The sequence below is a fragment of the Microtus oregoni genome, unplaced genomic scaffold, assembly GCF_018167655.1.
Source record: "Microtus oregoni isolate MIOR12 unplaced genomic scaffold, Mior012 000044F_ref0000062, whole genome shotgun sequence".
NCBI classification, from domain to species: Eukaryota; Metazoa; Chordata; class Mammalia; order Rodentia; family Cricetidae; genus Microtus; species Microtus oregoni.
The window spans coordinates 4,809,141-4,881,229 of NW_024543218.1; the positions used below are offsets into that span (position 1 = coordinate 4,809,141).

The 72,089-nt window shown below is 37.3% G+C and overlaps 1 protein-coding gene and 1 pseudogene across 1 annotated transcript; both read right to left on the reverse strand.

Annotated features, from left to right (window-relative positions):
• Positions 1 to 14,248: 14,248 nt before the first annotated feature.
• LOC121434615 (60S acidic ribosomal protein P0) lies at positions 14,249 to 15,338 on the reverse strand. The gene has a single exon (XM_041633527.1). It carries the CDS (start codon positions 15,267 to 15,269, stop codon positions 14,313 to 14,315), a length of 957 nt encoding a protein of 318 aa, XP_041489461.1. The 5' UTR covers positions 15,270 to 15,338; the 3' UTR covers positions 14,249 to 14,312.
• Positions 15,339 to 17,434: 2,096 nt separating this feature from the next.
• LOC121434810 lies at positions 17,435 to 19,683 on the reverse strand (annotated as a pseudogene).
• Positions 19,684 to 72,089: the final 52,406 nt, after the last annotated feature.

Below are 72,089 nucleotides of genomic sequence, written 5' to 3' on the forward strand. Positions count from 1 at the left end.
ATTAATTTTTTACTGTCTAATGTGGTTGGAACAAGAATTGAGTTTATTTTATATGATCTCATGGGTCAGAAGCTTGGTCCTTAGGGGAAATAGCATTGGAAGTGGGATGTCTGGAAAGTCTTCATGAATGTAGGGATCTAGCCCATGTTGGTTTCCCTTTCCTTGGACTGTGATCTTTCTATCCGGCCTGTATTTCTGCCATTTTTACTGGTTAGAAAGTGTAAAACCAAAAGAGATCCTATCTGGAGTCCGAACAAGAGATTAAACTTTAAGCCTGTGGGATTTTAACCTAAAAAATTCCCTTTCTTTAAAAGGTGGGTATACCTCAACTATTTCAGTGTAGTAACAGAAAATGGGCCAATATATTATCCAAAATGTAAGTTAACAATCAATTTCAAGCTTTATTAAGAAGGAGTCACATCTTACCTACTACCCTTTCATGCTTAGATTATCTCCTGCGTGCCCGTGCTAGATATTTAAGGCATCCATGAGATGCTGCTGTGATTTGTCACAATTGGTTTATTTATCTTGATTTTTTTCCCAGTTGTGATGGCACTGACACTGTTGTTGGTGCCTATCAAATGCCAGCACAAGAAGCAGAGTCATAAAAGACTCCAAGGAGACTATTTGAAGTTCTTGCCGCATGCTTAACTTAAAAACCCAAGAGTTTTCCACCTGTTAAGTTTTGGCAAACCCCAGTGTTAGATGAGGGTTGTATTTGTTACACACAACACTAAGCCCTCAGTTCTTGACTTCTTGACTCATTCATTCACTGGCACTCTCACTGTATGTTTCCTCAGGGAGAATTTTACCTATGACTATGGTTGGCAGTTGAGAGTGTGGTCTATAGAGGAAAGGCGAATATTTTTAGATATTTAATTGAAAATAATTAACATTCACATTTCTTTTTTTAAAGTTTGTTTCTCAATATCTGTAGTTTAATTTTAATTTTCATTTGTTAAAATTGTGTGGACAAAGTCCAGTGACATAGGATTACAATCCTAGTTATGTGGGAAACCATAGTTCAACCCCTACTTAGGCAAATTAGTGATGTCCTGTCTCAAAATTTAAAAATAGACTAGAGACATATCTCAATAGTAGGCTTTTCATCTCACACACATAAGAACATGGTTTTAATATCCCATGCAAACAAGAAAGAAGAAATGGGAAGAAGAGAGGGCAAAGAAAAGGAAAATTTCTTGGTATTATTTTTATAATTCACATGCCTAGATTGCTTTTAAAATGTATTGAGTCAGAATGACTAAAGGTGAAGTTTAAAAAAAATCACATTTTTACAAAGAGGTACACAGTTAAATTCCATGTCCAGCACTAAAGAGTTAATGGAAAGACCATTAGTTATTAGGTGATCTGTTAAGGAAGAAAGAAACACAAGAGAAAGGTATGGGAATACAGACTAGAATAGCAGCATCTTTGGAACAGAGAAGGTCAAATACTGCTCTAATATGCATTTGAAATGTTCTTACTTTTGTATTGGGAAATAGCTTACTTTATATTAATAAGTCATAGTTGCAGAAGGACTAAATAATTTGTGTCAATTTCTAACTCATAGGTAATCTGTAACTGCAAAAAGAGTAGAATGGGTAAGCAGGAGAAACTGGGCTAGATGCCCCTTCCACTGCTGAAAACAAGGGCAATGAAGTTGAGGTGAAAGGTTGGCGGCTTGGAGCACTTTGATCTACTTCCTACTTGCAGATCTATTTATTTATTGTCTATGATTGAAGCCAAAGTAAATCCCAGATAATTTCTCCCCATTTACTTGTTAATAAGTTTATATATTAAAATGACAGAAACACCTCCCACAAACATATAGCCCCTACATGGTATCTGATGAATTTTTTAAGTAGCATCTTCAAAACTTCCATCAAAATACCTTGAGTTTTTGAGAAATAACCTAACTTATCTTTTTGGGGGGAAGACTCCTTAATATCTCAGTTTTACTCTGTATTTAATTAAGAAGTTTGCCAGATTCTCCAAATAATTTTTGCCTAAGAAAGGCAGAAAATTAGAATCCCTTTCATATTTTTGATATATAAAAGCAACACATATTTTGCAATAAGCCAATATGAGATAATAAATAATTAACATAGTTTATTTGTAATTGACAATGTGGTGTCTGCTATAATATATCTCTCTACTATTATTTGACTAATGTAATATATTTTATAGGCACTAATGATAAATTAGGAGTAAAATTTAATAATATTCTGGATGCTGGTTGCACCTTAAAGATGTTTCAAGTCATACTAATATTCTAGCAGTGATCAAAGCATGAACTGTTTGTTGAAATAAACATTACAGGTATCCTTAAGGTCAACCTAATTAAATATATATGGAGTCTTTTTGTAGCTGCATGTGTCTAGATATAACTCAGTTTTAAAATTTGTTTACCTCTTAAATATTTAGTTCTGGAAAACTGGTAAAATGCAATGTGTCCCCAATTAGTGCAAACTGTTCTTCAAAGTTAATTAACTTTGATTAAATCAAACGATGCATCAGCAAGCTTCCATTTATGTAAGGTGGGGAGGATACTGTTAACGTCCACTGTTTTTGTTAGAATCAAGGTTTTCTAAGCAAATGAGGTAGAATATTTAATATCAGAAAAGAATTCTTTTTGTCATAGTAAAATGTGGATAAAAATGATTATCAAAGTTCTATTTGAAAAACAATGAAACTTCCTTTTAAACACTAAATTCTTTTATACACCACTCACATTGTTTTGAACATTTAGAAAAAATATTGCCACCAAATTCCTTACTATTTTTATATGATAAAGTAAATACTGTATAAATATCATAGATGACATTGCAGAAAAATGCACAGTTGATTATATTTTGTGTGTGCCTAGTGTATTTTAATTCATTCCCCTGTACTATGTTAAATCATCGCCGTGTGAAATAAAGGGTTAGTTCTTAGTTAGCTGAGCAAAAACACTCATTTTTTAATCAGTGCAGCAGAATAATGCTATTTCACTGCACAGGCATGGGCAGGTTGCTTCGAATGCTCAGGGCATTGTCATCCAGACACAGCTACAGTGACAATCGAGATGCGAAGTGGGAACTCAAAACCCTTTCAGCAGATGGGAGATTTGATTTATTCCTAGCAACCAGATGTCACCAACTTCCCTTTCTGACACAGGTATTCACTTTTATTTTTTTCAGGAAGAGATAGACTTTCACTCTGGGGTATGTTTATTGAGAGTTTCAACACCCAGTTAAGTAAAGTTCCTAACTTAATAGCAACTAATTAACAGAAAAAAAATCTCTTGTGATCTATGGAATAATCTAACCAAACCTTTATTGCCTATTCATTTAGTAAGATTTCAGGTTTCTATCTGAGCACTAATATGGACTGTATGGAGCAGGAGGAAAAGTCAAAAGTCATCTCACTTGTCTGCACTAAAACTGCCTGGGGCTAGAGAAGATAGAAGAGGATCCTTCAGTGAACAGCAGCTCCTACTCTGAGATCACTAACCTTTGAAATAGTCTTCATTGGCAGTACTTCCTGAGAATCCAATAAAATACTAGCATTAGCTTGAGATAGTGCTTTCTAGGGTGGGTTGTGGAGTTGAAGACTTCTGACATTCTTCCAGAGAAGTTTGACAGATGTCATACTAAATATTACATGGTGATTCTTTCTCCCTGGCTCTATCAACTCAATTAACATGTACATTCTCAAAGTAATCTATGCCATAAATACAAGAAAGTTACTTAGCTTCTTATATCTACTTTCATCTGTGAGACTGATTTTTTTTCTGAAATGTGGCCTGTTACATGGTATTCTCATATATCATGGACCTTGATATATTCTATAATAAAAGCTCATTTTAATTTATGGCAAAGATTATATCCCAGGCATACTCTAACTCCTCAGAGTTATTTTCTTGGCTAACCTTCAACTGACCTTGTCCTGTAAGACATAAGCACTAAGATAGTTGCTGAAAAGCAAAGGACCATAATCTGATTATGGCTATTTTTATACAGGGTAAACCTGGATATTTTCTGTGCCCTTTCCTCTAGACAGTCTCTCACTTAGTGAAGTCTCTCTTTGATTTTTGATTTGTTTGTTTACATATTACGATTTTGCCTCCTGCTCTCATTCTAACTGGTCTTGCTTGCTAAATGGATTTGAGATCAGCTAGTTCAGAGTTGCTGTTGTTGTATTTTTATTTCTCTTTCCCCATCATTTTCATATTGATTCAAATTTCCCATGGATCACCTAACAGGTAATTAAGCTAGTCTACTACGGAATGCATGATCCATGATTCCCAAGGTTTTGCAAATTGGTTTGTTTATATACAAAATAACAGCCAGCTGAAACCAATTTCTGCATCTACCATGGTTCTTTGGTGATCAGTGATGACTTATAACACAACTCGACCTAAGCTGCTCAAAAGAAAGACATCTAATTTGCACTTGTCTAATACTGGTCAAAATACAGACTGATCTCTGCCATTTTTCATCGATATCCCTTGAGCGTAGTAACCTGGAAGCTTAGGAGCATCAATTATCTGAACTTATGTGTAATCTTTGATTAAAATCATGTTGTCAAGATTTGATTCTGCTTATACTAAGGGAAGAGATAGAAATTTTAATAAATAGAATTATTTTATAACTAGACATTTTCAAACACTTGAATAAGTTTCAAATTAAATTATATTGGAGACAGAAAACAATATATGAACTTCAGATTGGGGAAGATCAAATACACTGGTATGAACTAATACAATTTCATGTTTTAATACTGCAAATATTTGGATGACTAGGTAATATTCTTTAATATTTAAATATTTAGGTCTGACGCCAAGCACAAACTACCCAAGATAGAATATAGGGAGCAGACACCAAGAATATTTACAAGCTAGAAATACCATAATTTATAAAAGAAAATGAAATCTAATTGTAGTAAATATGGGTAGAACTAACACCATGTGAGCATGGGGAAGGACTACCCAGACAAGATTACATATAGGCCCTCTGAACCATGGAAAAGAGTCTCAGTATTGTACAAGTATGACAGAAATAAAGGAGGAGTCAAATGATCTCAACTTCATTGTCAAAGGATCACTTCAGCTATGTACATACACTGAGCCGTGGGATACAATAGTAAAGCAAAGAGACAGGGCAGGAATATGGCGAACAGTACAAGAGTATAACAGTACAACAACTATATATGGACCAGAATGGCAGCAGTAGATACAGGAAGATGGGGAAAGAGTCTTGAAAAGCAATAGAGATCAAGGAGGCTGCTGTTGAATGGCTGTAATGACTGAGAGAAGGAAGAAACTAAGAGATGATACCAATCTTTGGTTTAAACAATTGGGTTGGTGGATAGTGTTAACATTACTGAAATAAGAAGTACTAAACAAAATACAGAACAGTCTCTTATGTTGAATTTCAGTTTTAGAAACTTATTAGTTGCAGATATAAAGCAAGCAATTAACAGTTAAGAACTGAACTTCATCAAGTGTGGGACAGAAAACAAAGTTTGAAATCATCAGCATTAAAAGCCATCAAAAATAAATAAATTAAAAAGATAAATTGATAGATACACTGAAAAGAAGCAAAGGTATAGGATAGCTTCTGGGTGAGGGTTGAATTATAAAGCTTAGAATTATATTCACATTAAAGGATGAAGAAAAATATCAACACGGTAAACAAAAAGGGGGCAGATAAACCAGAGGTAAGTTTCATAGAACAAAACAGTCAAGAGCGCAAGATAAGAGAATGAACACATGGACTGGAAACAGTCGTTTTAACTAGCAAAAGATACATGAACATGGTTTTGATGAAAACTATGTTTTCTAATTTCTGAAGTGGGGAACCTAGGAAGTGATTGAGAAATTGGCAGTAAAGAAATACTGCAAAAAATACTTTCAAGAATTCAAGAACAATGAAGCAAAATGATTGGAGAGCTAGAAAAAAAAATGTGAAAACAAAGAAGCTATGTGGAGAATAAAGAGGGAGAGGGCATTGGAGTGGGTTTCTATAGTCATAGCATTGACCCAGCAAAAACAAATTGGTTGATGAAAAGTAAATCCAGGAAGCAGGTTCTTTGGAAAGATGAGATAGGGCATGATGGCAAAGAGCATAGGAAAATATTACTTAAAAGAATAAAAAAAAATGAAACCAAACTCAGGTTAGGATTATAGATTTTGTTGTGAGAAAGTGACATATCTTTCTGACACTTTCAATATTTCAGTGGTCTATGATGCACATTGACTATGTAAGCAGAAGGGTGTTGAAGAGGGCCAGAGACTCAGTGTGGAATATATATGAAATATTTACCCTTATAATAGAAAAGCACTCTAAATTTCATTTTATATTCCAACCAAAGTTCTCCAACTACCCTATCCCTGCTCCCCATCACCTCCCCCTCAGCCCATTCCCCACCCACTACTCTGAACATTTCTTCCTCCTGTCTGGTTTTCCCGCCTATATTTCCTGCCTGGCCAATCAGCATTTATTTAAAATATGATTGACAGAATACAGACAATTCTCCTGCACCAGGATCCAACAAGCTAGCTCAGGCACCAAGTTTAGATCCTGGTTTTACTGCCAGGGGCCCCTCAGATAGCCCAAGCTTCACAACTGACTCACACATATGGAAGGTCTAGTTCAGGCCCATGGAGGTTCCACAGCTCTTCATCCAGAATCATGAGTTTCCACAAGCTTAGTTCAGCTGTCTGTGTAGATTTCTTCATCAGGAACTTGATCTCCTTTGTTGATGTATTCCTGCCTCCCTCTCTTTGACTGAATTCCCAGAGTTGGACCGGTACTTGGTTGTGGATCTCTACATCTCATTCCTTTAGTTACTGAAAGGAAGCTCTAGCTTCTCTGGAGCTGTAGATTGTAGTCTAGTTATCCTTTGCTTTATATCTAAAATCCACTTATAAGTAAGTACATACCATGTTTGTCTTTCTGGGTCTGGTTTACCTCACTCAGGATGTTTTTTTTTTTTTCCTAATTCCATCCATTTGCCTGCAATTCATGATGTTATTTTTTTTTTACAGCTGAGTAATACTCAACAGACTAAATATACCATATTTTCCTTATCCATTCTTAAGTTGAGGGCCACTTAGATTGTTCCCAGGTTCTGGCTAATATTATAATAACACTGTTGTGAATATTGTTGAGCAAGTGTCCTTGTGATTGACTTTGACTATACACCCAAGACTGATTTCACTGGGTCTTGAGGAAGATTGATTTCCAATTTTCTGAGAAACCACTGTGCTGATTTCCAGAGTGGCTGCACAAGTTTGCACTCCCACCAGCAATGGAGGAGTGCTCCCCTTACTTCACATCCTCACCAACGCAAGCTGTCATTGGTGTCATTTTTTATCTTTGTTGTGGGATATTTTATTCTTTTGGATTTTTGAGGGGCCCATCATCCAGTTCTCAAATAAATCACACACAGAGGCTTTTACTTAGCTATGAATACGCAGCGTTAGCTTGCCTTCTTTCTTCCCAGCTTTACTTAAATTATCCTGACAACATTTTCCCTCTTTTATCTTTCTTACTTCTGTATATCTTACTTTCCTTCTTACTCTTTGACTGACTGGGTGGCTGGATGGCTGGCCCCTAATGTCCTCCTCTCCTTTTCACTTGCTCTTCCTCCTCTTCCTCAGTTTTCAATCTGTTTATACTCTCTCTACCTGCCAGTCCCACCAATCCTTACTCCTGCCTTGCTATTGGCCATTCATCTCTTTATTAGGACCATCACGTGTTTTAGACAGGCACAGTAAAACAGCTTCACAGAGTTAAACAATTGCAGCATAAACAAAACTTACACATAGGAAAGTATTCCCCAACAGATCTTAGTCATTCTGACACATGTAAGAGACTATCTCATTTTGATTTGCATTTTAAAAAAGCACTCTTATTTTAAAACACACTACAGGGTTTCCAGGGAAAGTGAGAATTCAGTTGAACCCAAAGACCATGAATTTATAGGTATATCTCTCCACTGCTTGAGAGGTCTGCTCTGCAAGTCTATCTTCTAGAGTTTGGGTCAGAAGCCATAGCGTAGTGAAGGAGAATTTAGGATAGCTATAAATCTGAGGGAAAAGGTTCACACAGGTACTATTCCAGTCACGGCTCTTTATTGCTTGCTTTTATTCTTTTGTCCTAATTCTAATTCCTCATAGCTTCCACTTGCTAGCTTAAAAATTCTTCTTTTGCAGGAGGCTTGGAAATAAAAATAATTACAAGAGTTACCTCTCATTGGTCAAAAGCACATTCCTCGGTAAGTGATAAGTAGCTGAGTCATTTGCCATGGCAACACAAGTTTCCAAAGTTACAGAAGTAACACTGTGAATAGATTAGGAATTGGGGAGCATAAGGCCCATTGACAAACATTGAGACATAGATCTATTGTCAGCAGACTTTGCAAGCAAAAAATTGACATGATTTTCTTATGGTCCTTTGTGTAGTAACCTTGGTTAGATACTGGCCACTCTGATCTTGTGCATAGCTGTAAGGTTTTAAACTTATGATCTGTTTACAAAAAGCCTTTAGTCTAGTTTGAACTTGCTCTAAGGTAAAAGTGAGCTAATTGTATGCAGTTAGTCTGAGCAAAAGGAACAAAGTAGGGTCTACAGTTCTTATGAGACAATTGATCTACCTATGAAGCATGTCCTAGTATATTTTCTATGTATCAAAGTTATATAACTAAACATCTTCTTCTTGATCACCCACAGATATATGTGCCCATAAGATCAAGAAATAATTATGAAATTACACATACACATCACATGAAATTACACACCTAATGCAGATGTTCGGGAGACACCAAACTGCTTTAGCAGATATGAGTACATTTCCAAAGTCGATGATCCTGTAGGCTTTGCCTGGACAGGATTATCTTTCATCAGAGAATCATCCCTCTGATGGTTTGACATCTGAACACTAGTCACCTGCTGTAATCTTATGGCCTCTGCTATACATCAGCATGATAAGCTTCCTTTGGGACCTTACTGCACAAATACAGATACAAAGAAGGTTAAGAGTTTAAATTTCTGGAAATAGAATAGAAGTAGTGAACATTTGCAGAGTGATTTGTTTGATCAATCTTTTAATTGATATTATACTAAGAAGAAACAATACTGAGAATGAGTGAGTGGATTCATGTACACAAGGTATTAAAGAGGTTGAACCACATATTCAAGAAAATGAGCAGTAACAATAAACGTGCTTTTCTGTGTTGTATTCTGGTTATTTTTCATGACTACTGCAGCATACACATTGCAATGATAAGAAGCATAGCTGATGGACTTAGAAACTCATTCATTCACCTATGAACTATACTTTGAGCTTCCTATTCCATACTTTGCTTTAATTCATGAGTTTTATAACAATAAATAGAACAAAATCTTTCTGCCCCAGTGGATTTTATATTTATTAGGCATGATAAGTTTTAGGAAATAAAGATGGAGAGGTGGCCAGCAGCCTGATCAATTAAAAGGTCTCATCAGTTGTGATTAAAAAATTTGACATTCTTTATTACTGTGTAGAAGATTTGGGGGTGTGTGTATGTGTGTGTGTGTGTGTGTGTGTGTGTGTGTGTGTGTCTGTGTGTCTGTGTGTGTCTGTGTGTAGGCATACACTGAGGGAGGGTTAATGTCATGACATGATGTACATATGTAAACATGTAAACAATCAATCATTAGGGCTACAATCTGGAGTATAAACCTGTTGTGGACAATGAAAGAGATCTGTTCTAAGTTTCTGGGGTTCAGAACAGAGATAAAAGTTCTTCCTTATGTGAAGAAAATTTCAGTGAAAGTAAGAAAGGAAGGAGTTGGACTCCATAATAGCATGAATATGGAATGTGCCCATTCTCTGGTTCTCAGGCATCAGTGTTTGAGAGGTGGCTTGGTCATTTGTTCAGCAAATTCAACCCTAAAAGATCACTTCTATTCACTAACTTGCACAATCAAATTTCATAACTGGCAGTTCTATTCAGATTTATGATCCCATCGCCACATCTCTATGTGGTAGATCTTTTCAATAGCTGTGCAGATCACTATATCATGGACCTCAAGCATGGCTTAGGAAGAACTGACACATGAGACAGAAAACTTGGAACTACTAAGGAAACGCTGCATTTATATTTTATTACTTATCTTGACTTAGCTTAATAGATGGTTAGAGTTGAATTCTATCTTGAGAACTCACAGGAGAGCATACTTATTTTTGTTTTTATGATAGCAGAGTCTATACAGTTTTATTACATGAGAAATTCAAGAAATAAATTTGGGTCTATCAAAAAATCTCTTAGTTTTCTTTCTCCTTATAGAAAGAGGTTATGCTTCATAGTTCAGTAAATTACTTACTTTATGTACAGTTTTTGATCTTGTTTCTATATTTTAGAACCAATACAAAGAAAACAATTGTAGCCGGGGAAAGCAATTGTTATTTGAAATTACTTTTATTTTCGGAATGTTCTTTTGCATTTATCACATAATATTTGGGAAGAGAGCAGTGACTATCTCTGGTTTTCATCCTTGTTTCCCCAAGTACCAGACTCTTTCCTCTCTCAGCTAAAGATCAATTAAAAACTTCCTCAGATACTTATGACCACAGTGTTGAAGAAAGGTAAGGTTTCTAGGAGATGGAAAGTCAGTGTATTGGAGAACAGTTGTGTAAATGTGTAAATGTAAAACAGTTACTTAAAATTCTGGCAGGAACAGTGTGACTGAAGGAACTGTGACCCAGGTCCTTAAAACATCAATAATTGAAGGGAAATGGCATAGAAGCCATTACATGCTAGTAATGAAGAGAAAGTAGGTACTATATGCTATCTGCATAGATCTCAGAGTAGAATGGGTTTCCACAACAGTGAGGGAGGGAGATAATGGCTGGGCAACGCTACTGGAAAAAAAGACACCACCCACTCCACTTCCTAGGTGTGAGATCTTAAGAATGTGTGAAATAAAATAGACATTGATAAGTGGTTTCAGCGGAGAACAGGTCCTCTGTTAAGGAAAGGAAACAAAAGGAACAGAGAAAAGACTGAGGGTAGAAAATGTGCTAACCCTGGCATAAGATGTTCAGAGGACATCAGTGCAAAGGGGATATCTTTGTGCAAGTTAACTTTTCCTCAACCCATGCTTTCCCACAAGAGGCATAGACTAATTCTACATGATATTAGCAAAATGGTGCTATTTTAACATATGTTAATAAGGGAAACATTGTAATATGCACTAGTAATGCTGAGATTCTCTACTAATCTGTTAGAAATTTCAGTCTGTAACAGCGTGCTATTTGACAGTCTAACACTTGATGAACCTTCCAATAAAATGCACTCAATGCTGGCCAGAGCTAACTTTAGACTTTGATAGCTTTTAGTACCTGCTTTAAAACAGGCTTGGAAAAAGAACAAGTATAAATAGATTTAGCCAAAGGATGTTTGGCTAATTCATTGTGTTGTTAAGGGCCATCTACGCATTCAGCTATAAATGATGTTCTATGGATTCATGAGAAATAGCAGCTTATGTCCCTTGTGACTTTCCAGCATCAGCTTTCATTTTTCAATTTTGTTTTTCTTAGTCAATGATAAAATTATTTTAATATTATTTCATAACTGAGCATAAAATTCATTTTTATGGCCCCTTCCCCCAATCTGTATCTGGTCAAAAGGTGATGGAGAGAGTAAGTAGGGTTGCCTTAGTAACCCGCATATGCAACACTAAGTAAAAATACCTGTGAGAGTTGGGGCAAGGGGCAAAGATTTATAGTTCACAATATAAATAACTTCCTTAATATGCAATTTTGGTCTTCCTTCAACTTTAGGGAAAAGAAATAATTTATATGGTAGTTGAATTTTTAAATAGAATTTCCAGCTTGTGAATTAAAGGAAGCTAGTACAGCCCAGAACAGATGAGTATCTATAGACAGAGAGAAAAATAAAGCCTGTTTTACATAAAAGGGTACCAGGATGGGAAGATACATAGATGTACCAAAAGACCTTTGGAATAGGCTTAGGGCCATAAGAAAAACAAGGTAGAGATTTGTTGGCTCCAGTGCACAGAAAGGATCAGAACATACATACAGTTAAGTCCCCACAGGTAGACCATGTCTCTTGAGTGAGTTGCAGTTGGAGACCGAGGTTTATAAAAGCCATTGAAAATCTGCATATGAACAGGTCCTCCAAACCTGTTCCTTCTCCTTGCTCTAAAAACAAGATCATTTAAATCTATACCATGCATGCCTTCTCCTTTCAGGCTAGTGCACATCTGTAAACCAACACTCTGGAAACAGGCTGAAGTTATAAATTTGAGGGTCACCTGCGCTACCTAATGACTGTCTGTTGCAGTGAGTAGATTGTTCGTCCCGGCTACTTAGAACCAAAATAACCACACAGAAACTATGTTAATTAAAACACTTGGCCCATTAGCGCTAACTTCTTATTGGCTAACTTTTATATTAATTTAACCCATTTCTATTAATCTGTATATTGCCATGTTGCAGTGGCTTCCTGGCAAAGATTACCTATGTCTGATTCTGGTGGCTCCATGGCATTTCTCTGGCTCTGCCTTCTTCTTCCTAGCATTCAGTTCCATCTTCCCTGCTTACCTAAGTTCTGCCCTATCAACAGACCAAGGCAGTTTCTTTATTCATTAACCAAGAAAAGCAGTGCACAGACAGAAGGACCTCCCACACCAACTGTCTCAAACAAAACAAAACCCCAATAAAAAGAACATGCCCAGTCACCAAAATAGACTTTTAGAACTAGTCAGAAGAGCCATATTCATTAAGGAAAAAAAAAATCAAGAGGCTATTACAATTCTAAAAATATAGGTACCAAATATGTTCACATTCAATTTTCAAAACACGTCCTACTTGATTTAAATGGTAGATTAGTGATAGTGGGTGACTTAAATGACCAATGCTCACCAAATAGGCAGGTCATTTACACAAAAAATAACCAAGAAGGCTTGTGTTAAATAATAACATAAATGAAATGGACCTCACAGATATCTATAAAACTTTTTACCAAATACTAAAGAATATATATTCTTCTCAGCATCCCTTGGAACTTATTCTCAAATTGACCACATATTAGTACACATAGAAAATTCTTTTGAAAATACAGGCAAATTGAAATAGAATCCTGATTCTAATTTATCACAATGGAATAAAGCTGGGTATCAATAACAATAGAAACTATAAAAGTACACAAACTCTCGGGACAAACAACACACTGACTACTGAGCAATAATTGAGTCAAGGAAGAATTCAAGAAGAAAATTTAAAAATCTTTCTAGAATTGAATGAAAATGAAAACACAACATACCCAAACAGGATACAATGAAGGTCTCAAGGAAAAGTTTAGGACACTAAGTGCCTGCATCAAAAATAATTTTGAGGGAGATTAAATTAATCAATGAATTATGTACCTTAATGCTTTAGAAAAAACAAAAACAAAACAAAAGACAGGTAAAACTCAAAACATAATGTTGGAAGAAATAATCAAATTCAGGACTAAAATATGAAGAAAATAATACAAAAAATTTTAATGAAATGTGTTTTTTAGAAGAAATAAACAAAACTCACAAATCCTAAACCAAATTAAACAAAAATAAAAAGAGGTCTGTTAGCATTCAGGCATTTACACTGGCCTGCTCTCAGGGATCCAGCCAGACAAGTCTTAGCTGCAGCTGAGACATGATAATGTAGCTACAGCAGCCACTGAATAGAGAGCACTCTCCCTATGCGCATGCACTATATCCCCTTACAAAAGGCAAACTCCTCCTGCCCCTCTCTTTCCTTCTGCTCTCTCTCAGAGGCTGCCCCTGCACCCCCGCCTGCACAGTAGACCCCTCTACATGAGTTTCATTGAGTGGAGTGACTTTATGGTGCCCCTGGGCTCCACCCTGCACATGGTTGCCTCCCACCGCCACTAAACAAGATCTATATTAATAAAATTATAACTGAAAAGAGAAACATTACAATAGATTCTGTGAATTAAGAGAATTACATAAATATATTTTAAAAACCTCTTTCCAACTGTTTTAGTTACTTTTCTATGACTGTGATAAAACACCATAACTAAATCAACTTGAGGAGGAGAAGATTTATTTCAACTTACAGTTTATAGCCCATTATCAAGGGAAGTCACAGCAGAAATTCAAGGTGGGGACTGATAGGCCATGGAGGAGAACTGTTTATTGACATGTTCATCATGGCTTTCTTTTTTTTTTTTTTTTTTTTTTTTTTTTTTTTTTAACAGAAGTAAGCTTTTATTTCCACGTTTCTTGGATTAAGTTGTCTGAATTGGTTGCTTTGAGAGGATTAGTCAAAGAGACCAAATCCCATATCTTCATCTGATTCCTCCGACTCTTCCTTGGCTTCAGCCTTCGCTGGGGCTGCAGCTGCAGCAGCAGGAGCAGCAGTGGTGGCAGCAGCCACAGGGGCAGCAGCCACAAATGCAGATGGATCAGCCAAGAAGGCCTTGACCTTTTCAGCAAGTGGGAAGGTGTACTCAGTCTCCACAGACAGAGCCAGAACCCGCTTGTACCCATTGATGATCGAGTGTGGCACTGAGGCAACAGTCGGGTAGCCGATCTGCAGACAAACACTGGCAACATTCCGGACACCCTCTAGGAAGCGAGAGTGCAGAGCCTGCTCTGTGATGTCAAGCACTTCTGGGTTGTAAATGCTGCCATTGTCAAACACCTGCTGGATGATCAGCCCAAAGGAGAAGGGGGAGATGTTCAGCATGTTCAGCAGCGTGGCTTCACTGGCTCCTACTTTGTCTCCAGTTTTTATCAGCTGCACATCACTCAGAATTTCAATGGTGCCCCTGGAGATTTTAGTGGTGATGCCTAAAGCCTGGAAAAAAGAGGTCTTCTCGGGCCCCAGACCAGTGTTCTGGGCTGGCACAGTGACCTCACATGGGGCGATAGCACCAGCACGGGCAGCAGCTGGCACCTTATTGGCCAGCAACATGTCCCTAATCTCAGTGAGGTCCTCCTTGGTGAACACAAAGCCCACATTGCCCCGGATATGAGGCAGCAGTTTCTCCAGAGCTGGGTTGTTCTCCAGGTGCCCCCGGATGGCCTTCCGCATCATGGTGTTCTTGCCCATCAGCACCACAGCCTTTCCTCGCAGGGACATGCGGATCTGCTGCATCTGCTTGGAGCCCACATTGTCTGCTCCCACAATGAAGCATTTTGGATAATCATCCAAAAGTTGGATGATCTTAAGGAAGTAGTTGGACTTCCAGGTCGCCCTGTCTTCCCTGGGCATCACGGCGGTGCGTCAGGGATTGCCACGCAGGGTTTAAAGACGATGTCACTCCAACGAGGACGCCTGGCGAGAGAGCCATCATGGCTTTCTAAAACTGCTTTCTTATCCACACCCAGGACTACCACCCCAGGGGTGTCATTGTCTACAAGCGATCAGGGTTTCCTGACATCAATAATCAATCAAAAAAATGATCACAAGCTTGTACACAGGCTTATGTGGTTGGACAATTTTTCAACAGAGGTTCTTTTTTTTTTTTTTTAGATTTTTTTTATTTATTATGTATTCACCATCTGCCTCAATTTATGCCCGCACGCCAGAGGAGGGCGCCAGATCTTAGTACAGATGGTTGTGAGCCACCATGTGGTTGCTGGGAATTGAACTCAGGACCTCTTGAAGAGCAGCCAGTGCTCTTAACCTCTGGGCCATCTCTTCAGAACCAACAGAGGTTCTTCTAAAATGACACTAGCTTGTGTCAGATTGACATAACCAATAAACTGGTTGATCTAAAAGTAATGGGCAAATTTGTAGATGCATACAACAACCCAACAACAAAAATAAAAAAAGGAAACAAATACTTTAAACAGACCTACAATCAGCAATGAGATTGCAGCTGTAATAAAATTCCCCCAACTAACGAAACTCAGGGCCAGATGGTTCAAAGCAGAATTTCAAAGAAGGGCTATTAACAATAGTACTTAAATTATTCCATAAAATAAGAAAGGAAGAGAAGCTTCCAAACACTTCTTTTTGGTGCCAATATTGCCCTGCCACCAAAACCAGATAATGGCATAGCAAAATATGTAAAATGCAGACCAATATCTCTGATGAACATGGTTGCAAAAGTCTCAATAAAACACTGGCATATTGAACCCAAGATCATATAAAAAAGCATTCATCATGACCAACTTGGCTTCATTACAGCTATACAAGGATAGATCAACATACATAAATCAATAAATGTTATATGTCACATAAATAGACTCAAAGACAAATCATCTGATCATTAGATACAAGGAAGTCTTTGACAAAATCCAACATCCCTTCATTGTAAGTGTCCTAGAGAGTCTAGGAACACAGAGGGCATATTTCAACATCACAGAGGATGGGTAAAATGCCCATAGTTAACATTATGCTAAAAAGTAAAAACTCCATTGTTCCTCACCAAGCTCAGAAACTAGATTTCAATCTAGTTCTCTCTGAGCTCTTCGCTGTTCCTGTCTCCATGCCTTTTCGGGGCCATCATATACTCTAGCCCTTTCGAACCATAAGCCCAATTAAATGCTTTCTTCTATAAGATACCTTTCCCATGTTGTTTTATCACAGCAATAGAAAAGTAACAAATACATACAGAAAAAAAGGGCAATTTCAAAATTTAGTGTACATGAAGACACTATTTGAGAACCTATGGTCTTTTAGTAAGAGGAAATCATAAACCATATCTGATATGAAAGTAAATGGGGAAAGTACACTAGGAACTCAAAGTCTATAAGAAAATGGAAGGAGTGGCTTAGAGGAAATTAGACATAATGATTGGTCTAATCAAAACAGGATACATAAATGAACCTTATGAAAGTCTACTCATTTTCATATTAATTGTGTGTGTGTGTGTGTGTGTGTGTAAACAGGACTTTGAACATAGTATCACACATTAGTTAACAATACTACTCCCAGAAGACATAGATTATTAAATGAAAATCATAGTGCCAGTTATGGCTTACCTCTCTATGATCTGGTTCCAGAGGCAACAGAAATACCCAAACAATATAGATTACTGTCATTTCTCATGCTCCCCACTATATTTAGATGGTAAGACACTGTAGCTGAAGTCATTACTCACTTTGACTGCAGAACACAAAGAAATCAGTCTTAAGTTATCTTGGAAACTGTGCTAGCTAACTTTCTTTTTTTTTTTTTTTACATAAAACTGCATTTTCTTTATTTTTGCATACTTTTAATTTCGGAACAAAATAAAACAAACAAAAAAACCCACAATATACAATACCCAACCCTGCTATTCTGTGTGAGGGGATTTTCCTGCCTTAAGGCACAGGACAGGGTAAGAGATCCTCTAGCATGAGCAGAGAGCCAGGTAGGTCAGGGTCAGTCAAGGCTGCTGGGGGAGCACAGGGAAACTATACTGATGACATGGTCTTCCCAAGGCATCTCTAATCTACTTCTTCCATGCGGGAGGCATCCTCATCACCCTCAAGTGGGGAGATCTCATCAAGAACAACAACACTGGGCTCCTCTGCTGTCACCTCATCTTCATCAATGCCCAGGCCTAGTTTGATCATGCGGTAGATGCGGTTGGAGTAAGTCTGGGAATCCTCAAGTGAGAAGCCAGAGGAGAGCAGAGCAGTTGCAAACAGCAGCACCACAAGGTCCTTAACAGCTTTGTCATTCTTGTCAGCCTCAGTCTTCTGCTTCAGGATCTCCACAATGGGGTAGTCAGTGTTGATCTCTAGGTGCTTTTTGGCCATCATGTAACCCATTGTAGAGAGTCGTCTCGAAGTGCCTGGGCCTTTATAATCCTCTCCATGTTGGCTTCTTCTTCATGAGCTTGCAAAGATTCTCAAACTTTGCCTTGCTCTTCTCCATCTTCTTCTTCTCTTCCTCATCCTCTGGTAGCTCCAGGCCCTCCTTAGTCACTGAGATCAGGCTCTTTCCATCAAACTCCTTGAGCTGCTGCAAGCAGTATTCATCAATAGGCTCAGTCATGTACACCACCTCAAAGACCCGCTTCTGCACACGTTCCACAAAGGCAGAGTTGGCCACCTGCTCTTTGCTCTCACCAGTGATATAGTAGTTGGACTTCTGTGTCTCCTTCATGTGCGACACATACACTGACAGGGAGGTCATCTCATCTCCAGACTGAGAGGTGTGATAGCAGAGAGGCACCAACAGTTAGTAGAATCTTCATGGATCCCAAGCTTTAAATTCTTGGAGAAGGCCTCATAGAATTTCTTGTAGTTCTCGTTGTCTTCAGCCAACTCAGAGAAGAGCTTGAGGCACTTCTTCACGATGTTCTTGCAGATGACTTTCAGGATCTTGCTCTGCTGCAGCATTTATCGGGAGATCTTCAAGTGCAGGTCCTCAGAGTCAACCATGCCGCCGATGAAGTTGAGGTACTCAGGTATTAGCTCGTCACAGCCTTCCATGATGAACACATAGTGAACATATAGTTTGATGTTGTTCTTCTTGTTTTCAAAAAGGTCAAAGGGAGCTCATCAAGGAATTAAGACAATGCTCTGAATTCCAACTGACCTTCCACAATGAAGTGCTTGACTGCCAAGTAGTCCTTTCAATCATTGGTGAGACTCTTATAGAATTCACCATACTCCTCTAGAGTGATGTCAACAGGGTTTCTGCTCCAAATGGGCTTAGCCTTATTCAGCTCTTCCTGATCAATATATTTCTCTTTAATTTTCTTTGCTTTCTCTTTCTTATCTTTGCCACTGTCATCCTCCTCATCCAATCCCACATCATCAGTCTTAGCCTTCTCCTAGTTATTCTTTTTTTTTTTTTTTGATTTTTCGAGACAGGGTTTCTCTGTAGCTTTTTTGATTCCTGTCCTGGAACTAGCTCTTGTAGACCAGGCTGGCCTCGAACTCACAGAGATCCGCCTGCCTCTGCCTCCCGAGTGCTGGGATTAAAGGCGTGCGCCACCACCACCCGGCTCTCCTAGTCATTCTTATCTTCCTCCTCTTTCTCACCCTTCTCTTCCTCTGCCTCATCATCACTGATCTCCTTCTCTCCTTCCTTTTCCAGATATAGGGTGATAGGATAGCCTATGAGCTGTGAGTGCTTCTTCACCACTTCCTTGACCCTCCTCTCCTCCAGGTATTCTGTCTGGCTTCCTTGAGATGCACGATCACTTTGGTGCCCCGGCCAATGGGCTCACTGTGGTCGGCACCCACTGTGAAGGACTCACCAGCAGAGGACTCCCAGGCATACTGTTTGTTGTCATTGTGCTTTGTGATCACAACCACTTTCTCTGCCACCAGATAGGCTCAGTAGAACCCAACTCCAAACTGCCCAATCATGGAAATGTCTGTACCAGCCTGCAGAGCCTCCATGAAAACCTTTGTGCCAGACTTAGCAATGGTTCCCAAGTTATTTATGAGGTCAACCTTGGTCAGGCCAATGACTGTGTCCACCAAAGTCAGCATATGCTCCTGAGGGTTGAGGATGATGTCAGTTTTCACCTCTTTAACGCTGTCCAACTTGGAAGAATCTGTCAGGCTCTCATAGTGAATCTTTTCCACGGCATCAGAAGCATTGGAGATCAGCTATCGAAGGAAAATTTCCTTGTTCAAATAAAAAGTATCCATGATTAAGAACATGAGTGAGCAATTTCTGCCTGGAAGGCAAAGGTCTCCATCTCTTCCTCTCCATGGTGCACTTACTCAGGCATCTTGACAGAAAAGCCTTGTAGTAGCACAGAGCAGGATGGGCACAGAGCACGTACGACCAACCTAGGCTGTGTGGGGGAGACTAGAGAGAGCAGCTAGCTAACTTTCATAGGGCTGAATGATATTTTACAAGCTTGAAGTGGGGGTTGTGGAGATATCGATAGTATTATCCTGTGCAGTACCCCTGTATGCTACAATAGTGACCTGCCACAGAAGATTTGCCCACTGAAAAAAAATAGTGGCATGGTTGTTATGGTAGAAACTAAAATCTTTCTTAATTAGATTTGAGGCCTGTTCCACAAGAGGGAATTCAAGCCTACTATTGTAAATATGTTCAAAACCCTGGCTAGGGAAACATCTTACTAATGTTACTTTTCTAAATGGGCATATTCTCAAAATGCCTTCTAAATATTTCTATTAATATCCATAGATTTGTGCTTCTTATTGCAGTGGGTAGTTGGTTAATTCATAAATGGCCTACAGTTTAAAATGCTGACAATAAGCAACTGTGAGTACTCAGCCATAGATGGATCGCTGTGCCAAAACCTCACAAAGACTTGGGGAACATCACAAAAAAAGGGGGCCGAAAGAATAAGAACCAAAGGACGAAAAGGAGAGCTATAACATGCTGTCCTAGGATACAACATGGCTACTGTGCACATGAAAATACAGCAGATACAGTTAGCTTTACAAGATCTGTGTATGATCAAACCAGATGAACATTTAAGTATGAGTTGTGGATGATCTCTCAGGGTCTAACCTGAAGGGAAGGGAAAAATCATTTTTCTTTAGGAATATAGACATTGTTATATTTCCTATCCCTTAGTGAATGACTCTACACATGCATAAGAGCATAGTAATTGGATTCAGTGGGTTAAAAAATATACAATTATATTGTTATAATAGCTATCGTACAAATGCACAATTGCAAACAGAGAGCATAAAGTTTGGGGGGAGATGTAGGGAATGAGTGAAAGGTTTATATTAATCAGATATATTGTGTAATGTACAGAATTTTCAAAGAATAAATAGCATTTTTAATTCGCAGGGAAAAAAAACTAACAACAAATGAGCATATAAGTTTAACAAATGCGCATGAAATTAGCAAATAACAATGTATTGTAGACAAATATGGGGGAAAACATTTAGGGGTCACAATTGGATATCAGTATCTAGTTCTAAATCAAATTCTTAAACTTTCTGTGTTCATTATTACTAATCAAAATATGGAGTTAATAATATCACACACTTTACAGTGTTATTGACTGAATTGCATGAGACAGATATATAGAATGCACTCAGTCACCATTAGGTATACATTTGCTGAAAAAACAATTATCATACTTTCAAAAATAATTTTTATCAATTAATTAAACTTATTCATTTATTTTACATCCTCACCGCAGGTTCCCCTTTTTTATCTCCTCCAATTCTCTTTCCCTACCTCCCTGCATCCCAATCCATTACTCCTCTTTTTCTGTTCAGAAAGGGGGAGGCCTCCTGTAGGTGTCAACAAAGCATGGCATATCAGGTTGAGGTAGGACTAAGCTCCTTTCCTTGTACTGAGACTGGGCAAGGCAATCCAATATGAGGAATAGTCAGCAAACACTTCTCAGTAGAAAGAATTACCGGGGAGTTTATGGATGGCTAGTGGGAAAACGTGCTTACCAATAATCCTAAGAATCTGAGTCCTATTTCCGGGACCTGAATGGTGGAGATGAGAAGCAACTCCTACAAGTTGTCCTCTAACTTCCACATATGCACTGTTACTCAAGTGCGCGCGCGCACACACACACACACACAAACTAAATGATATACATATATATTTTTGGATTTTCGAGACAGGGTTTCTCCATAGCTTTTGGTTCCTGTCCTGGAACTAGCTCTTGTAGACCAGGCTGGCCTCGAACTCACAGAGATCCGCCTGCCTCTGCCTCCCGAGTGCTGGAATTAAAGGCGTGCGCCACCACCGCCCGGCTCTAAATGATATTTTTAAAAGAAATGTCTAGAGTCCTGATAGTGGGAAATATCAACATTTATGCTATTCTTAGGTGAGTAAGGACTTACTAAGTCTACAATATTAATGTAAGGAAGGTTGGAGTATTTAATTTATATGTTTGGATACATAATCTTAAATTCAACACTTTTAATAATCAAGTGTGAGGATCAAAATTGGTGAATTAAAATGTAATTTCAATAATCTTTAAACCAGACAATGTTAGAATTTTATAAAAACATTGTTAGTCAATTAAAAAATTTCTATGCAGCAATTGAAAATGATCAGTCTCTGAGCCTACACATTTTAGAACAAACACAAAAAGGAAGGCATTAAACACACTAAGCACACTTATCATAAATTAAATAGGTTGAATTTGAACGACTAGGAATTTGTCAAAAGAAAAACATAAAATTCAGTTCCATAAGCATTGTCTTCACCATTCTTTGTTCCATTAGTTGTTCATGGCGCCCTTTGTTTATATCCACTTGCTGACTAGGACCAAGGCTCTTTTAGAGAGGAGGTCTCAATGGTCTTGTTCAAAGCAACTCTCTCTGCATAGTTAAACAAGCATTTATACTGTATAATCCAATTTCGTCTCCCTCAGTACTACTGTTGAGTTTCAAGAACTCTTAGTTTCAAAAATAACACTTTGAACTTCAAGTTGAGAACTTCGTTGCAAGCAGGAGATACAGAGAATTGGAAAACAATTATTATTAAGTCAAAACAATTAAATGGTATTTATGAATATATTCTAGTATTCTGCTTTTCATTGCTATGTCAAAATACCAAAATCAAGAAAATCTGTTAAAAATATAGTTCATTCTGCTCATACCTTTGAAGGTGAAAGTGAAGCTCAACACCCCATCATTTTGACTTCTGCTGAGAACTCATGGTGGATGGCATCACAATAATAGGAGCTGTGTGAATGAAAGATTCATGGGTCAGTATCTCTTTTGTAGTAACTCATTACCACATGAGCTAGTTATCTCACAAAGGAGTAAAAACAATCTTTTCTGAGGGCAATTGTTGCTGGAGGCTGCTTGTTCATTTCCGGCATCCCAGACTGGAAATAACCACACAGAAACTATATTAATTAAAATCACTGCTTGGCCAATCACTTAAGTATATTACTAGCTAGCTCTTACATCCAGAATTAACCCCTTTCCATTATTTTATGTTTTACCATGAGGCTCATGGCCTACCAGTAAGGTTTCAGCTGATAGCTTGCATCTTTCCTCTCTGGTGGCTACATAGTGTCTCTTTGACTCTGCCTACTCCCTCTCTATATATCTATCTCTTTCAGTCTGGCTATATTTTATAAAGCCATTGGCTGAAAGCAGCTTTTTAAATTGACCAATAAAAGTAAGACATATACAGAAGGACTTCCCACATCATCAGGTGATGTGGGACTTCCCTCTGTATTCTGTGATTACCATTAATGAATAAAGAAACTACTTTGGGCCTATAGCAGGGAAGAACAGAGCTAGACAGAAAAAAAAAACTAAACTAAATGCTGGAAAAAAAGAAGGCAGAGTCAGGGAGATGCCACGTAGCCGCTGCCAAAAACAGATGAGCCGAAACCTTGCCAGTAAGTCACAGCCATGTGACAATATATGATTAATAACGATGGGTTAAATTAAGATGTAAGAGAAAGCCAATAAAAAGATAGAGCTAATAGGCTAAGCAGTGCTTTAATTAATACAGTTTCTGTGTGATTATTTCAGGTCTGAGCAGCCAGTCAAAAACAAGTGGCCTCTTATATCAGGCAATACTATGTTCCACCTAGACGCTACAACTAAATGGTTTCTACACTTTTTACAGACTCACACTGGAGATCAAGATTACATTTATATTTATATCTATAGATTTGTGCTTCTCTCAAGCTTGGTCAGAGAAGCTTCTTATGTAGTGGGCAATGGTTAACATGGAGATTAATAATTGATAAAGTTACTGAGAACAAGGAACTGTTAGTGTCCAGGAGTAGATGGGATATACACATCAGTCCTCCTTTCCAAGTCCCTGACTTCATCTCAGAAGATGAGACAGAAATATACAAGAGGCAGAGATGGGAAGGAGTGCTGTGAAATGCTGTCCTCTGGATATGACATGGTTTTTGCACATTGAAGTCACAGCAACTGTGGTTACCTATATAAGACTTGTACAAAATTCAGCTAATTAAAATCTTTAGGATGGTGTGGGGTGGGCTCTTTAGCACTATCTCTTCAAGGAGCTTGACAGTTTATTGCTGCTTAGGAAGGGGGTGACAGTTTTCATTAGGAGTGTTGCCACTAGTATGTTGTCCATGTTCCCAGGGATGACCACATGCCCATGAGCATATGGGCAACACTAAACTGGACTCAAGAAATTAAAAAAAACAAACAGGACATGAAGTTGGGAGGTAGATCTGTTGGCATTTTGTGGGATCCTGGAAGAAGTTAGAAGTAAAATACAGGGGTAGATATGATCAAGATATGCTGTATGCATGCATTAAATTTTTAAAAATTAAAAATAAAGCCTACAGAATTTTGTGGTGGCTAATCTGGTCACCTTGACCACATCTAGAGTCAACTAACACTCAAACAGCTCAACACTTCTAAAAAATAATTTTCTCTTAATTGGATTATTTGATTGGTGAAGACACACTCTATCTGAACCATACTTGTTGGCAGCCCCCATGATAGGATATGGATAAATGTGCTTTGTTTTTTGCCTTTCACTCTTATGGGAAAGTTCATCTTTCCTGTTACTACTGTGAATGCTAAATCTAGTATCTTCAAGACACCAACATAAACTGAAAACTATTAGCTCTTCAAGAATCCTCCTGAACTCTAGGTCTGGGACTGCTGAGCTCTGTCCAGCCAGATTCTTGTTCTTTCTAAACTGAGACAGGCATTCTTGGACTACCTATCTTACAATAAAATCACATAAACAAAACAAAAATCTTCGCTAAAGAATTTTAACTTTCTTTCCAGTAGCCTATTGGGTAGTTTCAATTAAATTACTCTAAAAGAAAGAATGGCTTCCCATTCAAATAAGACAGATTATGGTCTGATTGATGGCAGAATTAAGCCTTCTTCTTTCAGGGCAAAAGGAGAGACTGTGGAGCAAGAAGGAGGAATTGACCTTTCCAATCAAGACAGGCTAATGTACCACCCAGGTCAAGTGGTTTGCTGTAGTTCAACAATAATATTTTATATTTCAGCAACTTAGAAAACTAAGGGGAAGCCAGTGAGATGGTTGAATTGGTGAAGTGTTTCTGTGCAAGCATGAGTATCTGAGTTGGAATCCCCAGAACTCATGTAAAGAGCTGAACATGGTGGTACATGCTTATAATCCTAGCATTGAGGAGGAAGAGCTAGGAGAATTGCTTGGGTTTGCTGAAAAGTTAATTGGTACCTCTAGGTTCAGTGAGAGATGCTTTACCAAAATTTGCTTCCTATATAATTCCAAGTCTAGACATCCATCAGTTTGAAAAATAAATGTAGAATTATTTGTATCAATTAACCCTTCTAGAGGTGATTGGCAGATAGACTGAGTAGCCAGAGCTGGAGAGGGATGTCTAAAGGAAAATTTAAAGATTGGAGAGAAATTAGAGTTTTGAGCATGGTGGGTGAGAAATCAACCCATAGGTTCATAATGTTTGAATGCTTGGTTTCCAATTAATAGAACTATTTTGAAAGAATAAGAGGTATGACCTTATTGGAGTAGGTATGGCCTTGGAGTTGTGCCACTGGGGGTAGGCTTTGAATTTTCAAAAACCCATGCATAGACCCATTTCTCTCTATTTCTCTCTCTCCCTCTCCTACCTCCCATCTCTGGTTGATACCTATAGATCAGGATGTAAAGCTCTCAGCTACTGGTCAGTGCCAAGCCTGTCTAATTGTTTCCTACCATGATGGCTGTGGCCTAACTCTCTAAAACTGTAAGCAAGCCCCCAATTAAATGTTTCTTTATAAGAGTAGCCTTGGTCACGATGTCTCTTGACAACAATATAACAGCAACTAAGATTCACTCTTCAAAAACTAGTAGTAGCTGTCTCTTAAGTAGTCATCAGACGCTACTGAGAAGAAGCAAAGCTAATTTCAGGTAAACTGATAACTATTTAATTCTGTGAAATATCCCTGGATAAACAAAATCTTTGATGAACTAGAGAAATAATTAAATTCTGCTTAAGTTATATAATCTATGTTATAAGATCATGAATTCACCAGCTCTATATCAGACATCATGGAACTGTTTAATAAAAACAACAGCTTCTTAGTAGGTTTGTTGCCTAACTAAATGCACTTCAACTATGGTGCCATTTCACATTCTCATAAGCTAAGAATGTAATCTAATTATTAACAGTAGCATACATACTTTCTTTATAATTTATTCTTTGTATTCTACTATTATTTAAGAAATAGTAACTTTAAAGTCTTTTAGTTGGATTGATATTATGACAATCATTTTGATTGATACTTGATACTAACTAACATATTTATCTCCCCAGGAAACTAAACTTTGCTTTTACTCTAACCTTTGATATTTTCTTCTTGTGTTGATAAACATCTCTTCTTTATCAATTTCTTTTATATAATGTATTTGACCAAGAAAAAAAAAGGCTTGGTTTCTAAAAGGTCCCCTTGCTTTAATAAAAGTCAATCACGTTGGAACATCATTCCATCCAGTGCAATATTAACAAGGAAACTCATGAACAGTACATGTATTCTGAGGAGCAGTTATATTCTATATTCGGCAAGACAGTCAAGTCTCATATTCTTATCCCTCTGCCAAGGGGAGATATTGCAGAGATACTTCACTCTTGAAGCAAGTCGTCAAGTACATCTAGGGGTCCTGTTTTAAGATAGTCTACGTGGGCTGCTCCAAGATCTACCCACACTCTGCCATGCCTGATTCAAAATCCTCATAAGCAATCAGTATGGGATATGATGATGAAGGCTTAGAATAGTACTAAATAGTGGCCAATATGGTTTATGGCTTGGAAACAAACATCTGTGATAAATTTATATAAGAGTACAAGTTAAAGATGCTCATTAACACCCTTTAAAAAAACAAAAAGCCTATCTATTGATGGACCGCACTCAGCTCACGTAAACTAGCTCCAAAGACTCAGTGCCACCTAGTGGCTAATCTGAGTGTCAGGCAGCACAGAATGCCATTTGGCCAAGGACTCAGCTAAATCACAAACAAACAAAATGTGCTTTACTGTACAGTGAGTTCTTAAAGAATCCAACACTCACTCTTGCTTGGCTCATATCTGAAATTCCAGTCACTGATTATAGACCGACATTAATAAAAGCCAGCTTTCTGGTATACCTGTTTCCTTTGGGTAGGCTGGCATGGTTCATCCCAGATGATCCTATAGAAGGCTAACATGGAGTTAAAATGGGCCCTGGGACCTGTCTTTCCAGTACATAGATAGCTGCCAGCACTTGAGTCAGAAAGACAAATTCTGCAGTGCAGTTGCATTCGAATTCTATCTCCAATACTAAAAGCCCTAGGACTCTTAATAAGCTATTGAACCTCTTTTAGTCCTATTTCTAAAGATCTCTAAACTATATAGGGACAATAACTCTCAATATCATTGAGCTGTTTTGCATGCTTGAACTGAATTTATCTCTGTAAATTTATAGTTATACAACTTAAAGAAACTGTGAATGTTAGTATTTTAAATCTTTTTGAAAATGGTAAGATGCAGAGAGTTTAAAACAGTCACAGAGGAAATGGTACACTGATGGGCTGTCTATCTGCTGTAGTTTATTTGAGCTTAAGGCCTCTCATTGCTAGCAGACTTTCTAACATTGGATTGTCTCCCAGTCCTTTTCATCATTTCAACATTTTGAGAAAAAATATCACTAAATTTCCCAGGATGGCCTTGAACTTAAAATACTCCTGCTTCAGCCTCCTAAAGATCAAGGAATACAAGTCTGTGCTATCCGGCCCCAAAACAGCTTTTTAAAATTTTCATTAATACTTTATAACTTTATAGATATCAAATTATAATTTTTTTGTTTGACAATCCAAAGTGCCTGAAAATATAAATAGATATTTAGCAATTCTAGGTGTATTAGTATTGAGAAAATGAAATAAATGTCAGAATTTGGGGATCAGGTGATTCACCAACCCTCCCATTCTTACATTAGCCTTTATGACACCAAGTGATACCTTCTTTGGCTTCTTGGTACTCTCAGAACCTGATGTTTCAGAACACATAAGAAGATTGAATTCAAGCCACAGTTACTAGTACTTGTTTACTGGATCATAAAATTCAGAAGGCAAATTAATCACATTCTTGTTAGGTGAGATCGTTCTCTGATCCGCTCCTCACAGAATTTTATCAGGCATTCATCACCTTAAACGTTTATATTTTTAGTGGTAGCAGAAAATAAATCTTACCCAGTAACAACGCTGTGATAAAAAGTGATTGGCTTTACTACTGAGAGCTATTATCCTTAATTACCTTCCTGTCTTCTTTTACATCACCACCTTGAATTTAGGCCTTTGAGTTCTCAACAGCATTGAATATAGAAATGGCTGCCCATGGAACATGGCCAGTCAGAATGTACATCTGTCCTGGGGTATCAACCTGACACGCACTTAGGAGGCTAAAAGGATTTATCCAAACTGCTGCTGGCTAGTCCTCTGCTTTTGTTTAAATTGGCGAATGTTTAAAAATAGGCAGGAAATCATCTTCAGAAGACACAGGATCATGGTCTTTTCATTCTTTTTGTCACTAATCTTTACAAGAGCAAAATGCAACTCAGCTATGAGAAATATAGTAATAAGCTAAATTGTGTCTCAAGACTACAAAAGAATCATCCTATGTAGAGATGGATTGTGTCTTTCAATATTAAGTAAAAAATGTATTTGCCTGGAAGATCGCAGGCTTTAAGTTTTCTACTGAATATAAGAGAGTAAGGAAGATAAATGCTTTGGAATATAAGACTATAGGACAGAAAATATTGTGCAGATTGATGGTGAGTAGCAACCAAAGAAGGCAGAAAATGTCTCAAATACCCAGATAACAGAGAACAATTCAGTAAGAAAAAAAAAAAGGTACTTTAATGTACTTTCATTTTGGTTTTTGGAGTCAGAGTTTCTCTGAAGTTTTCGAGCCTGTCCTATTACTTGCTCTGTAGACCAGGATGGCCTCAAACTCACAGAGATCTGCCTATATCTGCCTCTATTTAAAAGAGTCATTAAAACAATGTATAAGAGGTATCTATAAAGACTATACGATGCATCAAATATTCTATTCTGAATGATGAAATTTTTCAACAAGAAAACCTTTAAGACCAAGGCTCAGCACATAAGAAAATGGCAGTTGGAGGCTGTGGGAGTTTACGTCACTTACCTACTTACAAGGTACACAACACAAAACTATTATAAATGGAAAATGTAGGCGTAATGAGAAATTTCAACAGCACCGAGTGTTTCTAAATGTCTTATTAGTTTTAGTAAAAACAATCCAGCTGACACAAAACATTCCTCCCTCTCTCACATCCTTAGAGAGCAGAAGAAGCAATTAAAATGCACGCTGCTCCGGATTGTATCCTGACAATTAAAATGCACGCGGCTCCGGATTGTATCCTGACAGGCAAGGCAGCATTGCAAGCCAGGTTAAGAGAAGATTGAAAAGGTCAATTTGGAATCCAGCTACTGGCATCAGAAATTCTGGAATCATCCTCAGATTAACTAAAATGGTAAGATTTTGTATCAAAAATAAACCACACAGCTCTGCTTCTTACTTGTACATGCTGCTCGATTCTATTACATTAATGAGAGAGATAAAGTTTGTGACTTTATTTCTGGTTTGATACCTGAATTTTCTCCACATTTAAAAAAAATAACACTGTTATAAAACTGTCTCCATTTGAACGGGTCTGTGGTGGCACACACACTTAATCCAGCACTCAGGAGGCAAAGGGAGTTAGAGCTCTGTGAGTTTGAGGCTAGGCTGGTCTACAGAATGAGATCTAAGACAGACTCCAAAGCCTCACAGAGAAATCCTACTCAAAAAACAAACAAACAAACAAAAAAGTCTCCATTTGAAACTCTAGGAAGGAATTTTTGTCTGCTTAAATTTCTAAAGTTTGGCTGATTGTTGAATTAATTGTATTGACCTGCCACTTGTCAACAAAAAGCATTCTCTGGCCATTCAAGGCTTGTTAATCTAATGATTTAATCTTTTTATTTACTCCCAAGTCTAAATATGCTCTATACATGGATCGGATATATGCATTATATTTTAATGTTTTTAGCCATCTTGTTTAGTTTTCATTTTTCCTACTTCTTTAAAGATATTCTCAATATAGCCCATGTATTATTCCATACAAATAGGACACTCTCACATGAATATAACAAATGTCTTCTTTTAGCAATGGTCCCTTCATTTTATTTAAGCAATGCAGTTATTTTATGAACCAAATTCATAACTTAAAGACAGATTTACCATCAAAGATATTATAGTAGGAAGACACTTCATTGTTCATTTTCCAATTTGGAAATTATGGATATATACATAAAGAGATGATAATATAATACTTACTGGGTTTGTTTCTGTTTTTTCTTTTTCTTTCTTTCTTTTTTTTTTTTGTTTTTTTGTTTTTAGACAGAGCTTCTCTGTGTAGCTTTGGTGCCTGTTCTGGGACTTGCTGTGAAGACCAGACTGGCCCCAAATTCACAGAGATATGCCTGCCTCTGCCTCCCAAGTGCTGTGATTAAAGGCATGTGCCATCATCATCCAGTTCTGTTTCTCTTTTTATTAATGCCCTTGTTCATTATTTTTTTGTTTCATATAATTTAGATATTTAAAAACTAATAACATGGCTCAACTATGTTTATAGCAGCTTTATTTGTAGTAACCAGAACCAGGCAACAACATAGTTGCCCCTCAACCAAAAAAAGGATATGGAAAATATGGGCCATTTATACAATGGAGTATTACTTAGCTTTCAAAAACAAGGACAACAGGAAATTTGAAGACAAATGGGTAGAACTAGGAGTGATGTGGTATTCCCCTCTGTACACTCTGAATATGTTTTATTATCACTGGTTAATAAAATGCTGCTTTGGCCTATGGAAGGGCAGACTATAGCTAGACAGGAAAACTAAACTTTAAGCATTAAACCGGAAAGAAGGCAGAGTCAGACAGATGCCATGTAGCCTCCCAAGAAGCAAGAGGTAACAAACCACAAGCCTCGTGGAAAAACATAAAATAATAGAAATGGGTTAATTTAAAATGTAAGAAGTATGCCTAAGCCATTCATTGGCCGGTGTTGTAATTATTATAGTTTTTGTGTGATTATTAAGGTCTGGGTGGGCAGGAAACAAACAAACAAAAAACGAGTCTCTGATTACACTTGAGTAGAGTAACCCAGAATGAGAACGATAAACATGGTATGTACTTACCCATAAGTGAATACTAGCTATAAAATACTGCAATCCACAGACTCAGAGAGTATAGGTAGCAAGGCGAGTTCATGGGGGGGTGGGATGCCAGAATCTCCCTGGAAAAGGGAAATAGAAGATTTTATTATTATTATTATTATTATTATTAAAAATTTCCACCTTCTTCCCTCCTCCCATTTATCTCCCCCCACTCCCCTTCCCCCTCCCTCTCCAGTCCAAAGAGCAGTCAGGGTTCCCTGCCCTGTGGGAAGTCCAAGGTCCTCCCCACTCCATCCAGGTCTAGGAAGATGAGAATCCAAACAGACTAGGCTCCCACAAAGTCAGTACATGCAGTAGGATCAAAACCCAGTGCCATTGTCCTTGGCTTCTCAGTCAGCCCTCCTTGTCAGCCACATTCAGGGAGTCCATTTGATCACATGCTCCATCATCCAGCTGGCCTTGGTGAGCTCACATTAGATCAGCCTCACCGTCTCAGTGGGTGGGTGCACCCCTCGTGGTCCTAACTTCCTTGCTGATGTTCCCCCTCCTTCTCCTCCTCATTTGGACCTTGGGAGCTCAGTCCAGTGCTCCAATGTGTGTCTCTTTCTCTATCTTCATCCACTGCCAGATGAAGGTTCTATGGTGATATGCAAGATATTCATCAGTATGGCTATAGGATAGGGCCATTTCAGGCTCCCTCTCCTCAGCTGCCAAAGGATCTAGCTGGGGACATCTCCTTGGACAACTGGGAACCTTTCTAGAGTCAAGTCTCTCACCAACCCTAAAATGGCTCCCTTAATTAAGATATATGCTTCCCTGCTCCCATACCCACACTTCCTCCATCCCAACCATCTCATTTCCCCAAGCTCTCCCCATCCTCCCCTTCTCACTTTTCTCTCCCCATCTCCCCTTACCTCCACCCCATCCCCACCTCCAATTTCCCAATTTTTGCCTGGCAATCTTGTTTACTTCCAATTTTAAAATCCCAACAAAATTCTTCACAGGTCTTGAGAGAACAATAATCAATTTATATAGAAAAACAAAAAACCCAGGATAGCCCAAACAATCTTATACAGTAAAGGAACTTCTGGAGGCATTACCATCCTTGACTTCAATCTCTATTACAGAGGTACAGCATTGAAAACAGTTTGGTATTGGCATAAAAACAGAGAAGTCGATCAATGGAATAGAATAGAAGAGCCGGATATTAATCCACAAACCTATGAACACCTGATTTTCGACAAAGGAGCTACAAGTGGAAGAAAGAAAGCATCTTCAACAAATGGTGCTGGCATAACTGGATGTCAACATGTAGAAGAATGAAAATAGATCCATATCTATCACCATGCACAAAACTCAAGTCCAAATGGATTAAAGACCCCAATATTAATCTGAACATGTTGAATCTGATAGAAGAGAAAGTGGGAAGTAGTCTACAACACATGAGCACAGGAGACCACTTCCTACAGTAGCACAGACAATAAGGGCAACATTGAATAAATGGAACTTCCTAAAACTGAGAAGCTTCTGTAAAGCAAAGGATACTGTCATTAAGACAAAAGGGCAACCTACTGACTAGGAGAAGACCTTCACCAACCCCGCAACGGGCAAAGGTCTGATCTCCAAAATATATAAAGAACTCAAGAAATTAGACTTCAAAATGCTAATTAACCCAATTAAAAAATGGGGCACTGAACTGAACAGAGAATTCTTAACAGAAGTTCAAATGGCCAAAAGACACTTAAGGTCATGCTCAATTTCCTTAGCGATCAGGGAAATACAAATCAAAACAACTCTAAGATACCATCTTACACCTGTCAGAATGGAAATAGAAGATTTTTATGAGTGGACTGATGGCAGATGGGGATAGGAACATGAGCGATCAGGTAGGGGGGAGTACTGAAGGAAACTACTGGAAAGTGGGGGAGCATTTCAAGGTCAGGTAAAACCATGGCACAAGAGAATCTCTCAGGAATCTACAAGAATGGCCCCAGCTAAGACTCTTAACAATAGTGGATATGTAGCCTAAACTGGCCATCGCTTGTAACAGGCTACACTTCAAATGGAGGCAGTAGGAAACCAGCCAAGCCATATAATCTTCAACCTACATTCTATCCTGCCTATGAAATGTGCTGGAGTAAAGGTGCATTAGAGATTTGGGAAATGGCCAACCAATGATCAGTCTAGCCTAAAACCCATGCCAGGAGAGTAAGCCCACCTGATACTGCCAGGACCCACAGGGTGGATGACACAGAGACGTATGATAGAACCAAACGTGACTAGAGGGGGAAAAGTTAATATAATGATGCCTAACTATATTCTGCTGTGCAGATAGATTGGTGCTTAGCCCAGTTGTCATCAGAGAACCTTCATCCAGCAACTGATGCAAACAGATGCAGACTCACAACCAAACATTAGGTGGATATTGGGGAATCCTGCAGAAGAGGGAGAGAAGATTGTAGGAGTCAGAGGGGTCAAAATCACCACAAGAAAACTCACAGAATCATCTAAGCTGGACTCACAGGGTCTTACAAAGACAACAACTAGGACTTCTGCATGGGACTGACTTAGGCCCTCTGCACTTAGGTGACAGTTGTATAGCTTGTTTCTCTTGTGGAACTCCTAACAATAGGAATAGGGCCTGTCTCCACTTTGTTACTGGATTTGGGGATCCTATTCCTCATACTAGGTCACCTTGTCCAGTCTTAGTATACAGGGAGGTGCTTAGTATTACTGCAACTTGATATGCCATGTTTTCTTGATATTCATAGGAGATCTGTCCTTTTCTAAATGGAAATGGATGAGGAGTGGATGGGGAGTGGTTGCAGAGGGGTGGGGAAGGGACTGTGAGAATGGAGAAGAAACTGTAGCTGGAATGTGAAATAAAGAAACAATTAATTTATTTAATTATTAAATTTCTTTTAAAAACTAGTAACATGGAAGAAACTAAACTTAAAAACAGGCATGAATGGGGATTTGCCCTTCCACCCACAGCTGTCACTTGAAACTGAACACTTCCCACTTAGCAAGTCAGCTAAAATTCCTCTCTTCTTGGTGGAGGCTGGCTGATATCTCAACGGCTCCGCTTAGACTTGATGCTGGATCGAAGATTGGGCTCCGTTATGATTTGTACCTCTCTAGAGCAGCAGTTTGTGTGAGAACTGATATAAAACAACAAGCAATCCAAGCTATTCATGCATTTTGAAGCCTTTGACTCACATTATCCATTCACATTTCTTTAGCAGAAAGTAGTTGTGTGATTAATTCCAAAGAGAGAATAGACTGGGAATTATTCTCCAGCTCCAGGGGAAGAAATGTTTACTGAACAACACTGGAATCTGTCACAGGAATGTTACATATTTGGGAGTATTTATTTTCTTACTGGATTTTTTTCTCAAAGGACACAAAAGATACTTTTAACCAAGTGACTTTGTATGTATGTAGCATGAAAATAATCCTGCATAAATTTCTTTTTTTGTGATCGGTTCTAAAGAATAAAACAAACCAAAAATTATAGAGGCAAAGTTTAGTATAGTACAAAACAGTTGTATACTAAAATTTTGCAGAGAAACAAGGTCTATTTTTGGAAGGAGGGGATTGGTAGAATAGCTAGTTTGACTTCACAAAGCATATATGTGTTAAAACATGGTATACCTCATAAATATTTATGATATAAAAAGAATAAAAGGTAACTAGAAGTCTTAAGTACATAAGGACTAAAAATCTCTATTCACATTATAATCTTTATATACTTCAATTAATATTATTCATGCTAAGTAACAAAAGTGGACTTAAAAGTAAATCCATGCTTAGAAAATGAAATAGATATGATATGAGAGCAATGGGGGTATCGTTTTAGGAGGAGGAAGGGAACCAGATATGGGGGAATGAAAGAAGAGAGAGCACTGTGAGGGTGGGATAAAAATATTCTAAAGACTTATATTAGTATGCTATAATAAAATTCAATTCTTTGTGTGGTCATTTACAATACATAAAAATGGACAAACGAAAAGTTGATTTTAAATAAAATGTTATAGATATTTATAAATATAATGTTATAAATATTTTATAAATAATATTTTATAAATAAAATGTTATAAATATCTATGACATTTTATTAAGAGATATCAACACAGACTTTAGTAAGTAGAAACTATGCAATGTATATGTTAGTAGGAATTGGTCACTGAAAATAAAACAAATAATCTTAGAGTGTATAGAAATTAATTGCAGGTGGCTCGAAGAGCTTAAATTTAACAGCAAAACTAAAAACCTTTCAAACAAAAGTTAGAAAGCCATTGCTATTAACCTGTAGGTGTTAAAGAGACTTTGGAACAATGGAAGAAATGTTTATCTTTTAAATCAAAATAAAGAAAAAAGTAAAAAAAATAACACATAAGTCATAATTGGCTTGAAACACTTCCAGAACTCCCCATTCTCTTGCTTTCCACCACTCACCTCTCAGCTGATTTCATGGCTCCACATAGCTGTCATCCTGCTGGCACAATGGCTGTGAAGTTCAAATGCCATGTGAAAAAAAATTAAGCTTTACTTCCTTTTGTCTACACTTCATTTTGGGTCCCATTCTCTGAGAACTAAATTTATAATTTATTCTCTTTTCTTTTTTTTTTTTTAAAGTGATTTTAGACATCTCAATGGCTTCTTTTTCATTGTTCTAGAATTTGATACCAGCTCCCACACAATGGCCAATTCTAGAATAGCATCTGAAAAAAAAAAAAAACATGGACCTACCCTGGTTGGCTGTACAACTTGGAATCTTTATGACTGGGTCTAAGTAAAGTTCTGCTAGGATGACCTGCAGAAATGGATCTGGGAACCCCAACTGTTCCTTCAGTTAGGGTGTCCTTTGATCCCAAGAGTGCCCTTTTCTCAGAGGCACTTCTTCTTCCCATGAAAACAGGACGCACAGCACAGCCATGGACAAAGGTGGTCTCTCAATTCCAGTTCTACTCGCTTATGACTAAGGAGATTATCTAGGATTCTGGACCACAGTTTTCCTCAGAAACCCAATAAAAGGAAACAGGGCCCCAACAGACTCCCTGCATTAGCCTTAGCTTAGCAGGTAACTCTAGTCTCCTGCCTATTTCTTTTTCCCCAGTTGGGGGATCTTTTCATTTTTTTAACGGAGAGTAAACAAGGCTGAAAAGATGAGTCAGAGTTTAAGAGCACTGGCCTCTATTTCAGAGGACTCAAGTTTGATCCCCAGCACCCACATAGAAAATTAGAAATGGAAATTTAAAAACACAAAATTCTCTTTTTATTACATTTCTCTATTTTTCTACTTATATATAAAGCCAAATGAACTGGCTTCTCTGTAAGGTCTTATCACTGACACTGCCAAGTACAAAAACACTCCTTCCAAGCTTTGTAGAATGTTATGTAACACACTAAAAAATACCTTGTAGAAAATGAGTTTGATGACTTGAAACTTTTTATCCTATTGACTAGTACAGGAAAAAAAATTTAAAAATGGAGTTGTTCAATGCCATATTTATTTAGATATGTTTATTCTATTTTATTTGTTTTAAATACTAAAAGTTTTAGGAACAAAAAGTGAGCAGGCAAAATCCAATACTTTTTAGAAGGGATGAGGCCACTGAATGTAGATTGGAGTAGTTCCTGATGCCTAAAGTCCTCAAGATCCTAAAGCAATGTTAGGATGATGGTTGGAGGAAACCAAGCCACTGACAGCCACACAATGGTTAAAGAGCATGATACTAGGAGTTATACTCTCTGAATCATTTCATAAACTCATCTCTGCAAACCAGTCTGCACAACACAGGTAAATCAGATCAAAAAGTGTAGAATACAGAGTGTGATATTAACATTTTCTCGACTGTGACCAGGTGACCAAGACTGGCAGTTACTTGTCCTCAGAAATGAATCTCTCATATACAACTCTTGCAGGATACTTTAATTATGCTTCATATAAAAAATATCCCCAGGTATCTCAAATGATACTAAGAAAGGAGAAACTTTGTTTATCCACACAGTATACATCAGAATGTTTATAACAGCCTCACTGTAGATAAACACTATTATTGTCATATATTTTTTCTGCACTGACTGCTGTGGAAGACACTAGTAAGCTTTAATATTGAGGATGTTACTTTAAAACTTTCTTTTAAAAAGCTTTACTTTTTCTCAGTTTAAGTATGAGTGTCTGCTTCTGTGTGTGCATGTGCACCATGTGTGTGCCTGGTGTTTTGGGGGCCAGAACTGGAGTGGTAGATGGTGAGAATGGAGTAGGGAAACTCTTCCTTTAGTTTCAAAATAATTTATAATTCAAAGGCCAACTGCAACTTGGCTATTCTCTCACAATTCCTGAAACAAAACAAAACCAAACAAAATGATACAACTCCTCAGTCACTAGCCTGTCAACAGCATAATTCGCTGTAAGTTACTTTGCTACCCATTTGATATTCCTTCTCACAAACAATGGCAAAACATAATGAGCCACTGCTCAGCAGGAGTGGTCATATTAGCAGAATTGCTGAACAATAATCAAAGAGAATGGATCATGGTGTTCAAGCTCCGGCAGGGGCTACTCTTTTGTGGGACTATTAATAAAACCAGATGGTTGGATCCAAATGAAATTTTAATGAAGTCAAGAGAGCACAGATAGAAAGTGTTAAGGAAATGTTTTATGGGCCCTTGGTCATGGAGAGCACTTGGAGTCAAACTGTACAAATTACCGGCATTGGGAAAAAAATACTAACCAATAAATCACACACACACACGCAGACACACACACACACACACACACACACACACTCACAGAGCTATCTATTACTATCACATATTACCATTCTTGCCTTGTTTTGGTTCATTTTAAATAAAAATGAACAAAGGTTGAAGGGAATGGGAGAAGCAGGGAAGGGAGCAGAGAAAAATGTAGAACTCAATAAAAATTAATTTAAAAAATGAACAACTTCATTACACAAAGATGGAAAGTAAAGTTGTATTTCCAAGGGGTGAAATGGGTATAATCTCAACATTTCCTATATAAATTGATTTTCTTCATGTTACATGCACATGTGTATGGTGTACACATGTGTACAAGTGTTCACATGTGTGTGCAAACTCATGTGTTAGCAGGTACATATGTGTGTATGGGTATGGAAGCCTAAGACTGAAACTGGGAATCTTCCTTGGTGTCTCTTCCACTTTATTGTTTGAGCAAGGCTTCTTAACCAAATGCAGACAGAGTTCATTGATACAGGGGAATTTACACAACAGCTTGGACATGACGATTCCCTGTCTCTGCTAGGGTTATAGGTAACTGTGGCACAAATAATAAAATGCCAGGTATTAAGGTTCAACCTGAAGATCAGAAAAGTAAAGCAGCTAGTCACTGGCTCTTAACTCTACCTCATATCAAAATGGCTATCCTGCCTCCACGAATCCTCAGAATGAGACTGAGCTGAGAGCTGTCTCCTCCCATCTTATATTCCTCTTTAGTGTTGGAATTAAAGGTGTGCACTACGATTACCTGGCTTCTATGGCTAACAAGTGTGGCTACTGGGATTAAAGTTGTGTGCAGGCATTGCCTGATTTGTAGGGCTGACCAGTTTTACTCTCTGTTCTTTAGGAAAGTTTTATTTATTAAAATAAAAAGGAAATATCACTGCAGGTGGTCTGTTTCTCCAGCTGATATTTGCATGGGCTCCGAGGATCTGAACTTTAGGCAACTTACTTTTACAGCAAGAGCTTTAACTTCTGCACCATCTTTCCAGGCCTCCTATATGATTTTAAAAAAAAAAGAAAAAACTGTGCCAATCTTATTTTCTTTCAGTGTCTTTACTATTTTATATAAAAATGGGCTGGATCTACTAAAGGCATGAATATGTTCTTAGTCATCCCACATTTTCTAAGTTGTTATAAAATGAAGATAAGTAAATTTACGTATCTATTGCTTTTTCTTTTCTTGTTTTGCTAGCCTTTTAACAAGACTTCCTGAGAAACATGCACTAATTATCTTTTGTACTGAACAGAAACAGGATCAACTTACTGGCCTAGCAAAGTACTTTCTGGTTCTGTCAAGAATATTTATTTGAAACTTGCAAGTACTGGCAAATCTTGGGATGATGTTATAAGAATCTACTTCCATCATACACACACATACACACACAACTAAAATAATATATAAATAGAAATATTAGCAATACAAAACAACATGAATTGACTAAAAAAGGTCCAAGTTTTCCTCTGACTGCCTTTTTATTGTTAGTTTGGTTTTGTTAGGTTGTTATTTTAGTAGGAGTATAAAATACCAAACAGGCTAAGATGAATTCAGTATGAGAACACTGCTTGCCTGTCATTCAAATTAGGATATTCTCCAAGACCTATATTTAAATATAACATATTCTCATAAAACTATTCCCCAAAGATACATAAAACCCTTTTATGTATTAGTAAACAATTTTAAATATTTTATAAATATTATATTTAAATAGTAATAGGCATATTAAAAATTTCTTAACAAATTCCCATTTATAAGCTATTTCTAATTTTGAATGCATTTTTTTAATTCAAATGAATTTCCCCCCTTGGTTCACCTGACAATATCAGGGGTGAAGAGATTTCTGTTCACATTCTGAGCCAACTTTATAACTACGACATGGGGGAAAAAAAGCTTAAAAAAATTACAGAATCATTAACTATAAAATCCACACAACCTTAATGCCTTCATAAATTATGAATCAGAGGAAAGTGAAATGTGTACTTTTATGTCAAGTTTGAAGATAAATAGATGGTTATAGACAGATGAAAATGTAGAGCAAAAGTGAATTATTTGATGGCAATGAACTGGCTGTCAGCTCCCAGGTACAATGCTGTGTTCCTCCCCATTGCTAGAGGTACAGATATCCTGTATTACACTGATGCGATGTTGTTCATACTGTATTGCCATTGGTTAAACCACTTCGTACTGATTTACATCCTTCATCTAGGGATGGTCACTGACTTTGTGCTTTCAGTGCTTATTTCACAACAGTCCTTTTTGCCTGTGTATATCATGATTTCATTCACTCCCACCCCTTCACATCTGTCCTTCATCTCTAACTTCCCAATAAAACAAAATTCAAGAGAAAAAAAGGAAAAAATAAAATGAGGAAAATAAAAAAAAAAAGGGAAAGAATTAAAAATCTCACCATGGAAGCGATCCAACAAGTCATGCCATATACCTTTGTCCATACATCTCTACCTGCAAGTGTTTATTTCAGTCATTGGTTTGGTTCGAGGTCAGAACTGCCACTTGCCCTGGTCTCCACACACGTTTGATGTTTGGCCCTCACTAGGTTTCTTCCTGGATATCCCACTGCGGCCCTGTGTTGTGGAGATTCTGTAGCTTTGGGTCTGTGGGTCAGCTAACTTTTCCAGTGCTCCGGCAGATCACAGATGGGGTAGACATTGGAACAAGCCAAATCATAACCCTCGGTCTGGGCCTGGGCAGTTGTGGGGTTGGTATACTAGATGGGAACTGGAGTCAGCTCTCCCATGGTCACAATTTCAGGGCTGGTTCACCTACACCAGTGCTAACAATGTTGGTTCTATTGTGCTGCCCTAGTGAGGTGCAGGACCTGCTCTCCTGAGTGTTGTAGTTGGTGGAGGTCAGGTATGATTCTCCCACATTTATGACTCCAGGGTCAGAACTGCTACTTGCCTCAGGCATTTATAGGCAAAATGGGGGCAACTCTTCTGTGCCCATGCCACCACAAGGCAAATGGGTAATAGGGACAACTGTCCCATGCTCACAACTTTGGGAGTGGTTCACTCATATCCTCTGCTCTGTTCGGCTGCCCTAGAAGGGTGCAGGGCCTGGTGTCCCAAGTATTGCAACTGGTGGGCATCATGGGTAGATCTCCTACTCTTATGACCACAAGGTCAGCTCTCCTGTCTGCCCCAGGCACTGATGGGCAGGCAGGCATCTTTCACCTGCCATGACGCCATAAGACAGATGAGAAATGTGGGACACTCTCCAATGTTCACAACTCACCACAGGCCTCTTAAATGCTACCGTAACAAATCAACTCTAGTGCCATAGGCAACTCAAATTTCTTTTTCTTAATTCTGCAGATCAGAAATTTGAAAGGGATATCATTGGATGTATTAGGAATCCCCAGAGAGAAAGAATAAATTATACACGCATATAAATGTATAATATGTATATATAGAGACAGCATATGTATATATATATATGTATATATACACACATATATATAGAGAGAGAGAGAGGAGGGGGGCTTACTAAATTGGCTTAGATGATCAGAAAAGCCCCAGATTATTTTCTGTAGGCTGGAGAGATGAGCAAACCAGCTGCTGATTTCAAAAAGTTGAGCCTCTGAGCAAGAGAGACCAATGATACAGCTTCAATCCAAGGTAAAAGCTGTGGAAGAGCTCTGGTGGACTGTTAAAATAAGTCAATATTCAAAGGCCAAAAGATCTAGTTTTCCATTATCATCATCAGCACCATCATCATTATCATCACCAGCAGCAGCGGCGGCAGCAGTGGCGGTGGCGGCAGTGGCAGCAGAAAAAGCAAGCAAATAAAGCCACCTGCTCAAGAACATCTTAGAATTTGTATGCCTTTCCTGCTAGTTTTCTCTCAAAGGGAGCTCTGCTCACCTCCCCACAACCTCGTATATTGTGCAATGTTGGACAAATTCAGAGTGAGTCTTCCTCAACTCCATACACTGACCCAAATTCTAAGTCTCTAGAAGTAGCCTCACAAACATACACAGAAGTGTTTTTGACCAAATTTCCAGAAGTTTCTCAAACCAGTCAAGATGACAACTAGGATTAAATATCAGGGTGGGCTAAAACAGTGTTAGCAGATGATGTCTGTAGGCCTAGGAAATATTCCTTTCTTTGCCCATCCTGTTTAGACCTGCCTGATTCTCTTTCTAACCAAGATGTCTCATTCAAAGTCAGTGATATAGCCTCTAGGATCATGTGATTCCATTAACCCAAAATAATATCTATTCTCAAAATCTTTAACTTAGTTATATCTTTCAAAATTGTTTAGCATTCATTAGTTGACGGCATTATGAAATGTACATCTTAGGAGAAGGTGTACCCAAACATAGTCAGCTTAATAATTAAGACACTTGTGTATCTGAGCTCACCCAAGCATTAATTCTTTTGTAGTATCAGTGATGCTCTCAGATTTACGAGACTGAAGTGGAATGGCATATAGAATTTCATATTTGTATAAATAAGAATGTGTGACACCTTTTAAATATGTTTCTATTAATGATGATTTTGGTTATGTTTTTAATGGAATCAGCATCATAGGACCATTCTAAGAGCTAAAATTATTGTGAAATTTAGATTTTACATTGAAATCAGAAGAAAATAGTGATGAGTGGACATATGGGGAAAAGATTTAAAGCTATAAGAAAATGTTTCATTTGGTATCAATTTAAAATCAAACCAAATTTTAACAGAAATTAAAGTTCCCAAATGTAGATTCAGTCATAACAAATAATTGTTGTGCTCCATAAAAAGAAACTGAGGTATGATAAAGAAGTAAAAACCTACAAGTAAAAACATCATTGTCTGAGTTATTGTTCTCATAATATATCATAATTAAACATCCATATATAAGTTTGACAAAAATCAAACTACTAATAAAAATTTCCATCTTTCAAGAATTTTTTTCAGAAAAGGCAAATTCAATTTATCTTGAGAATTCCACTTGGCTGAACTGAGTGGGTTACTCAAGTAATTGAGGCACAAAGCCAAATAAAATTACACACACATATCCCACTAAATAATGATTCTTTAAAAAATATTTTATTTGTATGTATGTGTATGTATGTGTGTGTGGCATATGTACACATGCCTGCTGTGACAGAATATGTGTGTGGTATATGTACAGTGAGGTCAGATGATAACATTGCATACCCTGGCTCTTGAGCTAGAGTTATATAAAGTTGTGAGCCATCACACAGGGATTTGAGACAAGAATTCCAGTCCCCCTGAAGAGCAAGCACTCTACTTTACTGCTGAGTCATCTCTCCAGCACCCACATAACAAATTCTAAATAATTAATTTTGATTGCCAGTAAATTTAGAAGCAAGATTCAAAATACTTACAGTTACCACCTTTTTGCACATCATATTGGAAGAATTATTGGATTCAACCGAAAAAGAATAATTAGGGGCATAAGCTCCAGAGGAGAGATAAAGACATTCCCATTTACAAATGGTTTGATTCCTTGGAGGAAGTCAACACTGAAGGATCGGCTACAAATCATAATTAAATATTTATATAGCTGTGTTCTGAAATGTGTTAGGATAAATAACAAAATACTAATAAAAAGTTTCCCATCTTCAAAAAATGTTTTTAAGAAGAGGCAAACTCAATTTACCTAGAGAATTCCAGTTGGTTGAATGACACATTCACGGCTTAAGTCTTCATCATTCACATGACACACAACTTTGGTCCAGAAATATTACCATCTGGGGTTGATATGTTTAAAACTTGAATGATATTTTTTTAGTTTAAATTGAGGTTTTTAAATATTTGCATGATTCACTGAAGTTAGTACTAGATGAGATACAATGTAGTTTAAAAATTATATAAAGTATACAAAATTTTAGGGATCAGGAGATAAATGTTTTGTTTCAGATTAATGATTAGAAATATTTTTGTATTGGTCCCACTAAATTTCCTTTTTTCCCTTATTCTCTTCTAAATCTCCAGTACCCTCCCTTTTACTTTCACCTTCCCTGGGCAAACAAACTTCCACATTTGGGAGAATTCTTGAGATATTTCTTAGAAAGACTTAATTATTTCTCTTAATATGACAATCTCCAGTTTCCCTTACTTTCATGCAAACTACATTATTTTCAATTGTCTTTGTCTTTTTGTCTTTATGGCTGATTAAAATGTGTGTGTGTGTGTGTGTGTGTGTGTGTGTGTGTGTGTGTGTATGTTTGGGCACACTTGGGTGCAATTGATACAGATACTTAGACTGGTTCCAGAGCTTTGCTACTATGCATAGCACTGAGACAAACCTAACAATGCAGGTATTTCTGTAGTAAACTGACTTTTATTCTTTCCTGATCAATAAATTCCTAAGATCTAGGTTGGATCCTATATCCTTTGGCAGTGTCCTGTACACTATTTGACAGACCCTTGTCAATTTGTCAAATTTTTGTCTTTTTAAATTTATTTTTATATTATTTAATTAAAAATTTCCACCTCCTCCCATTTCCCTTCTGCTCCCCCCATCCTCCTTCCCCTCCCTTTCCAGTCCAAAGAGCAGTCAGGGTTCCCTGCCCTGTGGGAAGTCCAAGGTCCTCCCCCCTCCATCCAGTACTAGGAAGGTGAGAATCCAAACAGACTAGGCTCCCACAAAGTCAGTACATGCAGTAGGATCAAACCCCAGTGCCATTGTCCTTGGCTTTTCAGTCAGCCCTCTTTGTCAGCCATGTTCAGGGAGTCCATTTGATCACATGCTCCATCATCCAGCTGGCCTTGGTGAGCTCCCATTAGATCAGCCCCACTGTCTCAGTGGATGGGTGCACCCCTCGCGGTCCTAATTTCCTTGCTCATGTTCTCTCTCTTTCTGCTCCTCATTCGGACCTTAGTAGCTCAGTCCAGTATTCCAGTGTGGGTCTCTGTCACTAGCTTCATCCATCGCCAGATGAAGGTTCTATGGTGATATGCAAGATATTCATCAGTGTGGCTATAGGATAGGGCCATATCAGGCTCCCCTTCCTCAGCTGCCAAAGGATCTAGCTGGGGACATCTCCATGGACAACTGGGAACATCTCTAAAGTCAAGTCTCTCAGCAACCCTAAAATGGCTCCCTTAATTAAAATATATACTTCCCTACTCCCATATCCACCCTGCCTCCATCCCAACCGTCCCATTCCCCCAAGCTCTCCCAATCCTCCCCTTCTCACTTTTTTCTCCCCATTTCCCCTTACTCCCACCCCATCCCCACCCCCAAGTTTCCAATTTTTGCCTGGCAATCTTGTCTCTTTCCAATATCCAGATGATAACTATATGTTTTTCTTTGGATTCACCTTCTTATTTAGCTTCTCTAGGATCTCTTATTATAGGCTCGATGTCTTTTATTTATGGTTAGAATACACTTTTAAGTGAGTACATACCATATTCATCTTTTTGGGTCTGGGTTACCAAATTTTTGTCTTTTAGTCATACTAAAGTGCTAAGTGAATTTCTTCTCAGAAGCAAATATAATGAGAAGTGCATCTGTGATTTTTATTTTTACATATTTTTATCTAAATTTCAAACAATTAAGAGAAAGGGTAGCAAGACAAAATATTTTGAGAATTTTACATTGAACATAGTGAATTACTCTCTGTCTCTGTCTCTGTCGTGTGTGTGTGTGTGGGGGGGTGTATTAGTGCAGTGGGTTCAGGTGTCCCAAGGCGAATGGGGGGAGGGGTCAGAGGACAATTGCAGTCTCAGTTCTAGCCTTCCACCTTGACTGCAACAGTCTTCTGTGGTTTGCTAATACAAACATAGAGGTGAACTGGCCTGTGAACTCCGAGACTTTCCTGTCTGCACTCCCCAACTCTCCTTAGGAGTCCAGGGACTGTAGAGGTGCACTGCTGCTCCCAGCTCTGGGGATTTGAACTCTGTTCCTTGTGCTTTCCCAGAAATTACTTTACGCATAGAGCTATCTCCCCGTCCCCTTGTGAATTATTTCAGATTTTCCTTCTAACAAACTATCTAGACTCTAGACCAGATATTAAAATAAACACAATTAGCATCACTTTGAACAACTGCCATACAAACAAGACAACTCAAATATCAGGAATTGTCTCTTTGCTGGCTCCCTAGCATATACACATCACTTCTTCAGTCTCTGGATTTAGGAAAGTGACAGGAAAATGTATGCCAATGCATTCATTTAATCACTTGAATTGTTAATGTTTAATGGTCAGTAATTTTATTTATTCAGCTTATTTATAATTGCATGTGATTTTGAATATCAAAAGTATTCAAGCACCAAAAGAGAAAAATGGAAATACAAAAATCACCACTTCTTCTGTATTGGACTATGGGCTGCTTAAAGTATGCAAAGCTATCTTTACAGATTTATTTTTGTTTTGTGTTTTATTTGCCTGTATTTCTGTGGGACACATGCATGCCTAGTGCTTGCTGAGGCCAAATGAGGGTATCAGATCCCCTGTAACTGGAATTATAGATGGTTGTTAGCCACCATCTGGATGTTGGGAACCTAAGTAGGGTTCTCAGTAAGATCAGCATATGTTCTTAGCTACTGAGTCATCTCTGCAGCCTCTATAGTCAAAGTTTTTCATAATAGAAATTTAATAACTCTACATCTTATGTTAATCTTTCCAATATATACCTAACTTTATTGTCACTTAATATAAATTTGACTATTTTATTACTACAGCTTTAAATTAAAATTTTAAATGTTTGATAGAGTATATTAACAAGTTAAATTATAAATATTGTCTTCACTTACTGGTAAATTTGAAATATATTAATGTCTTACACTTTAAGAATTGATCTCTCATTTTTTATTTTAGTTACTATTTAATTGCATATTAAGAATAATGTAGAAGCAACACAAAATGTCTTCCTCCACTGCTTGCTAGTTTTTGGTAATTCCACAGTTGCTTAGATAGTTCTTAGAAACTACCATGTAGTTTGATATGGGAAGCAAAAAGATTAATTTTCTCAATTGTTAGAACCTTCATTAGAACACATCAGTTGTTTATAATGTTTGCTATTTTATGTAAGTTCTTCCAACTAGAAATCTGTTTGGGGATCGTATGAAAGAGGATGGATCTACTAAAAATCATCATTAGTGATAGATATTTTTCTCCTTAAATGAGCTAAAATATTCTAAATATTTGGAAAATTTTAATCATAATTTAATAGGTAAAATGCAACTTGGTCCAGTTCCACCTCAAATGCTTTCTGATTTTGCTATGACTGTTTAATTTTCCTTGTTTTTGTGAAGGAAGGAATAGTTGTTTTTTACTTGTATTGAGTAGAAATATTCAGATTTAAATATGAGAACTCATTAAAAGTATTCTCTAAGAAAGGACTCATAATTTCTCAGACTAGAATTCATTGTTTGTGTTTAGGAAAGAGAAGATGCCATGAATATCCAAGTTATATAACTTAACCACATTTTATCTGTTTTTAACAAAGAGTTTGTTAGGATGTAAGTTAGTATAACTATTATGGAAAATGACATGGAGGCTTCTCAAAGAAAAATAAAACAGAAAATGTAAGTACCATGAGATCTAGAACTCCTGCTTCAGGGTACACACATAAAGGGACTATAAGACAGTGCAAAATGGGTGTCCCTACTACTGGGTCTATTGATGTAACACCCACAATAGCCAAAATAGAAAAGCAAAGGATGTTTCTGAGAGAGGTGGGGACAAGTGACAGACCAGGCCCTCCTAATAGCCTGACAGAAATCTAAGCTTAGTTTCAATTCACTAAAACGGGACAGAGCTAAACAGAAAGTCCTCAGAAATACCACAGCCTTCTATTGGCTCAACAGACCCCCAAATCCCCTTTTCTAGCTTAGCAGGTGCCCCTCCACAGTCTCTAAAGACAGCTTTCCCTACCCTGCTGTTGGAAGGTCCTTAACCAGTAGGACCTTCCACCAGTCAGTCCCCATACTAATCTTTCTTCCACCAATCAGCCTCAGATTAATCCCTCCTCTCTGGAATTCCCCTAACTCTGCTTAAAAGGGGCTTGTGCCCTTCTTTGGAGGTCACCAAGTGCTACCCCAATGTTGGAATTAATAAAGTGCTTTTGTTATTGCATACGTGGCTATTGGTCCTTCTTTGGGCGCTTCTCTTGGAACCTAATAATGTCCATCAGTAGGTGTCTGGATGAAGAAAATGTGGCATATCCAAACAATGGATTTCCATTCAGTCTTAAAAAGAATGACTTTGTCATTTGCCCCAGTGTAACCGAATCTAGAGGACACAAAGATCAATTGAATAAGTAAGACACAAAGTGGTAGACATGCAATGATTTCACTAACAAGCTAGAGACAACAGACATACTCTTTGAAGTAGAGTGCTGGTGAGGTGTTGGTTAAAGGGTGCAAGCTTGCAGCTGAGAAAGGCAAATTCTAGTGACCACAGTCAATCACATATAACTCTTATTTCAGAATGGCTTTCAAGAAAGTACTTTTAACATATTCTCAACACAACAAGAACTGAATGAATGGAGGAAAACAACCTCCATTTTGAATGGCTCTTTGACTAACTGTGTCAAAGTTCACTGAGTTATGTAGTCTTTTGGTCTGGTTTAGTTTCAGTGTGAACTATTCCTTATTGGCAACTTTGTTATATATTAATGTTTAATATTTTAAAAATTAGTGAGATAATATGCTAAGTGTTTTTAAATTATGACACACAACTATATATCACATTTAATCCCACACACATATACAATTATTATTTTTACATTAAAATAACTTTCAAAACCTATGTATGTAAGCATCAAACTAAAATAAAAATTTATGTAAGATACCTATACAGAAGGATGGACACAGGTTTAAGAAAGTCTGAAACCAAACCAACCACCTTTCTAATTCAAGAGACTAGACCTAGGATTCTCTTGACATGCTGCCAGCCTCAAAATGAGTCCCAGTGTGTTCAACCAAGCCCAGTCATACAGCTAAAATGTAAAATGAAGCTGTATAATTTATCCATGGTATTTGATTCATTGAATATTTTAAACAAAACTTTCCAACTTTACAAGCAAATGAACAGATGGCTAGTTCTGGACAGAACTGCAGGGACCAGTCCAACACATTCATTATTTGCTAAAGGACACTCTGTCAGTCATGTTCCCAAGTTATTCATATATTTTACTGATGTACAAATGCTACTGTCTACTAGTTATTAAAAGATTGACCTTGATTACAAAAAGGAAAGATTCACTGTAGGTGGAATTAGCACAGTGTCAAACAATTGCTGCATAGTATCCTCAAAACACTTATAAGCAGTGGGTGTACACTGGTAGCCTATAGACACTACAGATTCTGAAATAATCAGTACCAATAGTCTCCTGGCTTTTAAGTATCTCTAATATGCACCAAGGGAGTAGACTAGCTTGCTTCAGTAAACAACATGGATACATAATGTTAAGACAAAAGCAAAAATAGATTACAGTCCAACTCTCAGTCTGCATTATACAAAACATATATTGGCTTCCTTGTCGACAATAACCCTAAAATTCTAAACTATTCCAAATCCCCAAGAATACAAAACAGGTATTCTATATGTTTTATATACAAAAGATTACATGAAACATCTGGCGACACTGAATATACATTTTTATTTTTCCTAATTTTAAATTATGTTTGTATATATGTCTCTCTGAGAATTTAGGCACATGAGTGCAGAACCTGCATAAGCCAGAAACATAAATTAATGATATATGACATATAAGGGGACTGAAACAATTGACAGGGTGCATGGCAAGGTGGTGATGCAGACTTCTGATGATTGTTCTCACTTGTGACACAGTAATGGCCTTTCTTAAAGTCAACATTTCATGCTTGTGGCCAGTGTCCAGTAACTTTAGACGAGCCAGGTTGATAGAAGATCTGATACACTGGGTTCTCTGCTGCTATACAGAAGAAAGACAAAAACAAAGAACAGAATTAGCAAAGACATTCATGGTGAAGGTTGTTGGGGGGGGGAGTCCATTAAATACACATAAAAACAATGGAGCTAAGAGCCATTTTAGATGGTTCATGGACTACTAAAAGTACCCTGACACTGCCTGAAAGATCAGAAATCAGAAGTTGGATGGCACAGAGACCCAACCTAGGTCTGGCAAAAATACATCTGACAAAAAAAAGCAAGGAAAGAAAAAAGTAAAATGATATTCTATTTTACTTGTAGACTAGAGCCTGTCATAATCACCATCCAGAGAGGTTCTACCCAGAAACTGAGGGAAACCACAACCAAACATTAGGCAGAGCTGGAGGAATAATCTATATCAATCTATCTATATCTATCTATCTATCTATCTATCTATCTATCTATCTATCTATCTACTTTCAAATAGGAGCTGGGACCATGGATCAGTCACTAAAGTGAAGACACGAATTCAATTCCCAGCAGCTACAGAAAAACTGAGTTCCGTTGTACATACCTGCAATCAAACTTTGGGAACAAAGAGACAGGAGGATTTCCATACTTATTGTCTAGACAGTTCCTGATTCAAAAACTACTGTAGTGAACAACTGAAGAAGACACTTTTCACTGGTCTTTACACAAATACAGAGTCACACACATGAACATAAACACATACCACACAAACACTTTAAATATAATTATTTTCATCTATGACAAATTACCATAGCCAATTTTAGCTCCTGTTCCTGCTTATGTCTTGCTTCTACATTGAATGAGACACATGGCTGGTATCATCATTATTGATTTATGAAACTGTTCAATTTCAGCATATATGTGATGTGGGATTCCCTTTTGTATACTGTGAATAGGCTGTGAGCATGGCTGGCACTAAGCAGACCTCCACCCCACTATGTTGGACTGGGTGGAGCCAAAAGGTTAAAAAGCAGACTTACAAGCACTTAGCATTTGAAAAAGTACTCTTGGACAGAAGATTATTTCAGATACAAAAGAGGACAGATTCAGACATAAAAGACTTCTAAAGAAGACACAGTATGTTTAAAACATGTACATAGGTGGGCCTGGGCCAGAACCAGCCTAAAGCAGCAAACTCTACAGGAGCAGGACTGAGCCAGCAATGTGGGTCTGAGTGGGTCAGGGACAGTTGAATTCCACAGAAGCAGGACTGAGCCAGTGACCAGGGCCAGAGCAGGCATAAGCCAGCTATGAGGGTTTAGACAGGATTGAGAAACCTATGCAGGTCTGGGCAGAAGTCTGGAACCTTCAAAATAGTAGACATGAGACAGGACCCTTGCAGGTCCAGGCATGAGTCTGGAACCTCTGAGGAACTAAGCCTGAGCCAGGACCAATGTGGGTCCCAGAGTGAGTCTGGAACCTCTGAGGGAGTAGGCAGAAACCAGAAACTCTGCATAACTGGGCATGAGTTTGGAACCTTTGAGTGAGTAGGTCTGAGCCAGGAACTCTGTAGGTCTGGGCATATCCCAAATCTGGGACCTCCGAGGGAATAGATCAGAGCCAGAGACCCTTCTGGGACCAACCCTAAGCCAGGGAGCTTTTCAGGAGCAGATCCAAACCAGGGATATTTACAGAAATAGGTCTGAGTTGGCAACTTAGGCCAGAGCAGGCCTGAGACAGGGAACTCCACAGGAGCAGAGTAAACCAGGGAGTGTTGAGCAACCTCCAGAAACACGGAGTGAACAACGGGGTAGCTGGAACTCTGGCCCTGACTGCACCAAGAGGAGAAACCATCTGAGTCTTGGATCCACTGGCATCTGGAAGATTAATCACCAGAGTCACAGACAGTCCCAACTACAGCAATTAGAGGAAAAGATGGGTACAAAAGACACAACACCACAAGGAGCAAAATGACACCAGTAAAACCTAGTGACCTTCCAACAGCAAGACTTGACCAACTAAACTGGAATTCAAGAGCAACACTAATTCCAGAAAACCCACCGACACACGGAAATTAAAAAATGCTCACCTGAATCAACAACGGATCAAGGAAGAAATAAAGGGAGAAATTAAAGACTTCCTAAAAATTAAAATCAACAAAATAGAAAAAAAACTTTATCCAATCTAAAAAAGGGAAGAGAGAGAATATTTGAAATAACAAAATTAGTAATGAAAATTGAGACATAACAACAGACATGGAAGAAATACAGAGAATCACCAGGTCATATTTCAAAAGCTTGTATTCCACTAAATTGGAAAACTTAAAGGAAATGGACAACTTTCTGGCTAAATATTACTTACCAAAATTAAATCAAGACCAGATAAGCAAATTAAATTGTAACATGAGGGCTTGCTTAGGGGTCCTGCCTGGTACCCCACAGATGGCAAGGTCCCAAAGAAAATCACACAGAGATCTCCATAAGATTATAAACTGATTGGCCTCTTAGCTCAGGCTTCTTGTTAACTCTTGTAGTTTGTATTAACCTATTATTTTTATCTATGTTAGCCACATGGCTCGATACCTTTCTCAGGGGGGAAGCTCACATCTTGCTTCTTAGGTGGTATGGGCCAAACTGTGGAGGGAGCTTCCTGCTTCCCAGAATACTCCTGTTCTCATCACCCCACCTCTACTTCCTGTCTGGTTGACCCACCTATACTTCCTGCTTGGCCAATCAGCGTTTATTTAAAACATGACAGACAATTCTCCCACACCACTTCTCCCTCTTTTTTTTTAAACAAAGGAAAATATCCATAGTCCATTTTGGGGAAATGTGGGCATAATTCTTTAGGCTACTCTTGGCTGGTTGGGGGTGCTGATAATTCTATGGGGACCTAAATAAAATTTAGAATTATGATCAAGTCCTGACTAGAGTATCCTGTGAGTCTTGATCATCTCAGGCAGCTGTCTTGAATATGTTCTGGATGTAGATTTCAGACATCCAGGCCATCTGTTTTTACCAGAGAATTTTTAGGTGGTCTTTCTTGATCAAACTGGATTTTTCTTAACTCAGAATGAAGCCACAGTCTCTCATTTTTTGTAGAAACAAAAGCAAAACCTTTTCTCCAAAGTAACATACATTTTGGCTTCAATTTTGAAGTCAAGGTATTTTTAAAATACCTATCTTGTGTTAATTTAGCAGCATTTATAAACAAATATCTTTTAGCAGCTGTTGTTCCTTCCTCAGCATTCAAATAATTTAAAGAGAGCATAATAGAATATGGTATCACAATTTTTGTGCATTTTTCATCTTTATGTGGCTTTATTTTAACCTCTATTTCTTTTATTTTAAATTTTACTTTTTGAGACAGGTTCTCTGTATATCTTTGTCCTGGAATAACTCTATAGATGAGGCTGTCCATGAACACACAGAGATCTGTCTGTCTTTATTGTTACTGTAAAACTTTTTCTTTTTTGACCACATGAGCCTTTAATTTACCAAGCAATATGGGTAGAATTAAAGCCGTGGCTTTGATGGCTAAATCCAGCCCAGTTTTTAGCTTTTTGAGATTTCAGCTTCATGGCTGAGGTACCGGCTGTAGCCACATTTATTGTCACAACTGTATGGCATTTCAAGGTCCCTGCCAACAAGCAAGCTGCAGCATTATGCTCACAGACCACATTCAAATGCTCCATAGTCAGACTGCCTGCCTGAAAGAGTCAGGAGTTTGCCCTGGAAGGACAGCTCAGAAAGCCAGGATTTTAAATAGACCTATGCCTACTAAAAAAAATAAAAAAGTCATCAAAACTTTCCCAATCAAAAAAAAAAAGCTCAGAATCAGACAGTTTCAGCTCAGAATTCTACAAGATTTTCAAAGAAGAACTAATGTCAATAACACTCAAATTGTTCCACACAATAGAAAAAAATGAACATTGCCAAACTCTTTTTATGAGGCTACAATTATCCTGATACCCAAAACACATAAGGATATTACTAAGATAGAGAATTATAGACCAATCTCAGTAATTAATATTGATGAAACAATACTAAATAAAATACTGGCAAATCGAACACATCAGAACCATCATCCATCATGATCAAGTAGGCTTCATTCCAGAGATTCAGGGGTGGTTCAACATACAAAACTCTGTCAACATAATCCACCATATAAACAAACAAAAAAAATAAAAGCCACATGATCATCTCATTAGATGCTAAAAAGCCTTTCATCAAAATACAACATCTGTTCATGATAAAGGTCTTTAAGAGAGCAGGGATACAAGAAACTACCTGAAAATAATAAAGGCATTATACAGCAAGCCAACATCAAACCAAATGGAGAGAAACTCACAGTGATCCCACTGAAATCAGAAGCAAGACAAGTTGGTCCACTTTCTCCATATCTATTCAATATAGGTCTTGAGGTCCTAGCTAGAGCAATAAGACAACAAAAAGAGACCAAGGGAATACAAATAGGAAAAGAAGAATTCAAACTCTCACTATTTGCTGATGATATGATACTTTACATAGACAACACCAAAAATTCTACCAAGGAGCTTTTACAACCATAAATACCCCCAAAAGGTACTTCTTCCAACAAAAAGCAAAAAGCGGTTTGGGGAGAACTATGCCTAAATTCCCAAATATCGTTTATAAATGTTTGTTTACATTTTTAATGGGGGTTATACTATAAATATTTGCATTGGTATGGATCTTGCTTTATTGATACAAATTTAAGGTCAATTTTGTTATATGTATATTTCTACTCTTTAAGTATTGTGTTTGTGCAGCTCATTTAGAAATGTAATGTATAATTAAGACATATAGGTTAATAGATAATCATTTATAATAGTCAAGCTTGTAGTCAGTTAGGTTTTCTACATATATAGAGATATATTTTAGTAAGGTATTCTTCAAATGTTTCAGGGACCTTCAGAATATGGCATTTAACATGTTTTAAGAATTTAGGACTTTTCATGACAGTGAGACACGGGGAAGCTCCTGGAAGCACCAATCTTCTTCAAGAGGATGATGGTCGTTGAAGAGCCCTTTTATGGAATTTGCTAGCCATTTGGGCAAGAAACTGCTCTTGCCTGTGCTACTTAACTGGACATGCAAAACCCACAGAGGAATGACTGCTAAACTTACCCAAAGGTGAGATGGTTCTTCAGGGTTCCTGCTTCCTGAAAAAGTCTGATAGACATTCTGCAGGACACAGAAAAAAGTGACTGACAAACTACCAATATAGATGGAACTCTCTTTCAAATTTCCTGCTTCATGGAAAATTCTATGGGCCTGTGGGCTGAAGTGTGGATGCCCCAATGGTACAAAATAATTTTAGGTGACTGTCCAGGTAGCAAGATGTCTCTGTCAATTCTAGAATTTTGGAAGGTGCTTACAATGCCCTTCTGTTTACTTGGGTAATATTATATCTTTCTGGAGGTTGAAGAGTAGATAGTAATACTATAGCTTTCCTTAGTTATGATAAAAGATAAAATAGACATAAATATTGTAACTGGAATTCTTGCTTGATATCTGTTTTATGTAATTTTACTATGTTAAAGTTAAAACCTTTTTTTTTATTTAAACAGAAAATGGAGGTGATGTGGGATTCCCCTCTGTATGCTGTGAATACCATTGGTTAATAAAAAAAAAAAAACGCTTTTAGCCTATAACAGAGCAGGGAAGAACAGAGCAGCGTGAGGAAAACTAAACTGAACACTGGGAGAAAGGAGGCAGCATCAAAAAGAAGTCATGGAGCTGTCCCCAGGGACAGACATACTAAAACTTTGTTGGTAGGCCACAACCTCATGATGATGCACAGATTAATGCAGATGGGTTAAAATAAGATGTAAGAGTTAGCCAATAAGAAATTAGAGCTAATGGACCAAACATTGATTTAAATAATATGGTTTCTGTGTGATTATTTCGGGAGTCTGGGTGGCCAGAAAACGAACAAGTGGCCTCCTTACAGCATATGTTTGTGAACATATATGTCATACTCTTTTCTCTATATTAGAAACATATTAGATAATTTTTATGTGATGTTTACTTACAAGCTTCTTCCTTTAATATTACGGATTTCTTTAAATTCTAGTGTTACTTGGGCTGTCATCTTTTCCTCCCATCTCACTTAGTGAGATCATTTTATACATTTGTAAGTCATTGCGATGTATTAATTTTTTCAATGGATCAAGTTCTAAGTAATGGATTAAGGCTTATTCTATGCACTGCTCCAAGCTTTTTATTTTTAACAAAGCATGGTATGACTTATTAACCATGATACCATTAGCTAAAAATCATATGACCCATGTGCTTTGTCCACAGAACTCCATCCAACAAATTCTTGTCAACTATTGATCTGTTAACCTTTTTTGTTTGTTTGTTTGTTTATTTTTGAGACAGGGTTTCTCTGTAGCTTTGTAGCCTACCCTGGAACTAGCTCTTTTAGAGCAGGCTAGCCTCAAACTCAGAGACCCGCCTGCCTCCTTCCGAAGACCAGAATTAAAAGCATACAGCACCACCACCCAGCTCTGTTTGCCATTTTTATAATTTTGTGTATTCCAGAATACCAAATATCTTGAATAATATGGAATGATTAGAAAATGCCAACTTTTTCAAATTGACTCTTCTTACTCAGCAATATACCTTTTAGATTTATCTATGTCATGTTAATGCTTGGATTTATTCTTTTTGTATTTGAAAAATGTTTCATTATATGATTTTGCTCTAATTTATTTATCTACTATTCTACTGCTTCCTGGTTTTAGCAATAATAAATAAACTATTACAATCATCCATGTATAGGCTTTGTGCCAATATACATTTCAGATCATTCCATAAAGAACTCCCAGAACATTTGCTTCAATTATGAAATGTTTGGAGTACTCTTGGGGTGCTATCCAACATTTTTTATAATTCTTCATCAGATGTGTTTTCTAGTATTTTCTTTCAAACCATACTTTTTTTATTCATCCTTTCAGTTGTGGCCACTGAAGCACAGACCTTTGATAATTCATCAGGTATTTCTTCCATCTGTTTTAATTTTGAAGCTGCATCTAAATATTTCATGACCAAATTTAGTCATACAGACTTTATTTTATGTTAATATTTACAAGTTTTTATTTTGTATTATGTTAATATTTACAAGTTTTATATTTTATTTTATGTTTCTGTTTATAAGCTTTATTTTTACCTTTATTTCTGGTAATTACTGTGATAATTTTGGTTTTGATGTCGAGTTATCCTGACACTGCTGATGAAAAGATAATTTCTATATTTAATTTCCTATATATCTTTGTCAAAGATTACTTATACTTGTTAATTTATCTTTAATTAAATTTATTTATAAAATCTATTTTGGGTATTTATTTGTGTCTCATTAATATTGTCTCAATTACCATAGCATTATCTTAAATGCTCTCAGTCCTCTCTGTGTTTTCTTAGTTACTATGGGTCTTTTTCAATATCAACTTTAAAATTTATTTTATTAATATACACAAAAAAGTTTCCTGAGATTTAGGTAGAGAGTTAATCAGACTGAGAAGAATTCATACCTTAATAACACTGAATCATTCAACCACTGAGCAAGTAATGGTTGTTAGTTTATTCAGGTCTTTGAACTCTCTCATAAGTGTCTTCAAAAGTTCTGCATAAGACCAAAAGTATTTTGCATGGACTTGCTCTTTAATATTTTGTTCAGCTTGGTGTCATAGCAATTTTTGTAGGCTTTATGAAGACAGTCTCTTCCCATATAATCCAGGCTGGCCTCACATTTGCAATTCTGCCACACTCCTAAGTGCTAGGATTATATGCTTGCACCACCACATTCAATAGGAAATGTTGCTGTCTTATTTTAACTTCAAAATTTCAAGTAATGAATAGTAATTTATACAATAGCAATTAGCTTTTAAATAGCTAACATACCCTCCAATTGTACTTGCTTTTAGCATTTTTAATTTAATCTGTAGAATTTTCAAAATATGTCAATATTCCAGTTTTTAAAACGATACAATTCTTTGTTCATTTTTTAAACTTTAAATTTGTTTAACTTTTCTTTTTTTCTGACATAAGTTCTGACAGTATATCCTAGGCTACTCTTAAATTTGCCATGTATACCAGCCCAGGTTTGAAACCAATTCTTTTGCTTACAGTATCAAATGTTGATATTATAGGTATGTACCACCACACACAGAACAACATTTCTTTATCTTATTGAAACATAATATCTTGGTGTTATTTTGAATATGACTGATGAATAGGAGTATTCTTGGCTTGAAATGGGTCTTTGATGTTAGGTGTCTAATATAACCATTAAATATAATCTTGCTGTTATTTTTACACAAGATATTTAACAAATTGAAGTTTTCTAGTTCTTGTTCATTGAGAAATTTTGTTGGGGAAGGTGGATTTTAAAAATGTGTTTGAATGTTAATAAGTAAGATAATATGATTTGTCTTAGCCTCTCATGTGAAAGACTTTCTGACTGATTTTTAAGTATTGAACCAGCCTTGCATTTCTGGATTAAATCCCATCAGTTGTGATGATAATTTTTTTTAATTAATTTATTATATTATTACCTAAACAATACCAATCCAATTCCCACTCCTTCCCTCCTTCCCACTCCCAGCCTTCTCCCTCCACAGACCTTCCCATTCCATCCCACCCCAATCCTAAGAGAGGGCCCTGCACCCTGCCTTGTGGAAAGCCCAGGGCCCTCCCTACTATATCTAGGTTGAGCAAGGTTTACATCTAAAGGGAATAGGATCCCAAGAAGCCAGTACATGCAGTAGAGATAATTACTATCAGTGGTCCCTCAGCCCCAACTGTTAACTCTTGTCAAAGGGGCTTGGCTGTTCCCATGCTAATCACTCCCAGTCCAGTTGAAGTGTGTGAGCTACCATTAGCTCAAGCACACCGTCTCAGTGGATGAATCCCTCATGGTCTTGAATTCCTTGCCCATATTCTCACTCCTTCTACTCTTCAACTGGATCTTGGGAGCTCAGTCCAGCCCCCCGATGTGGGTGTTGCATCTGTTCCCATCTGTTGTTGGACCAAGGTTCTATGGTGATATTTAAGATAATAATCAGTCTGACTACAGTGTAAGGCCAGTTCAGACACCTTCTCCTCTATTGCTTAGGGTCTTAGCTGGGGTCATCTCTGGGGTCATCTCGAACTCATGATCCTCCTGTCTCTGTTTCCTTCAGCAAATCTTACCAGCATGCGCAACCACAACCAGTATTAAATTTTTTAATAGATGATGAACCCAATTTGCAACATTTATTTCAAAATACAATCAATAATATGAAATTTATCATATTACACTATCCATAAAATTATAATAAATACTAATTTTATATTAATTTATTTAAAATATGCTTAAACTTTCCTTAATACCCATTTTTGACACATGTAAAATTAGAAAATCAGAAATTCATGCTTTAATTGCTCAATATGTGGAGATGCTTGAACTATTTTCTACCAAAAATAATCTTTTTGTAACTTCTATTCTTTATATTAGTAAAATTGTGCATTTGTGATTTGGAATTTCTTCTGTCTGGGTAAATGTTATATGTTAGATTGAAATGCAAATGTATTTTTGCTGTTATTCTAGTATTTTGTAAATATACATTAATTAACTAATTGGTAGTATTGTTCAGTTCAACCATATCCTACTGTTTTTCTGTCTTTTTGAATTATCAATCTCTGACAAGAGCTGTTAAAGTCTTAAATATAGTAGCTCACTATTCTCTTTTCAGATTATGTTTTCTTAAATTTTATTTTTACTGAAAATAAAGATATTTCCATACTATATAATCTGGTCACAGTTTCTCTTTCCTCATCTCTTCCACATCTTCCATTTCTCCCCACCTGTCCAACTCAATGCCTCCTTTCTCTGACTGCATGTTTCCAACATAATTTTTGGATAATTTTGATTAGTTAGCTATTTTTCTCCTTTGATGAGAACAGAAGGATTATCTGAAGGAGGGAGGACCTTCTTCCAGGTTGGAAAAGTGTCTGGGAATATATTTTCCCTCAAAAGTAAAACTTTTTAAAAGATTCTTGGTATATATTATAATGATCATGGTGTGGGATAATTTCTTGGATCTGTCATGATGAGTACCTAGTTCTAAAGAGAAAAGACAAATGTTCTGGTGTACCACAAAGACAACCATTCTTTCAGGAGTTCTTATGATAGTCTTTATGTAGCTCTCAGCAGTTTGTCAAGATCGCCATTTAATTATTTCTGGCAGCAGAGGATGTTAATATCATTTGGTCCAAGTTAACATTTATCCCCTCTGGCCCCAAACTTGTCTCTCTCCAGATCTTCAGGTGGAAGTTTAAAACATAGGTGATGTCATGTGTTCAATAGAAACTGCTGTTTTGCACTCTGTCAAGATTTTCCTCTTGTCCCTGCAGATGGAAGGATAATTTCCAAACTAGTCACATGCTGAAGTGGAATTTAGCTATTTAAATTTGCCCTTTATTCTTTTTTAAATTTCTTTTCTCAATGTCCATTTCAGATCTCTTAGAAAATTAGAAATATTTACCTATTCCTTCAAAGGCCAATAATTAAGTGATACAGGAGAAATTTATTGACGTTATAGAGTGTTTAATATCCTTATTTTTTGTGATTTTGAATTTCTGTAGAATATGAACTTTTGCAATAACTAATATTTGTGAAATATACTTTAGATTTTAATTACCTCTGATTATTTAATCAAAAACGTAAAAAAAACCTTTAGGTTCCCTTGGTGGTACATATGAAATGAAATTGTTTGATGATTTAGAGGTGAGATTTATTGTATCACAAGCGGCACTTTAAGAAGACTCCAGCTTTCTGTTTGCTTTCCAGAATATTTTGTCTAGGAACTGTTGCAAAGGCTTCCTGATTATTTGTGATCTTCATGGCATAATTTGATTGCAATTCTTCATGCTGTCAATTTCTTGCCAATAGGTCAAAAGTTTACTAAACTGTTTATAAAATGCACTCTTCTCTGTAGTAGGAGTGCAGGGCCGCTTGGTTCCATCCTGCCTGGCTAGCTTAACCCCTGAAATAATCACACAAAATTGTATTAATTAAATTACTGCCTGACCCATTATCTCTAACCTCTTATTGGCTAACTCTCACATCTTGATTTGACCCATTTTCTAATCATCTGTATCGCCACTTGACTGTGGCTTACTAGCATGAGTCTAACCAGCGTCTGTCTCGGGCAGGAGAACATGGTGCCTGCCATATTGCCCTTCTTCTCAACATTCTGTTCGGTCTACTCCACCTATCTAAGTTTGCCCTATTAAAAGGTCAAGGCAGTTTCTTTATTCAACCAATGAAAGCATCATATAGACAGAAGAACCCCCTACATCACTTCTCCATATTTTCTCAAAAGCCATTCCATTAACAAATTTAGTAGATTCAATTATATATATATATATTATATGCATATATGTGTGTTATATTATTAAGAAACTCTATTTGTTTATTTTCATTTTCTCAGGTTATTTTTCTGAATAAGTAAGAAATTCAGGAAAAAACCTTCTGGATAAATGAGGTATTACTATATTATTTATCAGTGTGGGCTGACTAGAGACTAACAGAATTGCTCTAAAGATAGAAAAGTCACTTATAGTCACTACCCAAAGTCTGTTGATTAGCTCTGAACAATTTTCCTCATTGAATATGTAAGAATTAAATGTTTATGCTCTATATTTTCAGTTGAGTGCAATAGATTTAATTGAAGAAAAATATGGAAATGCCAGCCTTTTAACTAAAATATTGTTTTTTCTTTAAGTTAATGACATAAACAAAGTAAATTCCATGGAGTATATTTTAAAACATACTAGGTTCCTAGTGGCTCCTTAATATTGCTTTGATAAATTAGAAGACAGATGTGAATCTCAACTTCTCTAAAAGAAAACTTAAGAGACACTCCAAATCATCACTTTCCAATATATTTTATATGATATAAGTGATTAATTTTTATAATATTTTCCATTTCTCTCTTATGACAATGTTTTCCTAAAAGCATTGCTGAACAAAAATAGAGGAATCCATATTAAATTGGTGAACAGCCAAGAAGCAGACTCTGGAGGTCAATTGTTCCTATGAAACTTCCATGGGGTGGGGTGGGACTGCATTCTAGCAAATACTTGGCTTTAATTCAAAAAGCTCACTGATGAAGTCATCGAGCTGTAAGACTGAGTTAAGAATGCCCTGATAAACACATTTATTTTAGAATCACAGTAGTTATTTCATCTGACAGTAAGCTGAAATGCCATGGCAGTTAAGGTTTTCAGGACCACTGGTAATGATCTCTATCTACATCACTACCTGCTGTGACCTTCAACAAGGAAAATGCATTCTGCCAGGAACCTTTACATTCCTGGGTACATAATGCTATAACATTTCTAAATCCAGTAATAGAGGCACAGGTGTGATTTGAGGTTAGTGAGCAGTAGGAAGACTGAGTCATCAGCATTAGATTCTATGAGTCATACTTTGAAAGAACTTCATTTAGTTGAATTGCCTAATTTCATCAGATTCCATAATTTTTATAACATGAATCTGGTCCTTTGAAATACTTTAAGGCCTATAAATTGTATCTTGTTTCCTTTGGACTATAAATTTCTAAAAAATGTTTTTCCTTCTTATTGGTTTATTTCTTGGCAGCAGCTGAGGTCACATTAATAGGCTACTATTTCTTTTTTACTTTAAGAAATTGGCCACACTCGGTTTGTTAAATAAACAGAATGAAAATGTAAGATTAACGTAAAGCATATATATAAAAATATCATCCTGTTATCATTGACTTGCTTCATAATACTTTTGTACTAAGATGATTTTATTTGAAGTTTATATAGTGGTTAGTGGTGTAGGAGTTCCTCCTGTTTGTGTGTTGCTTTCATTGGTTAATGAATAAAGAAACTGCCTTGGCCTAGTTGATAGGGTGGAGCTTAGGTAGACAGGGACAATAGAACTGAATGCTGGGAGGAAGAAGGGCAGAGTCAGAGAAGCCATGGATCCTCTGCCTGAGATGGACACCAGTTAAAATCTCAGCGATACACAGATTAATGGAGATGGGTTAAACTAGTATGTGAGAGTTAGCCAATAAGAAGTTAGAGCTAATGGCCAAGCAGTGTTTTAATTAGTGCAGTTTCTGTGTGGTTATTTTGGGTGTAGGCTAGCTAGGCGGCCAGGACAAACTAGTGGCCCTCCTCCTTGCAACAGTTGATGCTCAACTAACAGGTTAGAAATAAATAATAGATTTTAAAATGCCATTGTTGTAATCCAAAATGTAACATTTAAAATGTTTTGAAATGATGACATCTAAAATAAAGAAAAATTTGGGCTTTTGATACTTTCCTCAATGTCTCTTACTAATGAAACCTTCCTAGTAGCTGTGTCAGTTCTCAGTGGAACAAATAGCCAGTACAGTACATCAAATGATGGAGAACCAGTTGAGGAAACTGAGTACTGGCTTCGGGTGATCTCCCACAAAGCATTCTAAGTTGTACCATGTGTCTCCAGTTAAAATAAACAGGAAAAGAAGACATTTCTGTTGTTGGTTTTTATAACTTTTGGCTCATTAGGGAGTCCTTCATCCAGCTCACAAATAAATCACACAGAGTCTTATTACTACTTATAAAGGTCTGAACTTAGCTTGGATTATATTTAACCAGCTTTTCTTAAGTTGTTCTGTCTCCCTTTTGCCTCTGGGGTTTGACCTTTCTCTTACTTCTGTGTATCTTACTTTCACCCTTACTCCATAGTGTTGCTGGGTGGCTGACTGCTACCATTCTCCTCCTCCTCTGGCTTCTTCTTCTATGATCTCAGATTTCTCCTCCCATTTATTTCCTCTGCCTGACAGCCCTGACTATGCTTTCTTTCAGCCCAGCTTCTGGCCATTCAGATATTTATTAGACCAATCAGGTATTTTAAATAGGCAAAGTATCACAGCTTCACAGAATTAAACAAGTACAGCATAAAATGATGTAACATCTTTGCATCATTAAAACATAAAAAATGTTCCACAGCATAAACAAATGTAACACATCTTAAAATAATATTCCACAATGTATTTCAGCATCTGTCATCTATGGCTGGCTTGTCCTCTATGCACACATGTCCAGGGAGCTTATGTGAAAATCATAACAAGAAAAAGTCCACATTCTCCTGCTATACAGATACAGTACCTTTTACCTCTAACCCTGAGTCCTCTTCAGTGTGAATTCTTTATCATTCAGCTATGACCCTTTTCTTCTCTGTCTCTTTCTGTATATATTTCTTTCTGTGTGTGTCTGCAAAACACGTAAGAATAAAATTACTTCTTTCTAATTAAATATCGATTAAAGTATAGTGAACTTTATAACTCATTAAACGAGAAAAGACAAAATTTACAAAGAATACCAACTATAATAATAGTGTTATTCTTCTGGGTTCTTCTGTTCACATAACTCAGGATAAACTTTTAATTTTTTCTCTATTCTTAAGAATTTCATATATGTATTCATTGAAATATGATTAAACCTACCTCCTCCCCTTCAATTCTTCACATATAAAATATTTATGAGGTATTAATTACCTTAGAAAATAAGCAGAGTAATACACTATGCGATTAGTGCACCAGAAATTGACTGAAGATAGGAGATAATGAGTGAGAGCTCAATGATAGACAACTAAATCTTGGCTTTTTTGGGTAAAGCATGCTAGAAAAGATTTTGAAAATTAAATAGAAAAATAAATTGAAATATAGTATTGGAAATACTAACCCAATTTGCTCATACATTACTGGCAACTGAACAACTGATCCTTATTCTCAATATTTTGAAAATTACTCAGTAGGTGGCTTGCACAGCAGATTCTTTGAAAATATGGGAATTTGAAATCTACAACAGTAAATACATTCAGCATATTCAAATGTTATGCTATATTTGATCCTTTGTGAATTGGGGAAATTGTAAAGCCATAGGATCTAAAATACTAATGGAAATAACATCAATAAGTTATTTCCTATGAAGCCAGCTACGCAAGGTCATTGAAAAGGCAGCTCACATGCCCAACTTCATAAATAATATAGAAATGTCTCTGTACAGTCAAGTTAGTTGAAATTTGCAATAAAGAAGAGAATGAATGGTGTGTGTATGTATGTATGTATGCCTTTCTGTCTGTATGTGTATGCCTGTGTTTACAAAATCTCCTGGGTCTGACTTATTGTTAAAATTAAACAGTGTACAGTAGCTAATTTTTTTTAAGTAGAAAATGAGAGGATTAAGTATATGCTATAAAAATGTTAGTTTTCAGAGTTTTGTTTTAAGGCTGAACATTAGCTATTATTTTTTAACTATGTTTAAGTGGCATTTTGTTTAGAAAGTGTAAAATTTCAGAAGAACATTAAACTGTTGCAAATCACATCCACAATAAGATTCCTTCTTTCCTCCCTTAGTATTTTAACTAATGATGAGGACTTGGAAAGAGAAACTAGAACTTCATATTTTGCTAGTGTGAATTTAAACTGTTATGACCACTTAGCATTTTGGCAGTACTTCAATATGTTAAGCCTACAGTCACTGTATAAACTTTAATTTCCAAGAGAACTGAAAACATATTTATACATAAAATTTATAAACCGAGGTTCACCACAGCAATTTAAGCAGAAGAGACAAATAACAAAAATTAATGTCCATCAGCAGATAATGGATAAACAAAATCAAAGTGTTCATACAATGAGATACTACACAATAATAAAAAAGAATTGTTTGCTGACAGGTGTTACAATATGTATTGAACATGAAAACATTATACTTGGTAAATATATTAGCTTCCTGAAATTACACATTATCTTATTTCATTGTCAAGGATTTTATAGAACAGTTTACAGAGACAGTAGTTAAACTAGCAGCTACCAGAATCTTAATATGAGTAAATGAATGCCATCTAAGAATTAAAGTATAATACTAGTTGGGTAATACTGTGTATATCCTTTAAAATATTATTTACTTTAAGTAGTGACATTTATTGCATGTGAATTATGTATTTACAAAGATGATACAAAGAATTCTGTACTTTAAAAAATATGAGAATTTCAGACACATTGATGCAATAGTTGAGCCTTATGAAACTGCCATCCAAAATAGATTTAACTAAGAATTTTTTTATCTTAGACAAATGAACTAGTATCCAATGTTGACTTCTTTCAAAAGAAATAATGAATATTCTACTGCTTAGTATTAACGATTAGAACTCATTTAATTACATTTAGCTGACCTTATACCTACTGTATTCAAATGTCTGTAGAACAATAGTTGTAATATTAACTGTTTGGAAGATTAAATGTCTTGCCTGAGAAAAATGCAAATGAACACAAATTACACAATAGTACATGTAGTTTCAGACTCCATACTAAACCTGATAATTTCTTAGTAAAGGTTGATTCATCATAATAACGAATAATAAGAATCTGTAAAATATATGGATCATAAAAAGAATAAACATGTCCATAATCTCAGAATTTATCTACATTTTAAATTAGAATTGGGCAAATAAAAGATGTCTAGTCTTTCAATCAAAATCTATCAAAAACAAATGATTTCCACATCAATCTCCTCAAGTGCTGAAATCTTCCATTTACTTGTGTTTCTCAAAATTACAGCTCTTCATAAAGCATGATGTACATAAAATAGTTATCCTCTTGGCTAAGGGAAGTAGACCCAATTGCCGGGGAGAAAACTGGGATCTTGGGGTGGGGTGGGTTGGCTGTAAGGGGAGATGGGGAGAGAAAAGTTAGAAGGGAAGGAGGGGGGGCCTTGGGGAAACAGGAGGATTGGGATAAAGGAAGGTTGGACAGGGGAGCACGGAACCACAATTCTTAGTTAAGGGAACCACTTTAGGGTTGGCAAGAGACCTGACCCTAGAGGGGCTCCAAGGTGCCCAAGCTGAGGTCCCCAGTTAGTTCCTTGGGCAGTTGAGAATAGGGAACCTGAAATGACCCTATCCTTGAGCAATACTGACGAATATCTTGCATATCATCATAGAACCTTCATCTGGTGATGGATGGAGATAGAGACAGAGACCCACACTGGAGCACTGGACTGAGCTCCCAAAGTCCCAATGAGGAGCAGAAGGAGGGAGAACATGAGCAAAGAAGTCGGGACCACGAGGGATGCACCCACCCACTGAGACAGTGGAGCTGATCTATTGAGAGCTCACCAAGACCAGCTGGACTGTGACTGAAAAAGCATGGGATAAAACTGGACTCTCTGAACATGGCGAACAATGAGGGCTGATGAGACGCAAAGGACAATGGCACGGGGGTTTGATCCTACGTAATGTGATGGCTTTGTGGGAGCCCAGCCAGTTTGGATGTTCACCTTCCTAGATATGGACGGAGGTGGGAGGTCCTAGGTCTTACCACAGGGCAGAAAACCCTGACTGCTCTTTGGACTGGAGAGGGAGGGGGAAAGGAGTGGGGGGAGGGGGAGAAGGGTGGGAGGAGGGGGCGTAGGGGGGGAGGAGGGGGAGGGAAATGGGAGGCTGGGAGGAGGTGGAAACTTGTTTTTTTTCTCCTTTTCTCAATAAAAAAAGAAAAAAGAAAAAAAAAGAAAAGGTTGTTTGATGAACGAAAGGATGATGTGTCTGTGGATTAATTGGAATCTCTCATAGGTTTTTTTAAAACAAACTAAAGATGAAACAGTTTCAATTTTATTTTATGATGTCATCTAGATATATGTAGTATCCATTTATGAGTACTTTGGTTTAATATAGAAAGTAAAGTTTAAATTAATAAGTATAATGTTGGACAAGAGCAAAAATTCTGCCCTCTACATTTTTATTTAGGGAGTTATTAAATATTCTCTTTACATAATCCTAGCCATAAGTAGATTTTTTTTCTCTACTGGTTAGTAGATATGAAGAAATCACCATTGGGATAGTATATCATAGAAACAAATAATACTAATATAATTTAACTCTTCTGGTGATTTTTATTGAGCTTTACATTTTTCTGCTCCCCTCTTCATCTCTCCCCTGCCCTTCAAGGTTCCCATGGTTCCCATGCTCCCAATTTACTCAGGAGATCTGGCCTTTTTCTACATCCCATGTAGATTAGATCTATGGATGTCACTTTTAGTGTCCTCATTGTTGTCTAGGTTCTCTTGGATTGTGGTTTGTGGGCTGATTTTTTTTCCTTATGTTTAAAAACCACTTATGAGTACCTCACTCAAAGTGATGTATTCTAGCTCCATCCATTTGCCTGCAAAATTCAAGATTTCATTTTTTTGTGTGTGTTTTTTTTGTTTTTCTGCTGTTTAGTACTCAATTGTGTAAATGTACCACATTTACCTTATCCATTCTTCTGTCGAGGGGCATTTAGCTTGTTTCCAGGTTCTGACTATGACAAACAATGCAGCTATGCTTTCTGCCTCAGTTTCTATTCCTGCCACTTGCTGCTATGCTTCACTGCCATTATGAGCCCTTATCTCTTTGGAATTACAACCCAAAATAAAGTTTCTTCTTTAAGTTGCCCTGATAATATTATTTTATCACAGCAACAGAAAAGTAACTAATACCCACTCCTGTTATGGGCAGCATTTCCCTATGACCTAAGAGACCACAAAGGAAAGTTTTTACTTTGTGTCTACTTGCCTCCACATCTAACCTGTGGTTCTATAGGAACCCTCCAGGCCTCCAACAATAGACTTGGACTCATCCTCCCCAGTGTGAAGAGAGCATTTTTGAACTATTCAAACTTTAATAGGTAAGCCAATTTAATGAATCTCCCCTCAATACATACTCATTCCATCTATTCTCTTCCTCTAATACAGTGAGTGATCAATAGAGTGATCTAATGGTTAAAAATACAGCCTCATGTGCTGCTGAGGAAGATTTGTTCATGTTGACATTTCAAGACTGCAAAAAAAGTTAAACCTAGAATCAGAGGAGTCAATGTTGAGCTTATCAGAATTATCCACAGAGATGTTTGAGGATGCAGATCCATTTAAAGAGAAGTACATGCAGTAGTATGGAAGGACTGAGAGATTTACAGGCTTTTTGATGTGTGAAATGTGGAGAGAAGGGTCTGCCAGTCACTTAGATAAAAGCATCATTTGGCATCCAACACATGACATAATTAGATCACACTAAGGAAGCAAAGCTACCACCTTTCTGCTACCTCTGTGGCAGGCTTTCTCTCCTTCCCCCCAGATCCTTCACATGAGTCATGGCTTTTCCCATTGCAGTCTCTCTAGCAGCAGCCTTTGGTACCTGCCCAGGCCCCAAACACTGCAGGAGGCTAGACCCTAAGCCATGTCAGATGGGTATCCTTGCACAGTAATTGTCAGCTGTTCTGCTAAAACATCTGGAAATACTTAAAAGATGAATTAAAAATTTTTGTGTGTTGTTTGCTTTCTAAATCTTTCCCATGTTAAGAATGGGGACAATATAAGATAAACGCAGTCAGGATTCTATATGGCTCGATGGTGAATGGTTTGAAACTAAATAAAAAAAACCAGAAGCTATATCAGTAGGGTGAGTGAGTTTCCCACTCCCGGCAGCAGCCCGGGGAAGGAGCTCAGACATTCCTCATCCCCCTATACTTCCTAGTCATCCTGCAGGGGCTATTATCCCCAGCTACTGCCTCTCTCTTCCTACCCCAACCAGCTTGCATCCAGAAATCTCCTACCTTCTGCCTCCCCTCTTTGGGCCCATAACATATCCCAACTCAACCTGTTTGGGCTCTGGGACCCAGTCGTGAGTGCAACCAGCCTGAGGGAGTCCTTTTGTTTCAATAGCCTGCCTGCAGCAAGCAAGGTAGGCCTTTTGTTTGTGAGCTACTAGGCCAGCAAGAAGACCTGATATCATTACCAGAAGCAACATTCCCGTGGCAGCAGCCTGGAGAAGGAACACAGACATTCCTCATCCTTCTATACTTTCTAGTCTTCCTGCAGGGACTATTATCCCCAGCTACTTCCTCTCTCTTCCTACCCCACCCAGCTTGCATCCAGAAATCCCCTACCTTCTGTCTCCCCTCTTCAGGCACATAACATCCCCCATCTCAGCCTGTTTGGGCACTGGGACCGAGACATGAGTACAACTGGGCAGGCCGGAGTGCCATTGTTTCAATAGACTGCCTGCAGCAAGCAAGCAAGCAAGGTGGGCCTTTTGTGTGAGAGCTCCCTGGCCAAAAAGGGGACCTGATCCTATAATAAAAGAAGGCCCATAGGGGAGCATTTGGAGGAAGAGATGGGCAGATGCCAATGCAAGTATTCCTCCAATAATCTGAAAAACAACATGAAATCACCAGAACCCAGCGAACTTACAGCAGGAGGACTTGAACACCTTAATCGAGAAGAAGTAGAAAAAATTGACTTTATCAATGTGGTAGAGGCTCTTAAGCAGGAGGTGAAAAACTCCCTTAAAGAAATGGATGAGAAGAATAACAAAAAGTTTGAAGAATTGAGTAAATCCGTAAATGATATCCTAGGAAACCAAGGAAAAACAATCAAACGGATAATGGAAACAGTTCAAGACTTGAAAACTGAAATGGAGGCCAGGAAGAAAACAAAAACCAAGGGCAACCTGGATGTGAAAAATCTAGGTAAACAAATGGACACTACAGAAACATGCATAACCAACAGAATACAAGAGATAGAAGAAAGAATCTCAGATTCTGAAGATACCATAGAGAAAATAAACACACTGATCAAAGAAAACAGCAAATCCAACAAATTCTCATTACAAAACATTCAGGAAATCTGGAACACAATAAAAAGACCAAACCTAAGAATAATAGGGGTAGGAGAAGGAGAAGTACAGCTCAACGGTCCAGAAAATATATTTAATAAAATTATAGAAGAAAACATTCCCAACCTAAAGAAAGATATTCCTATGAAGGTTCAAGAAGCATACAGGACACTGAATAGACTATGTATAAAAAAAATCCCCTCACCGTATAATAATCAAAACACAAAACATACAGAATAAAGAAAGAATATTAAGAGCTGCAAAGGAAAAAGGTCAAGTAACTTATAAAGGTAAACCTATCAGACTTACACCTGACTTCTCTATGAAAACCATGAAAGCCAGAAGGTCCTGGATAGATGTACTGCAGAAACTAAGAGACCACGGATGTAAGCCCAAACTGCTATACCCAGCCAAGCTTTTGTTCACTATAAATGGAGAAAACAAAATTTTCCAGAATAAAAACAAATTTAAACAATACGTAGCCACAAATCCAGCTTTACAGAAAGTAATAGAAGGAAAGCCACAAACCAAGGAGTCCAACAATGCCCACAATAACTTAAACATCTAGAGACTCTTCACCAGCACAACTCAAAGAAGGGAAACCCACGAACTCTACTACCAAAAAAAAAATGATCGAAGTTAACAACCACTGGTCATTAATATCACTTAATATCAATGGACTCACCTCACCTATAAAAAGGCACAGGCTAAGAGATTGGATATGAAAACAGGATCCAGCATTCTGCTGTTTACAAGAAACACACCTCAACCACAAAGACAGACGTCTACTCAGAGAAAAGGTCTGGGAAAAGGTTTATCAAGCAAATGGACCTAAGAAACAAGCAGGTGTGGCCATACTAATTTCTAACAAATGTAACTTCAAAATAAAATCAATCAGAAGAGATGGAGAGGGACATTTTACACTCATAACAGGAAGAATTCATCAGGATGAAGTCTCAATCCTGAATATCTATGCCCCTAATATAAAAGCACCCACTTATCTAAAAGAAACATTACTAGAACTCAAGGCAGTCATCAATCCACACACACTAATAGTAGGAGATTTCAACACTCCTCTCTCACCAATAGACAGGTCAATCAGATAGAAACTAACAGAGAAATAAGAGAATTAATGGAGGTAATGAATCAAATAAACTTAACAGACATCTATAGAACATTCCACCCAAATAGGAAAGAATATACCTTCTTTTCTGCAGCACATGGAACCTTCTTGAAAATTGACCACATAGTCGGTAACAAAAGAAACCTACACAGTTACAAAAAAATATTAGTACCTGTATCTTATCGGATCATCATGGATTAAAGTTAGAATTCAACAATGAGGCTACCCCAGAAAGCCGACAACTCATGGAAACTGAATAGTCAACTACTGAACCACACCTGGATCAAAGAAGAAATAAATAAAGAAAGAAATTAAAGTCTTCCTTAAATTCAATGAAAATAAAGACACATCATACTCAAACCTATGGGACACTATGAAAGCAGTGCTAAGAGGAAAGTTCATAGCACTAAGTGCCCACTTAGAGAAAATGGAGAAAGCACACATTGGAGACTTAACAGCACACCTGAAAGTTCTAGAAAAAAAAAGGAGCAGACTCACCTAGGAGGAGTAGAAGACTGGAAATAATCAAAGTGAGGGCTCAAATCAACAAAATAGAAACACAGAAAACAATCCAAAGAATCAATGAAA

What these genes read in the sequence shown, in the direction of transcription:
- LOC121434615 (XM_041633527.1), bottom strand. Translation starts at nt 15,269, where the DNA reads ATGCCCAGGGAAGACAGGGCGACCTGGAAGTCCAACTACTTCCTTAAG.